The sequence below is a fragment of the Eriocheir sinensis genome, chromosome 51 (genome assembly GCF_024679095.1).
Source record: "Eriocheir sinensis breed Jianghai 21 chromosome 51, ASM2467909v1, whole genome shotgun sequence".
NCBI classification, from domain to species: Eukaryota; Metazoa; Arthropoda; class Malacostraca; order Decapoda; family Varunidae; genus Eriocheir; species Eriocheir sinensis.
In genome coordinates this window covers 11,717,558-11,787,776 of record NC_066559.1, presented here as the reverse complement: position 1 = coordinate 11,787,776, position 70,219 = coordinate 11,717,558, and the positions used below count along the sequence as shown (strand labels likewise).

At 42.6% G+C, this 70,219-nt stretch overlaps 1 protein-coding gene and 1 long non-coding RNA gene across 9 annotated transcripts; one reads left to right on the top strand and one right to left on the bottom strand.

Annotated features, from left to right (window-relative positions):
• The first annotated feature begins 22,532 nt into the window (after window positions 1–22,532).
• On the top strand, window positions 22,533–38,737 carry LOC126982748 (uncharacterized). Its single transcript, XR_007735333.1, has 2 exons — window positions 22,533–22,635; window positions 38,186–38,737. It is a non-coding gene; the product is annotated as an uncharacterized LOC126982748 (long non-coding RNA).
• A 1,434-nt stretch (window positions 38,738–40,171) lies between these two features.
• On the bottom strand, window positions 40,172–62,923 carry LOC126982747 (mpv17-like protein 2). Of its 8 annotated transcripts, none has more exons than XR_007735331.1 (7): window positions 61,521–62,850; window positions 59,559–59,696; window positions 58,638–58,879; window positions 54,438–54,608; window positions 51,083–51,211; window positions 41,731–46,695; window positions 40,172–41,516 (listed from the first exon to the last, which is right to left on the bottom strand). XR_007735331.1 is itself a non-coding variant. In XM_050835068.1 (6 exons), exons 3-6 carry the CDS (start codon window positions 58,872–58,874, stop codon window positions 41,436–41,438), a joined length of 618 nt encoding a protein of 205 aa, XP_050691025.1. In that variant the 5' UTR covers window positions 58,875–58,879; window positions 59,559–59,696; window positions 61,521–62,852; the 3' UTR covers window positions 40,172–41,435. The 8 variants fall into 8 exon arrangements, 5 of the variants coding, with proteins under 5 accessions (XP_050691025.1, XP_050691029.1, XP_050691026.1 ...); XR_007735332.1 differs by having other exon boundaries at window positions 41,844–46,695; XR_007735330.1 differs by having other exon boundaries at window positions 46,581–46,695.
• Between the last annotated feature and the right edge of the window lie 7,296 nt (window positions 62,924–70,219).

The following is a 70,219-nucleotide window of genomic DNA, read 5'->3' as shown; positions in this document are numbered from 1 at the left end:
CTTCCCTTCCTATTCCTCCCCAGTGCCTTCTACCTTCCCTTTCCTCACCCCCAGCCGCTCCCCTTCCTCCCCTTTCCCCTTCCCTTCAAGTCCTCGAACGCCAGCTCATGACTTAACGCGAGCGACAGCAAGTAATAAGATCCGATCGGGCGTGATCATGTTGTATATATTTACTCGGTCAATCGGCTTGGCTCCTCCCGACCGGCGCTACTTCATGCCCAAAGTCGCTAACGAGGGATGAGGCGACGCGGGGCTTGATGAAGAAGCTCCGAGCGACGTGTGCTGGCCGTCACTGATTCAATTTATGATAGAGTTCCGTAATCGCCTTAACGCCGACAAATACTGACCGGCCACGGGGTTATGCTGGTGCCTGTCCTTCCCCTTCGCCGCCCCCCTTCCTCCGCCTGTCCTCCCACCTTCCCCAGTCCCAGACCCTCTCCCTCCCCGTGTCTTCTTGGGTTGGCATATTGATTTGTTGTTTTTTCTTCTCCTTGTATTGATCTCTTTGTGGTTCTTCTTCTTCTTGCCTCTGGTACTTATGGGTCTTAGTTGAGCTCGCCTTACTCCTCCTCCTCTTCCTCTTCTTCTTCTTCTTCGTCCTCCTTCTTACTCTCCTCTATCTCCTCTTCGTCCTCCTTGTCCTTGTTCTTGTCCTCATTTATATTCTTCCTCGTCTCGTCCTCGTCCTCCTTCACTTCCTCCTCGTCATCCTCGTTCTCGTCCTCCTCCTCCTCCTCCTCCTCTAGCGTGCAGTAATTAATATCAACGCTGGCTAACAAACATCGCATCACTAATTAATTTTAAGAGGTAGCGTCTCTATAAAAGAAATCAGGTTCTGCTCGTAAGAAAAAAAGTAGTATTGGTATCCGAGTTATGTGTTTGATGGCGCACTTAATGTAGGCTAATGTAATAATACTGATGACTATGATAGGAGTATTAATGATAATAATAATAATAATAATAATAATAATAATAATAATAATAATAATAATAATAATAATGATGATAATATTGATAATGGTAATAATAGCATAGACGTCGTGGAGCAAATACTACTATTACTACTACTACTACTACTACTACTACTACTACTACTACTATTACTGCTACCATTACTACTACCACTACCACTACAACACTACAACTACCACCACTACTACTACTACTACTACTACTACTACTACTACTACTACTACTACTACTACTACTACTACTACTACCACCACTTCTACCACTTCCACTACTACTACTACTACCATCAATAATAATAATAATAATAATAATAATAATAATAATAATAATAATAGTAATAGAGGGATGGGGTGGACGGGTTGTCAGACGAGGTTGTGAAGTGAATCGTAAGGAACACATTTATTGAAAATCTCGGGAGCGTCTGTCATCTGTGATTGGCTTTACGTATATATTTTTTTCATTTATTCAGTATTTATTTATTTTTTTGCTCATCATCGACAAGTTTATGGCAAGGCGACCGAGGCTGATCTTGTCAGTCTGGGTATATTTATGTTTATTTTCTTCTCTCTCTCTCTCTCGCACATACACGTAGATAAGAGAGAGAGAGAGAGAGAGAGAGAGAGAGAGAGAGAGAGAGAGAGAGAGAGAGAGAGAGAGAGAGAGAGAGAGAGAGAGAGAGAGAGAGAGAGAGAGAGAGAGAGAGAGAGAGAGAGAGACTGCATAATCCGTGAGTCTGTGTCACGGAACATCTTTGAAATTCGTTATTTCCCTTCAAGATTAAATACGTATGCAAGATTCAAGGTTACATTTTTTTTCTTTCCGATCAGGAGAATGTTCACGATACATTAGGTTTTATCTCATTCTCTTTTTTCTTCTCTCCCAATAATGAGAGGGAGTAAAACGATCGAAGAGTGGAGGAATAGGAGGGGTAGGAGACTTAGGATGGAGTTTTTTGTTGACTGGTACCAACACCTATATTATAAACTCATGAGATTACTTTCTACATATATGATTTTTCTGAGTCAAGACTTTTTGTGATTTTGTTGTTAGGTTATGTTTGTGGTATGTCCAAACACATGATAGCCTGCAACTTATGGTATAAATCAACAAAGAATAACCTCACTTTGTTGTATAGAAAGTCTCATTAGTAAGGAAGCATATATGGCTTTTCTAAGTCAAGACCTATAGCAACTGTTTGGGTTTTGTTAGGTTTGGAAAAAAAACTTAAATTAATATTCGTAGAAACTCAAGGTTGCTCTACTTTGCAATTCTCTACATAAGAAGAGGAAAGGAGAAAAAAGAGGAAGAAAAAAAAACATCTGAAATTGATGGGGAGGCAAAAACAAATCGGAAAATAAACCTCGAAACTCAAGGCTGCTTCGTGACAAAACTAATCTCGAGGCTGACGCGTGACGAAGAGAGACTCACGAAGAACAGCGACTACGCGGCTTCCCCCCAACGCGTTATTTCCGCCGGGCAGCGCTGACGGGAATGGGCCGGCGCGGGAAGAAGAATTAGAGGTCTGTTTGTGGCCTCAGCGCGGGCGATTACGTGCTTGATAACAAAGGAAAGATTGATGTAAAATGAACGAAGGCAAGGAAAAGAGAGAGAGAAAAGAGGGAAAGGCAAAGAGAAAGGAGAAAAAGGAGGAAAGTACATGAGATTTGAGACGAAAGGGCAGGATAGCAAAAAGGAGGTCTGTTTGCGGCCTCAACACGGACGCTTGCGTGTTTGATAACGGAGAAAAGTCGTTGGGATAATGAAGGAAGGCAGGAAAGTGACTAGATGAGAAGGGAGGGCATAGAGGAAGGGGAAAAGACGGGAAGTATATAAGACTAGAGACGAGAGGAGAGGATAGGAAAAATAGTTGTTTGTAGCCTTAACACAGGCGATTACGTGCCTGATAAGAATGGAAAAGCTGATGTAAAAATGAACGAAGGGGGGAAAGAAGCAAGAGGAAAGAGGGAAGGTCGTAGAGGAAGGGGAAAATACGTTTATATGTCTTAAAAACTCCAGATTCTTGCTTGACAATAGAGAAAAAGAAGAGAGAAGAAATTAAGTATTACCAAAGAAACTAGAAACGAGGAAGGGAAAGAAACAAATGAAATAAGTAAAATAAAAAAAGAAGAAAGAAATGTAAAGTAAGGTAAGGAGAGAGATGGAGAGAAAAAGGTTAATTTGTACTCTGAAAGTCCTTGACAGCGAAAAAGATTAGGAAATAGTACAAAAAAGTACCTGAGGAAGCCAGTTTAGAGAGAGGAATGAACTTATAAGAGTAAAAAGGTGAAAATATGTTTGTGTGTATCTTGAAAGACTCGAGATTCCGTGATTGATAACAGAGATAGCAAAAGATAGTGGAATGGGGAAAGAGGGAAGGAGGGAGACTAAAGGAAATGGAAAGAGGAGGAAAGGAATGGAGAGAAATGAAAGTAGACAGAAGTAGAAAATTTAATTAAAGACAAGATTGTATAGTATAGTAGAAGAAGGGATAATAGAAGGAGGGACATAGAAAGGAAAAAAGGGAAGAAGTGGAGAGGAGTAAAAGAGAAGGAAAACATGAAGAAAAGGAAAATGAGGAAAATAAGAAGGGGAAAGTTAGATGAAGTTAATGGAACAAATATTCAATTAAATGAACTTACTACAGGAACTAAGAGACAATGAATAAGAGGAGGAGGAGGAGGAGGAGGAGGAAGAGGAGGAGGTGGAAGGAGCAGAAGAAAGGAAGTGAAAGACGAGTTGCAGGAAGAAGAGGAAGGAGAATGAGGAGAAAGAGGAGGTGGAGGAGAAAGGAGGAGGAGGAAGATGAAGAGAAGGAGGAGGAGGAGGTGGAAGGAGTAGAAGAAAGGAAGTAGAAGACGAGTTGCAGGAAGAAGAGGAAGGAGAATGAGGAGAAAGAGGACGTAGAGGAGAAAAGAAGAGGAGGAAGAGGAGGAGAAGGAGGTGGAAAAAGCAGAAGAAAGGAAGTAGAAGACGAGTTGCAGGAAGGAGAATGAGGAGAAAGAGGAGGTGGAGAAGCAGGTGGAGGAGAAAGAAGGGGAGGAGGAAGAAGAGGAGGTCAAGGCATTATGTAAATAGACAAAGACACACGTTATCACGATCACACAATAACAAAACCAGTTCGCGTGTGTTAATAATAATGATGGCGAGGCTACGGAATTCCTGGGTCCTGAAGAAAGAAATACTGGCAATGGTCGAAAAAAAGAAAACGCTGATTACATAATGAGTTAGTGTGTGTGTGTGTGTGTGTGTGTGTGTGTGTGTGTGTGTGTGTGTGTGTGTGTGTGTGTGTGTGTGTGTGTGTGTGTGTGTGTGTGTGTGTGTGTGTGTGTGTGTGTCCATTAAGTGTCAATAAACAACACACAATGAGAGAGAAAAAAAGCATCTGTTTGTAAGCGACTGGCGGGAGACTGTCACACTGAGAGCGCCTTAGATAAATGGTTTATTGATGAGTCCGGTTAGCTGAGGAGGAGTACAACGGAGTACAAAGGAGTACAAAGGAGTACAAAAGAAAAGCAAACAGCAACTGACCTCTTGGTCCTAACTAGGCTGTTTGTTGTTGCTACCATCTACTCTGATGTACGAGTCAGAGATACAGGAGAGTAAAGGCGAAGGAAGAAGGAGGAGGAGGAGGAGAAGGGGGATGGTGTTTGTGTGTGTGTGTGTAAGTGTGTAAATCACTTCATGTATAATTTCCTACATAATTGCGACACACACACACACACACACACACACACACACACACACACACACACACACACACACACACACACACACACAGGTGACCCCGCTCGGCAGTTACTGTCTGTTTTTTTCTTCCTTTATTCCGTGTTACCAGACGCTGTAAAGTCCAAACAAGTCTTTTCTCTTCAAATTCTCTCTCGACTTACTTTCATGAATATATTTCTCGTAAGATTTCCATTCATAATTTGAGTCAAAATACTTTTATTCATCAATAAAATTACGTATTTATAATTTGCAATTCTTCCCAGATGACTGATGTTACATAGATCCTGATTCTTATAGATGTTGATGTTAGTATTGCTGTTGTTGTTGATACTATTGTTGTATTATTGTATATGTCTGATTAATAGATAGATAGACAGATAGATAAACTGATAAGAGATAGATAGATAGATAAATAGATTGATAGATAAATAGATAGATAGATAGAAAGAGAGAGAGAGAGAGAGAGAGAGAGAGAGAGAGAGAGAGAGAGAGAGAGAGAGAGAGAGAGAGAGAGAGAGAGAGAGAGAGAGAGAGAGAGAGAGAGAGAGAGAGAGAGAGAGAGAGAGAGAGAGAGAGAGAGAGAGAGAGAGAGAGAGAGAGAGAAGGCCAGCCCCTGCCCACTTGTTTTGCCCCCCGCCCACTCACAGAGGTCGGGCGTGGGCGGACGCTTGACCCTCAGAAGCTGATACGCAGTTCACACACACACACACACACACACACACACACACACACACACACACACACACACACACACACACACACACACACACACCTATAATGATCACTACATATAATCCAGTCCAACTCTCTTCTTCGGTTGTAATTATATTAATCTACTCCATCTGCCCTACTGGAGGAGGAGGAGGAGGAGGAGGAAAAATAAGAAGCATAATAAGAAGAGGAAGCTACAAAGAACGTAAGAGAATATGGAATTGGAGATATTCATATAAGAGAAGAATTACAAGAACGGGTTGGAAAAGGGCGAGGAGGAGAGGAGGAGGAGGAATAGGAGGAGAAGGAGGAGGAGGAGATGTAAAAGTAGATACCAGAACTAGGTCTAACGAAAGAAGAATGGCTAGCAACAGTAAGAGGAGGAGGAGGAGGAGGAGGAGGAAGAAGAAGAAGAAGAAGAAGAAAAAGAGAAGAGAAGGAGGAGGAGAAATCAGAGGAGGAGGAGGAGGAGATGAAGGAAGAGAAGGAAAAAAATCGTAATAATGCATAATAGATCAGGCCTGAGCGAGGTCTAAAAATATTGTTGATCAAAAATGTCTTGCCGGAGCCCCGCGCAAGAATGGACAATCACTGCATAATGGACGAGGCAGCGAAGGCAGGACGCTCCCCGGCCCACGCCCTTGCCTAACGTGTGTGTGTGTGTGTGTGTGTGTGTGTGTGTGTGTGTGTGTGTGTGTGTGTGTGTGTGTGTGACGGTGCTGCCCTTTCCTGCCCCTCCCTGCCTGCCCCTGCCCTTTCTTGCCCCTGTCGCCCCTGTAGCAATGCTGGGTGACACTAGTTTCTCTCTCTCTCTCTCTCTCTGATTTCTTTAAAACCACTTCTTAAAATGTGTGTGTGTGTGTGTGATTGTGTGTGTGTGTGTGTGTGTGTGTGTGTGTGTGTGTGTGTGTGTGTGTGTGTGTGTGTGTGTGTGTTTGTTTGTTAGACTTGCACCTGCCTGCCTAGCTCCGCGTCCCCCGCCCCCCCCAGGCTCTTGTCTCACTCCGCCTCCTCCGCCACTCTCACTCACTCCAAACTCTTCACGCTACAAACTAACCTGAGAACAAGAAACTACGGAAAACAATTCAAGCAAAGCGATGCAATACCGACATCGGCAGGAGTTATTTCTCGAATAGAGTTGTTCTCCACTGGAACAGCCTTCCTGCAGAAGTGGTTAGTGCAGAGACCATCAACTCCTTCAAGAAACGCATTGATCGCCACTTTGCTATAACGGGTGTGAACTGAACGTTCCCAAGAGTAGGTACACAAGTGCTTTAATCCTTCCCTGCAAGCCACTCCTATGGCAAACGGATTGATTAAATCACTGAACGCAGGCAGCCTAGTAAAGAGCCAACAGGCTTTCTGCTGCCTGCTAGTCCATGTTTCCATGTTTCCTCCTCCTCCTCCTCCTCCTCCTCCTCCTCCTCAGTAGCATAGCGCCTCGACCACCTGCATCTCTCCCTCCTCTGTGTGATGTGCATGTCCAAAGTGTGAGATACCTAACGTGCCTCTCCTCCTCCTCCTCCTCCTCCTCTCTCTTCAGTCTCACTTTCCTCTTCCTCTCTCATAGTTATCTTTTTCTTTTCTTTTTCCATTTTTTTCTTTTTGTTACTTTTCATTTTTCGTTGTTCCCTAAGTTCAGTTATCAGAGAGAGAGAGAGAGAGAGAGAGAGAGAGAGAGAGAGAGAGAGAGAGAGAGAGAGAGAGAGAGAGAGAGAGAGAGAGAGAGAGAGAGAGAGAGAGAGAGAGAGAGAGAGAGAGAGAGAGAGAGAGAGAGAGAGAGAGAGAGAGAGAGAGAGAGAGAGAGAGATCAACGCTAATACACATCTTCCCCCAGTTTACGGGCGTCGGTATATCAAAAGCTTTTCCCGGACGCAGCCAACGCGGAATCATTTTTGCGGATTTAACAAGAGAGTATTAATGTCCGACGCTATTCTTTTGCGGGATTGTGAAATTTGCCAAGAAAGGAGGGCTTGAGGAGAGGAGAGAAGAGAAAAGAATTGGAGGGAGAAAAGGAGGGATGGAGAGAGGAAAGGAGGAACGAAGGAAGAGATGGAGAAAGGAGGAGGGAGAGATGGAGAGATGAGAAGAGAAAAGGAAGAACAGAAGATTGGAGGAAGAAAACGAAGGACAGACAGGTAAGCGTTGGACAGGTGTGCCGGCCCGACCAGGTCGTGTGTTGGTGTGTCTGAAGTAAGTTTGAAGAAGTCTCTCTCTCCTTCCCATCTCCCTATTTCTTCTATACACTGCCTGCTCCTCTCCCCCTCTCCCATATCCTTCACTTATCTTTCCTCATTTCTTGAAGTCTATTTTGTTCCCCTACAGTTCTTCTCCACAAAATCTCCCTATTTTCATGCGGTCTTCGGTGTCAGGCACGTATACCTCTTTCGCTCTATCTGTTTCTCAAACTCTCACTCACTTATTTTTATTTCCAGTTGCTCCACTTGCTCCAGTTGCTCTTTCACTATGGGTCTAGTTCTCGTCCTCGCCTTCTTCTGCTGGACATGGACGGCCACCTTGGCCCAGGAGCCATGGGTCATTGCACCCAAGGCCCTCGCCAAGGATGTGGACGGCAACGGCGACAGCCCGCGCCCGGACGGGTCCTCCTCTTCCCGACAAGTCCGGCGCGGCAGAAAGGACCAGGCTGCTGGGAATAGCCCGGTTCTGCCTACAAGACGCCGTCGTCTTCGGGGCAGGAGCAATGTTCAACAGGAGGTCCTAACAAGCCTCCTGCAGCAACAGGCCAGCTGGCGGAAGGCCTGAATTCCAGGGCAGAAACTCCTCCAGCTGCAGGAGCGCCACCAGGAGCTGCTGGGCAGGCACATGCTCTTCGCCACCCAGCACGAAGCCCTGGAGGAGGACCACGCCGCCCTGCAGCGGCAGCACGCAGGACTGCTGGATGAAACGCTCCCGCTGCGTGCTGCCCAGGAGAGGGACCGAAGGGCCGGCGAACACCTCCGGCTGGAAAATGCTCTCCTTGCCTCCTCCCTCCAGAAGACCCGCCAGGAAGCTGCCGCCCTGCATAGGGTTATCCAGGCACAAGAAATGGCGAGGAGGGAACAGGAGAGCACAAGGCTATCGCTAGATCAAGATAGTTCCGCCCTTCCTGACGGTGAAGATGTCACCGATGAATATACCAGTGGCATGAATGAAGAGGTGGAAGACACGATTGAATATGCCACCGATGAAGATGCCACTAGCATAAATGACGAAATGGAAGAGCCAATTGAAAATGTCAACGATGACGATCCCAATGGCATGAATAACGAAACGGAAAAGACAATTGAAAATGTCAACGATGAAGATTCCACTGCCATGAATGACGAGATGGAAAAGACAATTGAAAATGTCAACGATGAAGATGCGAATGGCATGAATGACGAGATGGAAAAGACAATTGAAAATGTCAACGATGAAGATACCACTGCCATGAATGACGAGATGGAAAAGACAATTGAAAATGTCAACGATGAAGATGCCATTGGCATGAATGACGAGATGGAAAAGACAATTGAAAATGTCAACGAGGAAGATGCCATTGACATGAATGACGAGATGGAAAAGACAATTGAAAATGTCAACGAGGAAGATGCCATTGGCGTGAATGACGAAATGAAAAAGACAATTGAAAATGTCTACGATGAAGATGCCATTGGCATGAATGACGAAATGGAAAAGACAATTGAAAATGTCTACGAGGAAGATGCCACTGCCATGAATGACGAAATGGAAAAGACAATTGAAAATGTCTACGATGAAGATGCCATTGACATGAATGACGAGATGGAAAAGACAATTGAAAATGTCTACGATGAAGATGCCATTGACATGAATGACGAGATGGAAAAGACAATTGAAAATGTCAACGATGAAGATGCCATTGACATGAATGACGAGATAGAAGAGCCAATTGAAAATGCCAGTGATGAAGATGCCATTGACATGAATGGCGAGACAGAAGAGCCAATTGAAAATGTCAGTGATGAAGATGCCATTGGCATGAATGGCGAGACAGAAGAGCCAATTGAAAATGCCAACGATGAAGATGCCATTGACATGAATGGCGAGACAGAAGAGCCAGTTGAAAATGCCAACGATGAAGATGCCATTGACATGAATGACGAGACAGAAGAGCCAATTGAAAATGTCAGTGATGAAGATGCCATTGACATGAATGGCGAGACAGAAGAGCCAATTGAAAATGTCAGTGATGAAGATGCCATTGACATGAATGACGAGATAGAAGAGCCAATTGAAAATGTCAGTGATGAAGATGCCATTGACATGAATGGCGAGATAGAAGAGCCAATTGAAAATGCCAGTGATGAAGATGCCATTGGCATGAATGACGAGATAGAAGAGCCACTTGAAAATGTCAGTGATGAAGATGCCATTGGCATGAATGACGAGATAGAAGAGCCACTTGAAAATGCCAGTGATGAAGATGCCATTGACATGAATGACGAGATAGAAGAGCCAATTGAAAATGCCAGTGATGAAGATGCCATTGACATGAATGGCGAGATAGAAGAGCCAATTGAAAATGCCAGTGATGAAGATGCCATTGACATGAATGGCGAGATAGAAGAGCCAATTGAAAATGTCAGTGATGAAGATGCCATTGGCATGAATGACGAGATAGAAGAGCCAATTGAAAATGTCAGTGATGAAGATGCCATTGGCATGAATGACGAGATAGAAGAGCCAATTGAAAATGTCAGTGATGAAGATGCCATTGGCATGAATGACGAGATAGAAAAGCCAATTGAAAATGTCAGTGATGAAGATGCCATTGGCATGAATGACGAGATAGAAGAGCCAATTGAAAATGTCAGTGATGAAGATGCCATTGGCATGAATGACGAGATAGAAGAGCCAATTGAAAATGTCAGTGATGAAGATGCCATTGGCATGAATGACGAGATAGAAGAGCCTATTGAAAATGTCAGTGATGAAGATGCCATTGGCATGAATGACGAGATAGAAGAGCCTATTGAAAATGTCAGTGGTGAAGATGCCAATGGCATGAATGACGAGATGGAAAACACAGCCGAAGATGTTACAGACGAATGAACCAGTGCCTGTTCGGGCAAGATTTCTCACACAAGCCTGTGACAGGCCTTAGACCTGGCCTTGAGTTCGCTGTCTGACTTGCATTTCTTACATTTCTTACATTACTTAAACCTTTCTATCTATGAGTAAATCGTCCTGAAGGTAATATTTGAATCACAGAGTTTTACATTCAGAGTTACATGCCAGAGCGCGCGTCCCCCCTCCCGCTGCCTCGGGCCGGGGGTGTCAGCCGCCCCCGCATCGGCCGTGGCTGTGCCCAGCTCGTCCCAAACCGCCGCCTTCACTCACCTCGCTCTCGCCCGGTTTCCTGACCACGCCATTCATTATCTAAAAAAAGCTGAGACCGCCATCGTCTTTCTGGGAAAATTCTTGCATCACACTTGCATGAATTTGAAACAATACTATGAAACCAAATGTACGAAAGTGAGAGATAAATAGAATGGCGCATAAACATTTTCCTGCACCTCTTTCCCTTCAGCTCCTCATACTGGCTGTTTTTCCTCCAGGAAGTAATATTAGCGGCGTATAAATAGATACAAATAATTAAGTAGAAGGTTAAATAGCTACATATAGATAGACAGATTGCCAGGGAGATAAATAGTTCGATAGAAAGATATTGGAAAGAAAGGAATAGAGAAAACAAAAAAACGATAGAAGTGTTTAGGTAGATATATAGAAGATGGAATAGAGAACTAAACATATCAAGGGACACAATGACAAGCAGACCGATAGACAGTTAGATAGAAAAGTATAGAAAAAAAAAACAAATCAGTACTTGACCTGACAATGACAGACACACACACACACACACACACACACACACACACACAAAACAATATAGAAGGACTACACACATGTTTTCACACACACACACACACACACACACACACACACACACACACACACACAAAAGGTTCATTGGACACTGTTTTCATGACACACTCAAAAGTAAAATAAATGGAATAAAATAGAATAAAATAATAGAAAATAAACTGAATTAATAAATAAGTAAAATTATAGGAAACAACACTTCTTGCAGCCTCTCTCCTTTCTCTCCTCTCTCCTCTCTCTCTCTCTCCTTCTCCATCCGTCTCACCTCCGTCCCTCCTTTCCTCCATTACGTAAAAAAAAAAAAAAAAAAATAAGGAGGGGGAACTATTTATGATTTTCTTCCTGCTCACCGAAGCGTATCACACCAAAACATACCCCTGCTTTATATAACAAGAAAACACGTCGATTTGAATAACAGAAATGAATTAATATACACTTTACTTCTTATGGCGCAAGGGGAGGCGAATGTTAATAAGGAGATCTAAAACAGTGATATGGAGGTGTATTGTTTCGGCCACATAAATAAAAAGCAACATTGATTTGTATAATAATAATAGATTCGATGCTTTCTCGTGCACTGGCGGCGGATATGTTGAAATAAGACCTTGATTGGGACACAACACGGACTTATGCTGCTTTCTCCCTTCCCCAAAACAGCCCAGCGTCTCTTTCACAATGACTCTGAGAAAAATAATACTTGAGTGGGGTCCCTATTCATAAACTACAGCCTCCTTCCTCATGTTTTATCTTTTAATTCCAACAGCGCGCATCACGGGGACCTGGCTCTCAAACTACCTGTTAGGCTAGCAGTCAACGGAAGCACCTCGACCAGCTTCCTGGGGCCTGTTCCACAGGGGTCCGTCCTTGGACCTATTCTGTGGAACATATATTTAACGACCTCCTGCAAACCATCCCAGGCAGGCCATGAGACGACTGCACCCTCTCCAGAACACACAAGAGAGAAGCCCAGGACGTGATAGAGTCCGTCAACAGACAGTTGGCAGACATAATGGCCTGGGGAAAGAGGTGGCAAGTCAGGTTTGCCCCCTGACAAAACCCAGGCCATGGTAATATCACGTTCTCGGGAGGACGCGAGGCAACTCCACGGCAGACTGAGAGACGGGAAAGAATGACACCATCCTCTGCAGGCCAGCGTCGACATCCTGGGCGTGAGGTGGACTCCCAGCTGCTGTTCGAACCGTCACCTTGAAAGGGTGGCGCACAAAGCCTCCCAGAAGGTGAACCTCCTGCGCCGCATGAAGAACCTCCTCGATGCTGAGGCCTGAACACCTTTATACAAGGCACAAGTCCGTCCAGTGATCTGACTTTTCTTCAAGTATATAGAAATAAAAATCAGTCATAAAAGAGACGGGTGAAAGAAAGATGCAAGGACTTAGATGTGCGAGAAATGTATGTTTGGAGAGGGAAAGCTGAAAACTCTTCTGTCATGGCCACCCCCTTGGAGGGAGTTCCCGGCGGATGCAGGCGTCAGAGCATTGATTGATTGATTTGTGTTATTAGCAAGTAAATTCTGTGTATGGCCACTATTTGTTTATTATGTACGTTGTGTTATTAAACACGTAAATTTTGTGTTTTGGCTATACTTTTTTTCCTTGTCCACATGAAAGGAGAAATCCGGATGGTTGAACTTGTTGAAGGAGGAAACGACAGAAAAAAGGTTGGGAACCACTGCCTTAACAGGTAACTTAATATACTTAGTAGTCCTGAAATACTTGCTAGAATAACATGATTCTTAGAGCACAAACTTCTCTCAGTGCCGCACCTACTGAACATCTCTAGAGTATATAATATTACTGATACAATTGCGCTTCCCCTTGCAGTACGCTACTTCGCTTTCTAATAACGTAAGAGTACAAACATGATCACACGACATATGGCTGTGTCTTGTTCTGTGATCTTTCCTGTTTTGATTCTAGGTGGTGATGGTGGTGGTGGTGTAGGATTGCTCCCTCCCTATAGGGGGAGCACGGGCCTCTGCCAGAGGTAGGGAGCCGACAGACCGACTCAATTGGCGGACGTGTCAACCAAGTCGGTCCGTCGACGAGGGCGGGCGTGCCACTGTCTGATTCTAGGTGCTCCAAGGAGCCCTTTATATGGTGCTCTGACCTGTACACTTTCGTCATTGTAACGTCACTATCCATCACTGTAGCGTCACAACGACGCTCCTACGGCATAGAGCGCTGTCCTTTGGGTGACTAGACTATAGTCTCTATAGCATAGCGAAACACTGCGTGGCAGAAACACATAGTAACCTATATTCTTTTTTCCATTAGGCCCTAGACTCGTCCCATTGCGTTGCTGTTCGGCGAGGAAGTCCGTTCTCCTCACATCCGGCTGTATGTGTTTTACAGGGCCCCTTCTCATTCCTGTTTGCGCTATCACTAAATGTACTACACTTAAGTCCCCTCACTGTTCTATATCCTTCTCTTTCCTCTTTTTTATCATCCTTGTAGTATGAATAGATAGCATTCCACACCGCTTTCGTGTGATTTATTTATTGGATGTGTAGGAGCCTGGTCAGTTTGTGTTATGGTGTTCGTGATGTCCGTTGTGGCGCCCAGCCGGGCATCACAACCAGATAAGGAATGAGGAGCGAAGGGATGTGGAAATGAAAAAGAATCCTTTATTCACATTTATAAGAATAAATTAAATAAAAAGAAGATGAAGGAAACTGTCACGAAGAAAGACAAAAAAAGAGTAAAACAAAAACAGATGTGTCATATCGAGGGAGAAAGAAAAAAGAAAGAAAGAAAGAAAGAGAGAGAGAGATAATCAATGGAGAGAGAGAGAGACGGGTAAATAAAGAGTGAAGAAATGCATGAATGATTAATTACGATGAAACTTATAATTAATTGCTGGAGATTTCTCTATCTCTCTCTCTCTCGCTCTCTCTCTCTCTCTCTCTCGCTCGCACACACACACACACACACACACACACACACACACACACACACACACACACACACACACACACACTTGATTGTACTTGATTGTAGTCCTTCATGGGAGTATTCCATCTTTGTAGACGCTCCATACTCCCACCCTCAATCTTCCTTTCAACATCTGTAGGGCTCTCTCACAGTCTTACTTTCCAGATCAAGCACTGACCGAACAGAAAAGTCTTCAATTTTTTCTTAAATATGTCAACATTATCCACTTGCTTGACACTAAGTGGTAGCATATTATATAGGCGGAGGGCATTTCTGCTAAACGCCCTACGTCCAGATTCAGTATTAAACCTAGGCTCTGCAAGTCTGTACTCTTCTGTACTATGTCGCAAGGTCACATTGGCATCGACATAAAAATCACTGAGCAACTCCCTAATGTATCTAGGCCTTCCCGAATTCAGAGATTGATACACCATAACACATCTCTTAAACACTATTTTTGCTTTTATCGGTAACCAGTGTAAGTCTATAAGAGCAGGAGTGATCCTGTCCCGGCGTGAGAGTCCTTTTATCAATCTAGCCGCCCGATTCATGACTAGTTGCAGTTTTCTTAATAGATAGTCAGGCACACCATAGTAAAGAGAGTTGCAATAATCTAATTTGCTTATAACATGGTTGTGAATGAGCATCAGCATTTGATTTTCGTCAAGGTATTTCTTCACAAAAGATAAATTTTTCATATGATAATTTGCTATACGTACTGTGTGTTGAATTTGAATTTTGAATGATAGATTACTGTCTAAAAACACACCCAAGTTCCTCACACCGTCACTCACACTCATAACTCCCCCATTCACTTGTAAGTGACGAACGTCACGTCTGTTGATATCGAAATTTCTACCAATAACCAAACACTCCGTCTTGTTCTTATTAAGTTTGAATTGTTTGCAGTCCATGCAGCGCCCAATGTCAACCATTATAGCCGATAATTTTGCTTCAGTGTCCTGTACATCCCTTAATGAGAAATAAAACTGCGTGTCATCCGCGAACAACTTAAAAGCAACTCCATGCTTGGCAAGCAGGTAAGACAGCTCAATGGTGTAAATACAGAACAGGACAGGACCCAAAACACTTCCCTGTGGAACACCCCGTTCCAATGTCTTCACTTCAGAAAAGGTTCCACCAATCTGTACACAATAAGGTCGGTTTTCAAGATAACTCTTAAGATACGCTAATGCCGCTCCTTCTATCCCTATTTTTTTCACAATCACGCAACAAGATATCGTGCACACAGGGATGGCCCGAAGGGAATGCAGTTGGGGGGTAAGGTAAACTATGACCAACTCCAGTCATTTTATGACCAACTCCAAACTGGCGAGCGAAGGAGCCATTCAACGGGGGTTTAAAACTCACCTTTTTAGGGCATTTTAAGGCCTAAGTAGGGACATTTATGAGTCTCAGATGCTTTTCATTTGCATTTAAGAGTATAATAATTTTGGTCATGGGGGCGGCTGCTCTCCCAGGGTCATTAAGTCATTCTGCGTACCCTTGTCTAAAGTGTCATTTGTTGATATTGTTACTGTTGTGTTGCTGCCACTGCCAGTAATGGCTCCGGAGTTGAGGCTCCGGCTGGACCATCCTGCTCTCGAATGGACCCTGATCTGATCCCTTCCCACTGTTCCCAGGGCTTCCTCCTGGACCATCACTCTCTTAAATAAAGAAAAAAAACCTTTTATTTGACCATCTGAGGTGACCTCAGATGGTCAAATAAAGCAGTGAGGTGAGTGGTGAGCGTGTTGTGGTTACGTTCTCGGGGTACTCAGTTCAGCCCTACGGTCTACAGGCCCTTATTCCTGCCGAGTGTCTTAAGCTATCCACGTAATGCCATCACTCACCTGGGCACATAATGTGCATGGAAGGATTTGGAGGATCGCAAACATAGCCAGCGCTAACCCCTGCAGAGGCTGGTTCAAAGTGATGATACTGAGCCAGTATACAGTTCCGAATAACGCAGTCGATTAGGGCCATCCGTAACAGAGTCCCTCCCCGCCTGTGGCTGTTCTGCCTAAAAAAAAAAAAAAAAAATCGGAATTTTTTACGACCAGCTCACTAGGACTTTTGACCAACTCCGACCAAACGTTGGAAGTGACCCCCCCACCCACCACACGCTCAGGCCATCCTGCGTGCACAACGGTGTCAAAAGCCGCACTCAAATCTAGTAGTATAAGAATCCCACAATTCCCTACATTCATCAACTCATGCATATCATTTACCACCGAGCACAATGCGGTTTCCGTAGAATACAAACGTCGATATGCCGACTGGTTATCCGGTAGAGCCCCCATTAATTGCAAGTGTTCACTTAATTGTTCTAGAATTACATTCTCCATGATCTTGGAAAGAAAAGTTAAATTCGACACCGGACGAAATGAGCTCAAGCACTGCGGATCCAACGCACCCTTAAGTATCGGCTTCACAATCGCCCTTTTCTCCATGTCAGGGAAAGTATGACTAACAATGCTGATGTTCACAAGGTCAACCAAGCTTTCAATTAATAAGTCAATGTTATCACTATGAAGTAACTCACCAATGGGCAATGGATCATTGGCACAATAAGTTGGCTTCATCCTTTTGATTATCGATTTCAGAGACGCTGAGGTTATGGGTCTAAATGAAGTTAGTCTATACCCAGGAACTGGAGCCTCCAGCAACAGATCATCCTGTGAATCTTCTCTAAAACTTCTTATAATACCACTTATCTTAGTTTCAAAGAATCGGATAAAATCATTCGCAAGCTCATCATCCGAAAAACCTTCAGGTAACCTATTACATTTCTTTTTTCCAGTTATATTGTCCAGGATTCTATATAACATATTAACATTGTCAGCCGCTTGCTCAGTCTTGTTCTTGTAGTACTCACGTTTTCTCGCGGTAATAACTTTTCTCTCATTATTCCGAGCACGAGTGTATTCAAGTCTAAATAATTCTGTCCCATGCCTACGCCACTTTCGTTCCTTCCTCTTCTTCTCTTTTTTTGCACGATCAACCACACTGTTATACCAGGGCGCACTGTCTCTGATCACAATTTCTTTTTCGATAATAGGGCACATTTCCTCGTATCGGTCTTTGGCAACACTATTGAAGAGTTCATCAAAGCACGTAAGACACTCATCTGTATTCACAGCACCGTGTACGCACGAATCGAGTCGTTGAGATGATATGCCGTTATATATTGAGCCTAGTAATACTTCTGAATCAAAGTTTCTCTTAGAGCGAAACTTAATCGTCCTTTTCTGTTTCCTTTCTATCGCTAGTTGCACGTTAAAGTTTATCAGCTTATGCACCGGTGATATACTGAAAATGTCTTCTACCAGTACATCTTGAACCAGGTTATTAGCCTTATCCACAAGGACCAAGTCGATCATATGTCCACCTATCGTCGTCGGCTCATCCACCATATTAGCCAGGTTAAAAGAGTCAATCATATCCACAAAATCCGATACATAGCGTGCACTCAGATCGTCCATCCATACATTAAAATCGCCACAAATAATGACATTAGCACCAACCATATCAATAGAGTCTAAGTATGTCTTTAGCTCTTCAATAAAACTGGTCATGCTCGAATAAGGGGGTCTATATAATATAATTAGCGTAATCCTATTGCCATTTACCTCACATTCCACCTGAAACACCTCATAACTTTCCTGTCGATCTAGCGTACACTTTCTTATTTTCTTAAATGCTTTAGAGATAAAGACTCCTACCCCTCCCCCACGGGCATTTTGTCTTGTAGTGTGATGAAACATATGCGTATCAGGGGTCATTTCACTGATGACTGCCAAGTCAGAGTCACTCAACCAAGTTTCCGTAATAGCCAGTATATCCAGGCGCTCATCATCAATTAAGTCGCGTAGATTAAATGTCTTGTTTCTCACAGATTGAATATTTACTAATGCACACTTTATGCTCACATTATTGTGAGTAGCCATGATCCGTGTTTTCCTTGACTCTCTGAAGCTCCGAAACCATCAGTGGACAGCAGTGTTCATTTACTGTATGACTGAGCTCTCCGCTCCTATTAGCCCTCACGCAGTTAATGCATTTCTTAAAATTAGCTTCACATTCTTTGATTTCATGTTCACCCGCGCACTTAGGACATGTTGGTTTGTCCCCCTTTGCCTTGTCACTGCAGTTTGTCTTCGTATGACCAAATCTCTGACAGTAAAAACACACCAAAGCATGATAGCGATCTCGAACCTTATATCTGCCCCACTCGAGCCTCAGCATATCCCCATGTCTGTGAATGCTAGCTCGCACACCCGGGTCGCACTTTATGATATAATGAACAGTATCACCCGCGCCCGGTTTCTCAAATACCAGCTTCATCTTTTCAATAGATTGTAAGCACTCATTCTTCTCTATTAGTTTAGCCATCAGTTCATCCTTATCGTCTCCTTTGCTAACATTACAAAGCATAATTTTCGGCATGATTTTCTTCACATTACTGGTCTTCAACTTATCTACAATTTCAAGTCTCTCCGCAGCTTCATTCCTAGTTGCTTCATCATCGAAATTCATTACAATATTACCACCACTAGTGAACCTAGAATCGCTGATAGGCACACCCGCCAAAGCCGTTGCAACATCTTTTTTACTGTCAATAGCTTTTCCATCATTATTGTTGGCTTTTACCACCAACAAGTTCTTCCTCCTTTTTTTCTTGCCTCTCCTAACCACTTCAGCCCAGTCCCCCACATCCGGAGTTAACTCACCAGTAACCATGTTCTCCCTTGCACTCGTAACTGCTGACGTCACAACCTCTCTCTCTCTCTCACACACACACACACACACACACCACACACACACACACACACACCACACACACACACACACACACACCACACACACACACACACACACACACACACACACACACACACCACACACACACACACACACACACACACACACATCCTGATTGGCTTCATTAACTCGTAACTCAGAAGCCACATTAAAACATTTCAGTAATCGCTTCTGTTATGGACGTGAGGGGAAAGTAGTGCCCCTATCACTGTGAGCACTTTTAATTTTTCCCCTAATAAGAGGTAATTCCTGTTCCCCTTTTTCTTTGTGGATATTACTGTTTTATTTGGTGTAACGCGATATATTTGACTAGTGTGTTTTTTCAGACAGATGGAAATTTGCTCCTTTTGCTTTGTCTCATCCTTCTTTGGTCCCCTTTTGTTGTCCATATCTCCGTGCGTCAACATTTTATTCCCCCGTGTAATCTTTATCTCCGTTTTTCAACTATTTATTCCGTCCATATAATTATATCCGTGCTTTTTCGTCTTCGTTCTCGTTAACCTCTTCCGCCTCTTCCCCTCCTTTCCTCCTCACCGCAATCGTCTCCTTCCTCTTCCCCATCTTCTCGTCAAGCACTTCACCTTCTACTCGTCCTCCCTTGCCTCCTCTTCTCGTCCTCCCCGCCGCAATCCTCATCCTCTTTTCCATCTCGTCAAGCACTCCACATCGTCCTCTGTTGACATTCCCGTATAGAATATTTCCGAGTTTGTATGTCCAGGATCCTCGTGTGGGCGTGCTTACGTGTGTGTGTGTGTGTGTGTGTGTTGGGCGATATGACCAGTTTTTTTTTGTTTTGTAATCGCGATTACTGATTACATTGGCGAAAAGTATTCAATTGATTACCTTTACGATTACTGGATTCTGAGATTATGGGTTTGTTTTGCAGTTCCCCGCCTTACCGTACCGAACCATTACCCACCGCCCACTACATTATTACTGCGGTGCCTGTACAAGTTCGTGCCGCCCCGAGTGCCTCCTTGGTGCTTCAATTTCTCAAATTTCAAAGTCACGGTCTTTTTTCAATTAAAACACACTCATGTTTCCTTTTGTTTCTCTGAGAAACATTTTTCGGTGAATTACCTTAAACGTAATTAGAAATCTTCTGTAGAAATCGTTTCAAGGATTTCATTCCTGATAAAATATTCGACTGCAATATTTTTTTTTCTGAAAGCAAGCGAAGTAATCGATTACAAATAATCGATTACTCCCACCACTAGTGTGTAAAACCTACCGAGAGTTTAGTGTGGGTAGCCTACTGCTGTTCAGGTTTCACCACAATAATTATTGTTATGCTCTTTTATTTCCGTCGTGTTTCTTTGCCACTTTGAACTGTGAATTGCTGTCATCGCCATAACCACTGGCAGCATTATTGCCATTAGAAACAGCAGTACTATAATATTAATATCTCTCTCTCTCTCTCTCTCTCTCTCTCTCTCTCTCTCTCTCTCTCTCTCTCTCTCTCTCTCTCTCTCTCTCTCTCTCTCTCTCTCTCTCTCTCTCTCTCTCTCTCTCTCTCTCTCTCTCTCTCTCTCTCTCTCTCTCTCTCTCTCTCTCCATATCTATCTAGTAAGAGCTTCTGAAAGAAAAATCTAATTGTTAGAGAAAAATGAGAAAAGAAAGAGGATGAAGAAAAAGAACATGACGAAAAAAAAAAAAGTAAAAGAAGTCAAGACAGTAAAGAACGAAGGAGGCAGGAAACTTTAAGTGAGGGAATAATAAGAAAATGAAAAAGCAGTTCCAAAGTTTCAGGCATCTAGAATAAAAATAAAAACTTCTCTGTCTGAAAGCGGAAATAACAGATTAAAAACAAACATTAAACTTTACGATAAGAAAGAAAAGCGGGAAGCAAAACACAAGTCCAAGGAACGGTGGCGACAGAAACCGAAGGATCAAAATGAGATGAACACAGAAGGAAACACCGAAAGAAGTCCTAGAAAATATATATAAAAAATTAAATCCCATAAAATAAAATGACAATAAAAAAACCTAAGTAGAATGGGGACCCGTAAGATGTTAAAGAGAACAGAAAAAAAATATTAGTCACGAATAATATTATAAGCGAAAGAATGTGATATAAGTAGAGCTGCAGAAATATGGAATCAAAAGGAAGAAGATGAATGAGACGGGGAAGAAAAAGAGTAAAGAGAAGGTGAAGAGGAGGCGGAGGAGGAGAAGGAAGGAAGGAAACAAAATTCTGTCAGGTGAAGAATATGAGAGGAAAGAGGTGTCAAGGAGAAGAATGAAACGTCGAGAAGAGGAAGACGGAAATGTCGAACAAGGGAAGGAAGAGGCGAAAAGGACGGAAGAGGAAGCAGGCAACTTTCTCCTTGATTTTTGGTTATATGCTCTGCTCTGGATATTCTGAGTTGCGCAGTTGGACTTGATTTTGAGGAGTCTATTAGAGAGAGAGAGAGAGAATGAGCATCGTGAAGCCGGACTAAAAGTTATGACGAAGGTAATCTGTCAGACGCTTATATGTTTAATGAAATATCGCTTCTGCCGCCACCTCGACCTCCACCCTCACTACTGTCACTACAACCACAACCACCACCACCGCAATTATACGAGCCCCATCATCACTACCACCACTACCACAAGCACCACCATAATCATAACTATCATATCATTAATTGTTGCACTGCAGGGTTTTTTTCTGTTGGTGATACTATACTGTAACTAACAACACAAATTACACAAAAAAATCCGAAGAGTTAATTTATCAGCTATTTCTCATTTCTCTTTCTCCTCTTTCTCCTCCTACTCTTCCTAATGGACTACGATGCTGAAGTGCTAGAGTGAGCAACAAAGTGATCCGTGTAAGTGTGGTCCAATAAAGTTAGATGGAAAAGTTCTATCTTGTCATATAGAGCGTTGTAGTGTGGGAAAAATAGATCCTTTAGTAAATACACAATGAACTAGAGGCCGCCAGGTTTGTGGAATCGCATCAGCTGGGAGCGTGTGTGGGATATTCTCTTTCTACCATTTTTCCTCCTCCTCTTCCTCCTTCTCCTTTACAGAGTTTCAGTGCGTCAACGCCACCATTAGTGAAGATGCATTGATGGCAATAGTCTATAAAAGCAATCTCGTTTTAAACCAGCAGACTTTAAACTCCCTGCTCTTTATTGTTTCCGGGTTTCCATGTTTCCGTCTCCCCCAACCATCATTTTCCTCGCCTCCCTTAATTTTAAATCTTTATAAGCACGTCTTTTCTCAGCAAAACCTTTTCTTTCATATACCTTACAGATACAGAAAATTCATCTTTTGAGGCATCTATCTGAAATTCATGTGATTATCCGTGTGCTGAATTTCATTTACCCCCACCCACCCACCCATACACACACACACACACACACACACACACACACAGCTACACATTATTTAACTCTCATTCCTGCACTCCGTCTTTTCGGTATATAACATTACTTATGTGTTCTCTTACTTACAGTAATAGCGGGATTGTGATAAGTGTCAACGTTGTCTGAAGTGGTGTAAGGTGCTCCGTATCAGTCGAAAGGAGGAAGAGGAAAAATCGTGCCATCTTTAGCAGGTAAAGTGAGAGGTATTCTATTCCGTATGGCAAGGTGTGGAGTGCTGACTAAAGTTTGAATGGATGAGTGCGCTCTCTCTCTCTCTCTCTCTCTCTCTCTCTCTCTCTCTCTCTCTCTCTCTCTCTCTCTCTCTCTCTCAATCCCTCGCTTGTGGCCTTGACGATGGAGAGGGGGAGGGAAGGGGAGGCTATTGTCTTTCCTCTTCACAAATTCTTTCTGTACTTGTTGCTGTTCTTGTAAGAGTTGTAATTAGTGTTATCATCATCAAAATAGTAATTATAAGTAGCAATGTGATAGGCTCATATACTACAACTGTTTGCATGAAGTGTATATATGTCTGGTTGAATGCAGGGTGTGAATATCTTAGGATGTTACAAAGAAATTAAATACTAAATAAACAAAAAAGAAAAAAATCAGTCAGCTTTTGATAGTGACGTTAAAAAGGAATTAATTTGTATTATATGAATTGGTGAATTAATTTGTTTGTGTTTATCGTATTTAATTATAGTTGTTTGTATTCATTTCATTTATGCGGTTTCATTGTGGCTTATCTGTTTACATATATACGAATTTAAAAAAAAAATCAGGAAAAAAGAGAATAACGTTAATCATGCTAATACAGAGAGAAACTGACATACAGACAGACTGACAAGGTAAAATTAAAGGTAGGGCTGGCTGCTTTATGCTGAGCTGTATGCGGCCTCGGTGCTCATATCCATCTCTGTCGCCCCGAGCCGCTGGAGGGTGAAAACATAATATTACCCCAGGACCCAGGCTGACAAGGATGAAGATTAAATTCAGCTCGCAATTTTCCGCTTCATATATTGTAAAATAAAATGAAAATATTGTATAATTAATAATTACTGTAGTCTTATTTCAAATGATTGTGTATTGGGAACGAAGAAATAATAAACATTTGGAAAGAATTATAAATGAAACACTAAAAGAAAACAAGAAAAAGAATCCAATCATTTTATTATTGAAAGCTTTTTGCGTTTTCTTCTCTGGTGTTGTTGTTGTTGTTGTTGTTGTTTTATATATCAATGAACAGATTTTTTTTTGTTTGAAATTACCAACATCAAAGCTCATTTCAAGGACACATGAAAAATATTTATATCCACCTTTTATATACTGGCACTTAAACGTTGACAAATGCTGCTCGATGATCGTCAGTGAACACACACCACAGATATTGTCGACCCAGTGGTTGCTTTTCCTTATCCTGTTCCCCTACTCCGCTTCCTACTTTTCCTTTTCCAAGTTTTTTTGTTTTCTCATCCTTCTTTTCACCACCTTTATCATGTCCCTTTACTGTCCCTCGTTTATCTCTTCCTACCTCTTTACTTGTCCTCTCCTTTCAGCGCCTCTTTTTCCCCTTGTTCTTGTATACCTTTCAAGGTTCTTCAGTTTCCACTTCCCTTTGGCCTTCACTCCCCTGCACCTTCCCCTCAACTCATCCCTCCACCGTCTCCCTTTTTAGCTCCACCTTTTTCGTACCCTCAGCTTATTCCCCCTTCCCCTCTCCTTCCGATGGCGTCTTCCCCTTGTTGTGAAGGAAAGGGAAGAGGGGAAGAAGTGGCGTTATTTATCGTCACATCCTTCGGAAAGTATCCCTCGGGCCCTGAACGCCTTCCAAGCTTTTGTTCCATAGCTTGTTTTTTACGAAGATAAAGGTTTACGAGGAGTGCAAAGGAAAAAAAAATACTTCGATAATCTTTTTTTGAAAATTCTCAAAAGTTTTTGACAGAGTCTGGCATAAATATTTCCTTTGTAAACTACCCTTCGACGGATTATATTCCTCTCTCCGTACTTCTATCTCTAGTTTCCTCTCTGGCTGATCTATCTACAATGGTAGACGACCACTGTTCTTCCCCTAATTCTATCAACAGTGGTATCCCACAGGGCTCTCTCCTATCTCCTGCTCTTTTTTTCTGTCGTTCATTAATGATCTTTCCAAAACAAACTGTCCTATCCATTCGTACGCCGGTGACTCTACTCTGCATTACTCTGCATCTTTTGGCAGTAGACCCTCCCAACACGAATTACAGAATTCTAGGCTGGATGCTGCAGAACGCTTAACCTCAGACCTTACTGTTATTTCTGCCTTAGGGAGGGGTACTTCAGTGCCTCGAAAACTCAATTCCCCCGCTTGTCAACACGACACAATCTCCCAAACAATTGTCCCCTATTCTTCGACAACACTCAGGTGCCACCTTCTTCTACAATAAACATCCTCAGTCTATCTTTTATTCAGAACCTTAACTGGAAGCCTCATATCTCCTCTCTTACTAAATGTGCTTCCTCGAGGTTGGGCGTTCTGTATCGTCTCCACCAGTTTGTTTGTTTTTTTCCCTCACAGATGCCTTGTCCGCCCTCGTATAGAGTATGCATCTCATATTTGGTGGGCCCCACACACACACACACACCGCAGACTCTGTGACACACACACACACACACACACACACACACACACACACACACACACACACACACACACACACACACACACACACACACACACATACACACACACACACACACACACACACACACACACACACACATGCACACATGGATCGACGATAAAGAGCACTTGCTCATGTCGGGAGGGTACCTGCTGGCGATTACGAGTCCAACACGTGATCTGGCCGTGGTGGATAACACACACACACACACACACACACACACACACACAGTTCATTTGGACAAAGTAGAATCAAATGCTCTTCATCTCTTCAATTCTTCTCCTCTTACTGACAGTTTCCTACCTCTTAAATACCGCCGCCATGTTGCATCTCTTTCCAGCTTATATCGGTATTTTCATGCTGACTGCTCTTTTCAACTTGCTAACTACACGCCTCCACCCCTCCCGTGGCTCTGCTGCACTCGTCTTTCTGCTCTGGCTCATCTCTATACTGTCCAAATCCCTTATGCAAGAGATAACCAGCATCTTCATTCGTTCATCCCTTTCACCGGTAAACTCTGGCATAACCTTCCTTTGTCTGTATTTCCTCCTGCCTACGACTTAACCTTTTTCAAGAGGGGAGTATCAAGACACCTCTCCGCCCGAAATTGACCTCTGTTTTGGACACTCAATTTCTTTATAAGACCAGTGCTTAGCGGGCTTTTTTTGTTTTCATTTGATTTTGCCCTTCAGCTGCTTCCTTTACTATAAAAAAAAGTATTGTTGCACGAGAATGGAATAGATTCCCACTTTCAATGGGTCTTCGCAACACGATTCAAGAATTTTAAACAAAATCAAGCGTGACTTCCTCCACCTTGAAATTCGCTGATAGAGATGCAGTATCCGTGACTGTTTCATATCGTTGTGCCTAGGTTTAGGATTAGGAGACACCATCTAGTCTGAACCATAGGGTCTGTGTCATCTGAACATTTATACATTGACATGTAGCTCATAAATATGTCTGCCAAGTAACCATAATCTCACTTAGCTTCGTTTCGTTCCTTTCCCTTCTAATTTCTTTTACGGATTTAAATTTTGTTATATATGTGTTTACGTGACACATTCGAATTGCACAAGGACAAAAATTTTATCAACAACAAACCTTATTAGTGGAAACTCCTTTTCATCCTCTCCCTCACACTTATCTCCTTCAGAACTGCTCTCCTTTCCCGGTAAATTCCTAAGCTGTCCCTGAAGCTGTTTTAGAGCCCGTCTCCGCGCTAATGGACCGATGAGTGACGTGTCGCCGCCTACATCCGTGTTGGTGTTCGTGTACCTCGAGGCGGCTAATCCGTATCCGTGGATGTGGCCCAGCTAAGTGCCGGGCTTCCTGCCACTCAGGGGAGACGAGAGAGAGAGAGAGAGAGAGAGAGAGAGAGAGAGAGAGAGAGAGAGAGAACACTCACCTTCCCTTTTTCACGACGTGAGAGGACAAATCTTCTTATAATTTGCTGGGAAACACTTCGCAAAAGCTGTGGTTCTTTGACAAAGACACTCTCTTAATTAAATACTAACTTACCAAAAAGAAAACTTCACCTATTATTTCATTGCACTGTAGTTTCTTTTTTTTCTATATTTCTTTCTCTTCCTGTCTTCCCTTCCAATGTTCCCTCATTCCGTCCCTCCCTCCTTCCCTTCTTAACTCATTCCTTCCATCTCTTTTTCCCTCATTCACACCCGCTTTACCTCTTACTCTTCCTCTTTTTATTCATGCTCTCCTTCGCCCTTCCCTCATTTCACTTATTCCCTCTCGACCTACTCCCAGCCCTCCTTCCTTCTCTTTTCCCCCACCACCCTTCCTCCTGCTTTCCCTCTTTTTCTTCATTCCCTCCCTCCCTCCCCTCTCCCCCCACACCAAATACACAAGCAATGTTCCTTCCTTCCGGTGCACTCACAAACTCCATACCTCAAGACATTTCCTCTCCACTATGTATTCCTCGCTTCCTGCCCTTTACTGCCTCGTCACAAACACACACACCTTACGCTCCAGCTCTCCACGTAGTTGACACACACACACACACGCCCTCCCTTTCCTTCGCATCCTCTCCCCCCTCTTCGACCCCCCCCCCACCCCCACACACACACACTTCTCTCCTTTCACTTTATCGTCCACCTTCATTTTTTATCAACAACACAACAATCACCCCGAGAGGTCAAACCACACGCGCTCCCACTTCCGTGACCTCTCTCGCTTGCGAATCCACCCTCGTGTGCTGTACTGAACTGTACTGTAGATCTTGCTGTGCTGTGTGCCGTGTGCTATTTCGCGTCGTGCTGCGTACTGCTTATTGTCAACCGAGTTAGCTGCCCGCAGAGGTGTGCTGTTTGCTGTGCGACCACGTGCTTCATTGGACAGGATTAAGTGTTGCCCTTATTTTTACTACCTCTCTCCGCCTGTATCTACCCTCTCGCAGTAGCGCCCTGTAAAACATATATACACCTATACACAAAACACAGTGTTACACTCTTTCCGCCACATTCTTTATATATTTCCAGATTCCACTCCGACGCCACTTCCTACGCAGGTGTTCAGACCTACCTGACCTGACTTGACCAGATTATTCCCCAGAGACCAGTAATCCTCCCTCCCTCCCTCTCGCGTTTCGCTCCTCCTCTTCTCTCGCCTCCCCTCTCCATTGCCCCTCCCCCTCTCTCTCTCTCTCATTACTACCCCCCACTTGCCCCTCTCTGTCTCTCCTTCCTCACTCCCACCCTCTCTCTCTCCCCCCCTTTCCTTCGCCCTCTTCCTCCCTCCATCCCTATCTCCCTCCTACGCCTTCCAATCTCTCTCTCTCTCTCTCTCTCTCTCTCTCTCTCTCTCTCTCTCTCTCTCTCTCTCTCTCTCTCTCTCTCTCTCTCTCTCTCTCTCTCTCTCTCTCTCTCTCTCTCTCTCTCTCTCTCTCTCTCTCTCTCTCTCTCTCTCTCTCTCTCTCTCTCTCTCTCTCTCTCTCTCTCTCTCTCTCTCTCTCTCTCTCTCTCTCTCTCTCTCTCTCTCTCTCTCTCTCTCTCTCTCTCTCTCTCTCTCTCTCTCTCTCTCTCTCTCTCTCTCTCTCTCTCTCTCTCTCTCTCTCTCTCTCTCTCTCTCTCTCTCTCTCTCTCTCTCTCTCTCTCTCTCTCTCTCTCTCTCTCTCTCTCTCTCTCTCTCTCTCTCTCTCTCTCTCTCTCTCTCTCTCTCTCTCTCTCTCTCTCTCTCTCTCTCTCTCTCTCTCTCTCTCTCTCTCTCTCTCTCTCTCTCTCTCTCTCTCTCTCTCTCTCTCTCTCTCTCTCTCTCTCTCTCTCTCTCTTCTCGCTTATTCACGCACGCGTCCCTCTGCCCTACGAAAAAAGAAAAGCAAATATATAGATACCTCCTCCTTACCAAGATGGCGCTCAAGAAATGTTCGACTTGCACAGGAAACTTCTCTGGTCATTTCTTCTCAGGACGATCGACCGTCTGCAAGATCTGCCTGTTGACTCAGCAGATGGAAACGAGACTCCTTCAACAGGACGAAAGGCTGACGGCTGGCGAGAAGAAGATCACCGAACTAACAAGTACTGTTGATACCTTGCAGGAGTTTATCCAGGCCAACATCGTCGCCCCTCCTGCAATTGACGCCTCATCACCCTCCTCACCTGCACTCGATGCCCAGCCACCTTCCGAAGAAGGCACGTCACAGGGAACCGGTAGAGCTGACGCTGAATGCTTCACCCCCGTGAGAGGAGGCCAGACCCGCCCTAGAGCCATTTATCCTACTCATTGCTACAACATATTTGCCATACTGGAGGAGGAGGACGAGGAACAGAGCACCTTCTTGGTCGGTGACTCTATGATTCGCCATCAGGTGGTGGAATTCTGTGGCAGAGTCCCCCGTCGTAGGCGTAACTACTGTTATCCTGGAGCTGGTGTTGACGACATCACAGCTGCACTGGACGAGGTCTCCGCTGTGGCCTCTAATGACTCACTCTTTGTTCTCCACACAGGTACAAACGACGTCACCACGACCCGGTCTGAGGACCTGCTGGACAAGTACCGTAGGCTCATCCAGCAGTATAAGACTAAATCCCTAATATTTTGATTTCAGGAATTCTACCACGGACATGGGATGAGGGCGACTTCTACAGTAAGGCCTTCAGCCTCAACAACCGCCTGCAGACTCTCTGCGGAGAGCTTGACGTCGAATTCTTTAACGCCTGGAACGATTTCTACGGCCAGAGTAGACTTTTCGAAAGGGACGGCATACACCTGTCCCCATCAGGGCAGCCAGATTTGGAAGGCTCCTCAACAACGCCGTACGTAACGCCCTAAAAACAAAACACGACTCTCAGCCACGTCCTTCCATCCCGCCCGTGTAAATAGACACCTCACACCGCAACAGACTCGTAACATTGAACCCTCCAGTACCTCTATTACCAAGCTTCAAGATAACCTAAGAGTCCTTAGTTTCAATGCGCGTAGCCTAAGAAACAAATTTGATGAACTGCGATGTCTTGCTCTGACAGAAAACTTTGACGTAATTGCTATAACCGAAACATTTATCGACACCACTAATATTGATTTAAGTTCCGAATATAACATAGATGGCTACAGATTCTTCAACAATGATCGTGTAAACCGTAGAGGGGTGGTGTCGCCCTTTTTGTCAAAGCTACTTGCAACCTACTGACAAAACACCAAGAAACAGTAACGTTGAACACTTGTGCGTGCGAGTAAACATTGCAAAAGTCAATTTAAATATATCTGTCACTTACAGGCCTCCGGGCAATCACTTGATGGCGATCTTGAAATGTACAGCGTCTTAAGGCAGTCACTTAATAACAGCGACTCACTGATACTAGGAGACTTTAACCTCCCCATATCGACTGGGCGACACTGTCAGGTACAGAAGGTGAGTCCCATAGAATGATCAATTTCTAGAGGAAAATTATCTAAGCCAAATGGTTTCTGAACCAACTCGACAAAATAACATACTTGACCTTGTTATAGCGACCCAAGATAACCTAGTCAGTAATGTCACGGTAGGAGAACACCTCGGTTCCTGCGATCATAAACTAGTGCGCGTTGACATTAGAGCTCAAACATCGGTGACTGAAAATAAAGTTAAGGTGCCCAATTTCAAAGAGCCAACTTCGTAGAAATCCGACGAAAACTAATAGATATGCAACTATCAGATGACGGCAATGCAGAGGACGCCTGGCTAAACTTTAAAATCACTTACTCACTCAGCAGGACACATTTGTCCCCTTGTGCGAGAAGCGAATTAACACTAATAAAGTCCACCTTGGTTTAATAGCGAAATTAAACACTCAGTCAAGGAGAGAAAATTGTCTTACAGGTTAAAGAAAGACCAAAGCACGCCCGAAAACATTAGACTTTACAATGATGCAAGGCGACGAGTAAAAAGATTAGTGCATCAGGCAAAGCGTAGATATGAAGTAAATATTGCAGCCAACTGTAAAATAATCCGAAATCCTTCTTCAGTTACATAAACAACAGAAAGGCGATCAGAAGTGGAATTGGACCTTTAATAAACAGCGACGGTGCACTAGTGACTGACAGCCAACACGTTGCAAACCTATTAAATAATTACTTTTCCTCGGTGTTTAATAATAACAGTCCTCCACCACCACCACCAACACCAGTACTAATGTAAATCCCGAGCATGCATTGTCTAACTTTGAAATAAAACCCGATGAAGTCCTTAAAGCCCTCAAATCACTTAAAACAAATAAAAGTCCTGGACCTGATAAAGTATATCCAACTCTGCTGAAAGAAACAAAGAGCGAAATACTCTCCTCCCTCACAACCGTATTCAATATGTCCTTGCGACAAGGCATTGTCCCTTCAGATTGGAAAAAGGCTAACGTGACACCGATTTTTAAGAAAGGAGACAAAAAGTACCAGGTAATTACAGGCCCATTAGTCTAACTTCGGTTGTAGGTAAGCTACTTGAGGGCATAATTAGAGACAAAATTGTGAGTTACCTTGAAAGCCACTCATTAATTGGGGACTCACAACATGGCTTCCGAAATAAAAGATCCTGCCTATCAAATCTATTAACCTTTTATAACGACCTCTTCACTGTTTATGACGTAACCAAATCACTGGACGTAGTCTATCTTGATTTCCAGAAAGCGTTTGGTAAAGTCCCGCATCATAAATTACTTTACAAATTAAAACAAATAGGTATTGACGGTCAGGTAAACCAATGGATCGCGAATTGGTTGAGCAACAGACAACAAAGAGTAGTGATTGACGGATTTAACTCAGAGTGGGCGCCTGTCACTAGTGGCGTCCCTCAGGGATCTGTTCTTGGCCCAGTGCTCTTCATTATTTACATCAACGACGTGGATGTTGGACTCAATAACCGCATTAGTAAATTTGCAGACGACACAAAGATTGGTAACTCGGTTCTCACTGACGAAGACAGGCAAAGCCTCCAAGAGGATTTGCACAAAATTTCAGCTTGGTCGGATAGATGGGAGATGCCCTTTAACGTAGACAAGTGCCAGGTCCTTCAAGTTGGAACGAGGAATAAAAAGTTTGATTACGAAATGCGCGGCGTTAAACTCAAAAGCGTTCAATGCGTCAAGGACTTGGGGTCAAAATCGCTTCAAACCTCAAATTCTCACATCAATGCATAGATGCAGAAAATAAAGCTAACAGAATGTTGGGCTTCTTTAAAAGTAAATTTTTATTTAAGAATAAAGATGTAATACTCCCGCTCTACAACAGTTTAGTCAGACCCCACTTGGAATATGCGGTACAGTTTTGGTCTCCCCACCATGCAAAGGATATTGCTAAATTAGAAGGTGTTCAGCGTCGGGCAGCGAAAATTATCCCTTCCTTGCGCAACAAATCCTACGAAGAAAGGCTTTCTACCCTTAACATGTTCTCTCTTGAGAAACGTCGCCTCCGAGGAAAACTGATCGAATGTTTTAAAATACTTAATGGTTTCACGAATGTAGACAGATCAACATTGTTTATGATCGATGACACTTTGCGCACGAGGAACAATGGCGTAAAACTCAGATGTAGACAAGTAAATTCAGACTGCACCAAATTTTTCTTCACCAACGTTGTAGTGCGAGAATGGAATAAGCTCCCATCATCAGTGGTCCAGTGTAACACGATTGACTCCTTCAAAAATAAGCTCGACCGTCACTTCCTTCAACTTAATATCAACTAGAGTAGAAATGCAACGTTTTGGAGTCTTCTGATTAATGTAAAATCACTTAGGTTTAAGGACAGACCACCAAGTCTGGACCATGGGGTCTGTGTGGTCTGATTTTCTATGTAAATCTATCTATGTAAATCCACGAAACAGTTCAAGTGACACATTAAACACTCGCTTTCCATCTTTTTCTTTCACTTCCGCTTTCCACTTCCTGTTACCCCTTCCACACTTGATACCCCTTTCCTTTCTTCCCCTTTCATTTGCCTCAAGGGTTATCTCGTTCTCTCATAGATCAATAACTTCCTCACACCTCGCGTTCCCCACACTCTCTCCCCGCAGTTTCCTCGCCTTCCTTGCTTCTCTCTAACATAATTACTCCTGCTCCTTTCATCCTGCTGACCGTGTTTTCGTCCTCCGTGCTTTCTTTCATTTGCCTCAAGGGTTATCTCGTTCTCTCATAGATCAATAACTTCCTCACACCTCGCGTTCCCCATACTCTCACCCCGCAGTTTCCTCGCCTTCCTTGCTTCTCTCTAACATAATTACTCCTGCTCCTTTCATCCTACTGACCGTGTTTTCGTCCTCCGTGCTTTCTTTATTTGCTCTTCTTTTTCATCTTGCCTTTGAGTATACGTGCTTCTTTTCTCTACAAACCTCCTTTCCTCTTTCCCCTTTTTCGCTTTCCCCTCTGCGCTTTCTCGTATTTTTCTTCTTATCCGCTCTAATTGACGTACTCACCGCTTCATTCTTTCCTCCCATCTCCTTCCTTTGTATTTTTCCATCTCCTTTTTGTTGTTCTTTTCCTACTTTTTTTCTGTTTTCCCTCCTCTCTCTCGTTCCCCCTTTCTCTTCAAGTTCTCAATCCCTTGCACTTTTCTTTTCTTGTTCTTGTTTTCCTCGCCTTATATTTTCACTCCTACTTTTCTTCTTCGTTTCCTGTTTCATGCTCCTCTTTCCTCTCCCTTCTCCCCACCCTGTATCTTACTCCTTCCCACTTATTCCCCCTTTTCCACCTCCACCTCCTTCTCTTGTCTTCGGTCCAACCCTTTCCTCTTCCTTCTTTCCTTCTCTTTTCCTTCATCCTCTCCCTCTCCTTTTATTTCTCTACCTTGACCTCGCCCAGCATTTTTTTACCGCATCTTTCCTGTTTCCCTTCTCATTATCGACGTTTATCGCCTTGTTTATCCTCCCAGTCTTCGTTAATTATTCCCGGATCAGGTGCTCGTTTACCTCGCCTGTTTTGTCTTGTTTTTTTCTTCCCACCAACACCATTTTTTCATCGTCATTTTGCATTTACATTTAATTTGCTTTCATTTCCGTTTCTTCAGTCTCTCTTTTTTTGTTTGTTGCGTCAAGTTTTCAGTCTTATTTTGAGGGTAATATCTTCGTTAAGGTGTTTCGAGTGTCTAATCCCAATATTGTCGCAGGTATTACTTTTCCTCTCTGCTGGAATTATGCTTCAGACCTCGCCACCCTCATCCTGTGTTGCTTTAGCTTCAAACCCTCTGTTGTTACGTTTATCTTGAGCTCCCGCCTTCTCCTCCTCCTCCTCCTCCTCCTCCTCCTCGCCGTCGTCCTCCCTCTCGTTCTCATCTTCCTTCTTCGTTTCCTCCACTCTTGTCCTCCTCATTCTTTTCTTTTCCACATCATCTTCCACGTTTTTCAGCATCTCTACCTATTCGGCCTGTTCCTTTTCATTGTGTTTGTCCTCTTCTTCCTCCCAAGCCCCTTCCCTTCCACCCTTCTGCCACTCCATGACTTCCAGGTCCAGTAACTTCCTCGATCTCATTTGCTCATTGCTTCTTTCCACGCTCATTCGCTCTTTGATCTTAGGTCTTGTGAGTTATGTCTCCGTATTCGTTGTTTATATTGCAGTACGTGTAAATGATTCTCTCTCTCTCTCTCTCTCTCTCTCTCTCTCTCTCTCTCTCTCTCTCTCTCTCTCTCTCTCTCTCTCTCTCTCTCTCTCTCTCTCTCTCTCTCTCTCTCTCTCTCTCTCTCTCTCTCTCTCTCTCTCTCTCTCTCTCTCTCTCTCTCTCTCTCTCTCTCTCTCTCTCTCTCTCTCTCTCTCTCTCTCTCTCTCTCTCTCTCTCTCTCTCTCTCTCTCTCTCTCTCTCTCTCTCTCTCTCTCTCTCTCTCTCTCTCTCTCTCTCTCTCTCTCTCTCTCTCTCTCTCTCTCGAAAGCCACTCATTAATTGGGGATTCACAACATGGCCTCCGTAACAAAAGATCCTGCCTGTCAAACCTATTGACCTTCTATAACGACCTCTTCTCAGTTTATGACGTAACCAAATCATTGGACGTAGTCTATCTTGATTTCCAGAGAGCGTTTGATAAAGTCCCACATCATAAATTACTTTATAAATTAAAGCAAATAGGTATTGACGGTCAAGTAAACCAATGGATCGCGAATTGGTTGAGCAACAGACAACAAAGAGTGGTGATTGACGGATTTAACTCAGAGTGGGCGCCGGTCACCAGTGGCGTCCCTCAGGGCTCGGCTCATGGCCCAGTGCTCTTCATTATTTACACCAACGATGTGGATGTCGTTGCAGTCGCTGTTTGTTAAAGGTCCAATTCCACTTCTGATCGCCTTTCTGATGTTTATGTAACTGAAGAAAGATTTCGGATTATTTTTACAGTTGGCTGCAATATTTTCTTCGTATCTACGCTTTGCCTAACATACTAAGCTTTTTACTCGTCGCCTGGCATCATTATAAAGTCTTATGTTTTCGAACGTGCTTTGTTCTTTCTTTAGCCTGTAAGACAATTTTCTCTCATTGACTGAGTGTTTAATTTCGCTATTAAACCAAGGTGGGCTTTTATTAGTGTCATTCTCGCACAAAGGGACGAATGTGTTCTGCTGAGTGAGTAAATGATTTCTAAAGCTTAGCCAGGCTTCCTCTACATTGCCGTCATCTGATAGTTGTATTTCTGTTAATTTGTGTCAGATTTCTACGAAGTTAGCACTTTTGAAATTGGGGACCTTTACTTTATTTTCAGTCACTGATGTTTGAGCTCTAATGTCGACGCGCACTAATTTATGATCGCAAGAACCGAGGTGTTCTCCTACCGTGACATTACTGACAAGGTTATCTTGGGTCGTTATAACAAGGTCGAGTATGTTATTTTGTCGAGTTGGTTCAGAAACCATTTGGCTTAGATAATTTTCTTCTAAAAATTCGATCATTCTATGTGACTCGCCTTCTGTACCTGATAGTGTCGCCCAGTCGATAAGGGGGAGGTTAAAATCTCCTAATATCAGTGAGTCGTTGTTATTAAGTGGCTGCCTTAAAACGTTGTACATTTCAAGGTCGTCATCGAGTGATTGCCCGGGAGGCCTGTAGGTGACAGATATATTTAAATTGACTTGCAATGTTTACTCGCACGCACAAATGTTCAACGTTACTGTCTCTTGGTGTTTTGTCAGTGGGTTGCAAATAGCTTTTGACAAAAAGGGCGACGCCACCGCCTCTACGGTTTACACGATCTTTGTTGAAGAGTCTGTAGCCATCTATGTTGTATTCGGAACTTAAATCAATATTTGTGGTGTCGATAAATGTTTCAGTTATAGCAATTATGTCAAAATTTTCTGTTAGAGCAAGGCATCTCAGTTCATCAAATTTGTTTCTTAGGCTACGCGCATTGAAACCAAGGATTTTTAAGTTATCTAGAGGCTTGGTAATAGAGGTGGTGGTACTTGCGGGATCACGGTTACGGGTTTGTTGCGATGCATGGCGTCTATTTACACGGGCGGGGTGGAGGGACGTGGCTGAGGGTCGTTTTTTGATCGGGTGTCACGTACTGCGTCGTTGAGGAGCCTTCCAAATCTGGCTGCCCCGATAGGAGACAGGTGAGAGAGAGAGAGAGAGAGAGAGACAGAGACCGACCGACCGACCGACAGACAGACCGACCAGGAAGGGAGGGAAAGTGTGTTTGTCAGTAGGAAGAGATCGAAAGAAGAAAAAATGAGAAGAATCAGCGAGGAGGAAGAGTAAGGTGTGGCGGTGAGTGGGAGGGAAGAAAGTGAAGATGAAGGCGTGGCTCGTGAAATGATGATAAAAATACTTACGTGGGTTGAAGATATATTGAGCCAAGGGTGAGAAGGTAAAGGAGGAAGAGTACCAGCAGCAGCATCTGTTTCGTTTGTCTCTATGTTATCAGTTTCTACTTTCTTCTCAGTTGCAGTCTCGCGAATTTGGTGTCGTTATTATTATTTTTCGATGCTGTCCAAGATTTTTGGATGGTTGTCGATACAGGCAGGCCGAAATCTCCCCAAATGGAACCTACCAATATTTTGTTGATTTGTTATAGGTTATAGGTGTTTTGTGCTGATACAAACTTTTGATGACTTCTTTTTAATTTAGTTGTTATCTATGCAGCTATTAATTTTTCTCATCGACAGTAATGTATTCTCTTCAGTTTGCGAGTATATGCAGCCATCTGGGCAGGGCGCACCTTAACAGTGCATAAAGATGTTGCTAGATATAGAGACAGCGCAACAACAATAATATTAAACTCCACAAAAAAGCAATAAAATCATAATAATAAGGCGTTTGGCAAATTATTCACGGATTGCATTCACAGTTGGCATGTCTATTTTTGGATAGGCCCCATAGATGAATAATGAAATAAAAAATGAATGAAAGAAAATGGGAGCTCAAATAGCCTAAAATTATCATTATCAGCGAACCACAGCCACAAGATAGTTTACGAATCTTTTACCCTCCTGTGCAGGAGCGGACTGAGACCTTGTGGACTCAGAAATGAAAGTCAAGTTTTTGGTGAAGAGTCTACGATCCAGAAGCCTTTCAGGCCAGGGTCCGCACACCGTCTACTCTACTGAGACCGATCCGAGTAATCCTAGCCAAGCGGCCTAGACTTGTCCCAAATCCTGAACGCTCCTCATTCCCTCCTTTCTCCTTTCCTCTCTTCCCTCCTTCCCTCATCCCGAAGAGAGATGAGGACAGTCGAAGCTAAATTAAAACAAAATATTTGATTTAGACCTTCACGGAAATGCTGGCTGAAGGAAAACAAGAGTGAGGGGGAAGGAGTTTTGGATATTGCTTTACTTTCCCTCTCCATCCTCAGCTCTAGCAAAGGCCTGGACTGTTCTCTGATTTACGTGAATACTAAATTACTGTTTTATTCTGGCCTTAATATCTCTCTCTCTCTCTCTCTCTCTCTCTCTCTCTCTCTCTCTCTCTCTCTCTCTCTCTCTCTCTCTCTCTCTCTCTCTCTCTCTCTCTCTCTCTCTCTCTCTCTCTCTCTCTCTCTCTCTCTCTCTCTCTCTCTCTCTCTCTCTCTCTCTCTCTCTCTCTCTCTCTCTCTCTCTCTCTCTCTCTCTCTCTCTCTCTCTCTCTCTCTCTCTCTCTCTCTCTCTCTCTCTCTCTCTCTCTCTCTCTCTCTCTCTCTCTCTCTCTCTCTCTCTATTCTCTCTCTATCTCTCTCTCTCTCTCGCTCTACTCCCTTCTCTCTGTCTCATCACAGCTCTCACTCTACTGCTCACCCTCCGCCATATACCTCAGCATTCTGCGATCACTTGCTCTCAATACCTCCATCAATTTTCTAATTAGAGCCCATGTTTCTGCTCCATTCAACATCACTGATCTAATACACGCTTGGTACACCCCTGCTCTGCTCTTTAGAGGGATGCTACGATTCACGAGCAGACAAGCCACCTCCCTCCACTTTAACCACGCTGCCGCCACTCTCGCTCTCACTGTCCTCTCCACTCCCGCCTCACAGTCCAGAACATCTCCCAAATAACAGAAATGTTCTACCTCATCCAGCTTTCCTCCATTCACCTCTAGTTAGAGACTTTCCATCATTGGGAGAAAATTTACTATTGTAATTGACCGGCATGCCATGTCTTTCATGTGATTGGTGGGGCAGTGGTGCTTTTTCTATCCCCACCTTCTAATTTTTCAGAGTACTGGATGCCATACAAACATAGGGGCAGGCCTATCTGGATGACCGCAATCAACCACCCCGAGCTGTATCCCTTCCCTCTTCCTGAATAATTCTTCACTCCATTGGACATACTAAACCTTGAGGATGGTGTGGCACATCCTTAAACTTAGTCGTCCCACATGTTTGTCGTGCATGACTTCCCAGTAAGACTGGAAGACGGGACTTCCAAAGGTTGAGTGGTCGTAATCGTGTGCTCCAGCTAGTAACCCATCTCTTTGGTCTCCTATTCCAACCAAGACTGGTGGCCTCTCCTGGCTTGGAGGTCAGTCAGGTAGTCTGCGTGACCATGAGCCATGCGGGTACCACTGTGTCCTGTGGTGGCCACATATACTTTCCTGCTACCCCTAGAACTGTTGGACTTATTGGCTTATACGCCTTGTAGGGGTCCATGGTGGGTGGGGTCATAGGAGAGTGAATTTTTAAGATATTTATGTGGCCAAGGACAGGAGAGCTAGTAATGCTGCTGGAATTTATGTTAAAGGAATGGCCTAATTAAAATGAGAAAGCTTGTAGTATTTTTGGAACTTATCTCAAGGAAATGGCCAAGAATAGGAAGGATTGTAATATTGTTGAAACTCGTGTCGAGGGGATGGCTATGGATGGGAGAAATTTTAAAATTTACAGTATTCTTTGCTTTAATTGACTTAATACTCTCTTCCAAACTTTTGTTAATGATTTTTTTTCTTTTTTCATACTTCCTGTTACTTCCCACTATTCCTGTGCCTTCAATCAGTATTTTCTTTTTCTCCCTCAGGTCCTTACCCCTCTCTCTTCCTTCAGGCCCTCCTCTTCGTTTTTCTTCCTTTCAGTCATTACCTCCGTGAGGCCCTCGCAATCTTTCCTTCCTTTCAGTCAAGATCTTCCTTTCTCCCTCTCTCTCCTTTCTTTGTTGGTATTTATCTCTGTGAGCCCTTCTCTTTCCTTTCTATATCTCCTTTTTCCTCCAAGACAATGTACACAACACACACGCAGACAATAAAACAAGCCTTAATGTCACTTCACTTTATTAGTATTACAATCAAAGCCACATGCTTAGAGGAAGCTTCATTACAGCCACACTCACCAATAACATCTATTAAGGCACAGAAAGTGTAGTTGAGTGAGTGCCTCAGTCAGTACAATACGAAGCCATAGTACAGAGTTTATTAAGAGTTTATTTAGCCTTGGTCTGTCATTACAGGATTTTTAGTTTACTGAAGAGTATGTTAAAAGAGGAAGAAGTCTAGATACAGTGAAAAGGAACCAGAGGGAAAAAAGGAATGAGGAATCGAGATGGAGGAAAGAAAGGAAGAGGAATTGAGGAGGAGGAAAGAAGGAAGGAGAAGCAAGATAGCACAGATTATGAGAAAGATTCTTATTTGTAGTAGGAGATAGGATAGCACAGCAGGACGAAGTAATTTCTTGCCTGTAGGAGGAGAGGAAGGAGGACAAGGGTGAGGGCAGCGAGTGTGTTGTGCTTGTGGGTAGACGACCATAGTAGTGTGGCTGACTTATGTAGGTGTGGGGCAGAGGGGTGTGTGCCGAGCAGGTGTGTCTACTAACCGAGCCAGTTTAAACCGAGCATTCTCTCTCTCTCTCTCTCTCTCTCTCTCTCTCTCTCTCTCTCTCTCTCTCTCTCTCTCTCTCTCTCTCTCTCTCTCTCTCTCTCTCTCTCTCTCTCTCTCTCTCTCTCTCTCTCTCTCTCTCTCTCTCTCTCTCTCTCTCTCTCTCTCTCTCTCTCTCTCTCTCTCTCTCTCTCTCTCTCTCTCTCTCTCTCTCTCTCTCTCTCTCTCTCTCTCTCTCTCTCTCTCTCTCTCTCTCTCTCTCTCTCTCTCTCTCTCTCTCTCTCTCTCTCTCTCTCTCTCTCTCTCTCTCTCTCTCTCTCTCTCTCTCTCTCTCTCTCTCTCTCTCTCTCTCTCTCTCTCTCTCTCTCTCTCTCTCTCTCTCTCTCTCTCTCTCTCTCTCTCTCTCTCTCTCTCTCTCTCTCTATCTCTCTCTATCTCTCTCTCTCTCTCTCTCTCTCTCTCTCTCTCTCTCTCTCTCTCTCTCTCTCTCTCTCTCTCTCTCTCTCTCTCTCTCTCATTAATAAATCACAGGGTACAATACAACATACTTACAATAGGAGCAAAGAAGTCAGACCAAGCAGACTCATCCAACAAGTTGAGCAGTAGAGGGGATCTCTAACTGCAGGACCATGGTAAGGAGCCACCATGGACTAATGAAGAGCAGTAAACTCCCAGCAAAGGTAGAGGGGAGGTGCTGTGCTATGGAGCTGTCAGGTAGGAGCAGGGTGTAGCTTGTAATGTCAATGGAGACACCAGCCAACAGTGTACAGAAGTATAGATGTTGGGATACAGCCCACACCTTTCAAGTGACCTCGGACATAACACCATCCCAGCTTGTGGTAATGGTGGTGTACAGTCTTAGCTGTTGTCTCCACTGCCAAGATGAGCTGGACTGTTCCTTCCCTACAACACTCTTCTACCACTTGCCCTGAAGACACACACCCCAGCCTCTCCTCACTCCCCTTTTGCATCTCCCACTACCAAGATGAGCTGGACTGTTTCTTCCCTATAATGCAGACTCCTAGCATTTGTTCTACAGACTAAGGTACTGCAGCCTCTCCTCACTCCCCTTAATGTCTCCACTACCAAGGCAAGCAGGACTGTTCCTTCCCTGTAATGCAGACTCCTAGCATTTGCTCTACAGACTAAGGTACTGCAGCCTCTCCTCACTCCCCTTTTGTGTCTTCACTCCTAGGCTGTTTTCCCTTCTCTACCATTTGCCTTGAGAACTAAGGTACTGTGGCCTCTCCTCACTTCCCTTTGTCTCCTCTGCCCAAACAAGCTGAACTGTTCTCTTCTCTGCACTTGACCTGAAGACTAAAGTAGTGTGGCCTTACTCCCCCTTGTGTCACTGGACTGTTCCCTTCTCTACCATTGGTCCTGAATGCTACGGTACTGGGGCCTCTCCTCCTTCCCTTTTGTGTTGCTGATGATCAAACAAGTTGGACTGTTCCCTTCTCTACCATTTGCCTAGAAGACTTCAGGTACTGCAGTTTATCCTCACTCCCCTTTGTGTCTTCAGAAGGTCCTGCCAGCTGTCTTGGTTGCTGTTGGTCTTCCTCACAGTTTCTTCAGTCAATGTTTATAATTCCACAGTGGTTCATCTTCTGGGCTGTGGGCTCCCTTGCAACCAAATACTTAAGGCTGGTGACAAGACAGTAAGCTCATCCAAAGTCCATTCTTCCCCTCACAAAGATGATGTGGAATAGATTCTTCATTCTTGGCTGCCCATTCAGCATTAGTTCCTGAAGAAATGGAATAAATCAATAAAAAAGATATGAGAAATAATGTGTTTGTTGTCACCTCACTAACACCACTACAATGATGACTAACTTTTTACATGATACTCTGCACTGGTTGTCAACCATGCAACTGAAGCAAGCAAAATGTATATTCTTCAAGGACACCGCCAAGGAGGTCGAGGGTCATTTCAATGCGAATGACCTCCGACCTGCCTACCGAGCCCTGAAGAAGCTCCGCTCCAAGTCTTCCTCTCAGGTGAGCACTATCCGAACAGCTGATGGCTGCCTCATATCAGACATGGATGGGCAGAGGGCTCATGGGCTGAGTACTTTGAGCAGCTGTACATGGTGGACCCTCCACGTAGGCAGCTTCCACTTGCTGGGTTGCAGGTGGCGGACGCTGACCCACCCATTAACGAAAGCCCACCCTCTCTCGGCTGTGGCTAAGTTGAGGGGTGGGAAGGCACCTAGCACCTGTAACATCAGTGCGGAGCTGCTCAAAGCTGGAGGTGAGGCCATGATCCGCAGGTTGCATGTGGTCTTGACTGCTGTATGGCAGTCCAGTACCATTCCTCCTGACTGGAAGAGGGGGTTGGTCGTCCCTATCTGAAAAGGGAAAGGGGACCGTCAGGACTGCAACAACTACCGTGGTATTACACTGCTCAGTGTGCCAGGCAAGGTGCTTGCCCACCTATTGCTGATGCGAATTCGCAGCCAGCTGCTGAAGCTGCAGAGACCTGAACAGTCTGGGTTCACGCCTGGTAAGTCAACAACTGACCATATCCTAGCGCTTCGCACACTGGTGGAGCGCCGACGTGAGTTTCAACAGGGGATGCTTGCAGCCTATGTTGATCTCAAGAAGGCGTTTGATTCAGTGCATCACGAGGCACTCTGGGGTCGTCTGCGACTCCGTGGGATTCCTGTCAGGACTATTGGTTTGCTGACTGGCCTGTTTTCTGGGACAGAGAGTGCTGTGAAGTGTGGGGCGGGGCTTGTCCAGCTTCTTTCCCGTGAATGCGGGAGTGAGGCAGGGCTGTGTCCTTGCCCCATCGCTTTTCAACACTTGTATGGACTGGGTACTGGGCAGAGTTGTGGACCAGTCATTGCGGAGCATTCATTGGCAATACCAGGGTCACTGACCTTGTTTTTGCTGATGATGCAGTAATCCTAGCAGAGTGGTGGTTTTGGTGATGGCTCTTGAGGCACTGCATCAGGAGGCAAAGCCCTTGGGACTTCAGGTCTCCTGGGCCAAGACCAAGGTACAGGTGTTTGGAGGCTTGCTGGATGACACAGTACAGTCTGTTCATGTGTCGTGGAGTTGGCAATTCTGACACCAAGACCAAAACCAACACCAAAACAATAACAAAGGCTGCCGTAAGTGTATACTCGTCGTCTACTACGCAGACCGTCACAGCCATCCAGCAAAAACAACACATTCTTATCTGTACACTACAAATGATGCAACACTCAGTGCATACTAATCTTACAAATTTTATTTAGAGAAAAATAGTGCATTCAACACTGGCAAATACAGTATACAATGTATGTTGGTTCCTGTCTGTTCTGGGAGAGTCTCTAATGGTCAGTCAAGCACCCTGTTGGGTGACTATGTGTAAACTTAGCTGTGTGACTTGAATGTGTGGGTCCTCCAGCGAGTGTTTACAAGGATGTGATCAGCCTCCTTAGCTACCCCATCAGCACTGCTATACAAAGCAGTGCAACTCTAGTCTCTAGTACCAAGAACCTGAAATACTCAATCACATGGAACTTGCAAAATTAAGGAGGAAAGAGCTGTTGGTGTTCCTCGTGCCAAAACTATGGGGACCAACATATAACTCATAGCCAACCTTGTCAATGCCAGTAGTAGCATTGAAGTCACTTAAGACAATGAATGTGTCCCAAGGGGAACATTGGTCTAACACAGAGTCGAGTTTAGGGTAAAACACCTTCTCTGCAGTTTCACACATCTCAGTAGGAGTGTACACTGCAGCAAGAAACATGAAGCCTAGGATGTGCTTCAGCCTCACTCACATCATATGCTTCTCAACTGCAGTAATCTCAACCACAAATAGCTACAGTTGGTCGGATATACTTATAGCTACCCTCTTGGACAGGCATCACTGCTCATGCTAAACCAGTTGTATGTATACCCCCCACTACTGATCTCACCACTGATGGCCTCTACTTCTCAGTCTTACTGTAGCCCCCTTCAGCCTTCTGAGCTCATTCAAGAGGTAAGGCAGTCTGTGATCATCCAAAAGGCTCAGGATGTTCCAGAAGCACACACAAAGAGCAAATACAAATACAAAGTAAAGGTAAAGGTGGGTGCATATGCTATGGCAGTGTGTGGCTACGGTGCTCATCTCCATGCAGTGGTGGGCACGGTTCCGCTAACCGCTATTTAGCAAAGCTAACTTTTTCATTAGCTTATTAGTGTTTTCGCTAACATTGGAAACAGTTAGCGGACCAATTAGCTTCCATTAAATGTAGTTCCTCCTCCACTAACTCTAAGTCCACTAAAAAATTCATACATGTTTGTTCTTGTCTTTCTGCACTGCTATTGCAAGTTCACATATAAGGCATAAATAAAGTGTACGTTGAATTTAATTTGTTTATTTGTGTACACATTTATCATAATCTGATTTTGGCATACTATTCCTTTCTGAAAAGCTCTATGTCTAAGCTAGAACATACTGAAATTTCAAGTCACTAGGTCTGTTTTTAAGGGTATTAGAGCCAAAATACTAAACCGAAGCTAAATCCATATAAAAAAGTTAGCGATCAGTGGTTAGCGTTAGCTTCCACTAATTTCTGTATCAGTTTAGCGGTTTAGTGTAAGCAAAGCTAACTTTTTAGTTAGTGGATTACCAGTTAGCAAAGCTTACTTTTCGGTTAGCGGTACCCACCACTGCCTTTGAGCCTGTGGTAGGTAAGAACCAATTACCCCAGGACATGGGCCAGTGTGACATATGGGATTGCCACAGTTTACCTTCCCCAGGTTTCCCAAAGTACCAGCCAGGATTCAAACCCAGGTCCACGGAATTGTAGCCAGGCACACTGACCACTGCTCCATGGAGGCTCGTGATACACAGTGAAAAAAGCTAAATAAAAGGTGCCTGTGAATTGTCAAGATGAGATAAGGAAAGTAAGTGAAATATGTACGAAAAGTTTGGTGTAAGAGTAACAGCAAAGGGAGTGGATTGTTGAGTGGTTGAATGAGTGAAGCATGGCACTCTGATGCTTTGAACACCTGATGTGAATGAATGAGAATGATATTGTAGAACATATAAGGACAGGATTGAGGGAGAAGGTTTGCTGGAGGAGACACCAGTGAAATGGATCAATAGAGTGGACAAGTATTGGAGAAAGTGAATTGAAAGGCAAAGGACTGAGCACACTGAGAGGGAATGTCAGGACAACTGAAGTCTGTCATGACCAACAATTTGAGGAAGGTTCATGTGAGGTAATAGGATGACAGAGATATAGATAGATCTGAAACCAATTCCATAGAGAACACTACACTACATTTGTGATAATACAAATAATTTAAAAGACCCTATGCAGTTTGCTTACTGTAAAAATAGGAGTGTACAGGATGCAACACTAATATTACTAAATGATGTTAACAAGCACTTAGATAAACCTAAATCACAAGTTAGAGCACTGTATACTGATTTTAGTTCAGCATTTAATACAATGCAACCTCACATTTTGCTCAAAAAAATGCTAGAAATGGGTGTAAATAGAAATATCTTAAAATGGATTTTTAGCTTTTTAACACAAGAGACCCCAACACACTAATGTAAATAATGTTAAGTCTAATGTGATTGTCATCAACACAGGAACCCCTCAAGGTTGTGTATTGTCCCCCGTTCTGTTCACCTTGTACACAGATGATTGTAGAAGTGAGTCTGAGGATTGTACTATTATAACATATGCTGATGATACAGTTATCCTAGGAAAAATTGATAATGATAATTATGAAAGCTATCTAACTCAAGTAAAAAAAATTGTTGATTGGAGTAAATTAAATTTTTTGGAGGTCAATGTAAAGAAAACTAAGGAGATGATATTCGATTTCAGAACTAAAAATAAACACGTACCAGATCTATTAAAAATTGAGGAGGAAAACGTAGAGAGTAAGCCAGTATAAGTATCTGGGTTTTATGATCGATGACCAGTTAAAGGGCAGTGTTAATACAGATATAGTGGCAAGGAAATGCAACCAAAAATTACACTTTGTACGTATCTTGAGCAATCTACGTGTGGATAAAGTGATAATTAGCCTATTTTATAAATCAACATTAGAATCAGTTTTAAACTTTTCAATCACTGCCTGGTATGGAAAGCTTACCTGTAAAGATAAAAACAAGCTAGGAAGGATTGTTAAAAAGGCAGGAAAACTAGGTGCAGAGACCATATCACTAGATAATCTTTATCAGACAGGTACAATGAAACAAGTAGACAGGATTATGAAAGATATAACTCATCCGCTACATAATTGTTATACAAATCTAAGATCTGGTAGAAGGTTAGCTCTGCCCATGCAGTGTACTGACAGGTACAGAAAGTCATTTGTACCTAAAAGCATTCTCCTCTTTAACCACCTATCATCACTATAACTTTTAGGTGTAAGTAGTCATAATAACTGTATATGATAGTTTGTGATAAAGGTAGAAATAACTTATTACTGCATGTATACGATTTTTATATCAATAGCCCAAATAATGTTTTTAGTAATGTTTTTAATGTTTTTAATGTTTTTAAATGCTTTTTTTGCTTCATTGATTTTATTTATTTTTAATGTACAAATAACTACTAGGGAGCTCTTAAGCCAAAATGAATTTTGTTTTGTATACAAAATTTAATGTATCACAATTTGACGAATAAACTATCTATCTATCTATCTAAGAGGTCATTCTCACCCTTGTGTTAAAAAAAATTGATATGTTCATTACAGCCTGTCTTTGTGCTCTGTACCTGATAATCAAATCTCACAAAGAATAAAATCTGTGAGCATGTTAACATAAGCAAAATCTATCTTCTAAAATCTATTACAGAACATACCTTTGATATAAAAAGTGGTGATTGATAAAATTCTCTCTCTTCAACATTATAATGGTACTTCTTCAGATTAGTGCTTTTGTTATGGCTCATCTTCGGTGATTTTTGAAACTTGGTCCTGTGATAGAATTTTTAGATTAGAAAAATATCCAAGGTATATTACATTGTATAACAAATATCTATTGCTATAATTGACAGCTTATAAGACGCACATTTCTTTCCAAAAAATGTCCCAGAAAATCACCCTGCATCTTATTAGGTCAAGGGTCAGATTTGGGTTACTGGCTAGTGGAGTTTTAGTGCTGCAGTGGCCCTTAAATTAAACCACAAATATCTTCGCAAATGTAAACAAGGTGGCGATCAATTCCACACCAACAATGGCGGCTCTTTTCTAAAGTAACAATGAATAACAGTAGTACTTACAGGTACTTCATATAAAATAACACCAGTCAGAAAGAAAATTAAGTGACGACTCAACCTGCTTTAAATCTATTTTCACACTTTTTTTTGTTTTATACATGTACTAAATATTTCAGCTAAAAAAAAGATATAGAGAATAAAGTAAATTTATTTTCACACTTCCTTATGTTTTAAAAATGTACTAAAATATTACAAGAACTAGAATTATGAAGTAGGATGATAATAAAAAAAATTATGTACAAAGTTGATACCTGTTACCCCTCTGACAATGTTGCTGTCTACACCACATTTATTTATGTCTCAAAACAGGACTTTGAAGTCTCTAAGAAAGACCAGCTCTGGTAGGTCCAGGAAATATTAAAGTTTTTAAGTGTAAAATCTTGGGATTTAACCCTTAAAGCGCGGGCTTATTTTGCCATGCCTGTCCTCCCATGCCGGCATATTTAGGCAAAAACATATCTCACTTCAACCTTTCATACCTTCACTTCTACTTAACTCACGTAACTGACTAAAGTACCCCGCTGAACACGGATGAAAACTCGCATATACGCAGTCTGACCTTACTAAGTGACACTTTCACAGTCACTTTTGTTTGTTTTTATCGTTAAATATGAGCGCCGATCGCCGCTACAGTATTTCCACATGAAAGTGGCCTATGGGGTAGTGGTGGCTGCAGAGGAAATGAAAGGTGTTGAATGTGTGTGGCAAGGTGCGGGGCGGGGCTAACCCCGCAGCCAGTTCACATGGAAATAGTATAGCAACGATCGCCGCTCATTGGTAACGATCGAAACAAAGAAAAGTGACTGTGAAAAAGGCCCAAAATCCCAATATTATACATTTAAAATCCTTGATACTTACTGGGACCTGCCAGAACTGGTCCTTCTTAGAGACTCGAGGCTACTGCTTTGAGGAGTAAACAAACATGGCGGAGACTGGCAGAGGGGTAACTGGTATAAAGTTTGTACGTGCGTACCGCCGGGAGCAGCAACAAATGGACCTTCCAATGGCCCAGTAAACACTCAAATTAATTGATAATATACTGGATGTATATGAATATACATATGAATATTAACACAAAGGGGAGAGACGAGAATTCACTAATACTTGATGGCTGGGTGGAAGACGGTAAACACTGATGCGCAGTGTTGCCAAACTATCGTACTCATCGTATTGCATTTTTTCGTAGTTTCCGACCGATAACTACCACAAAAACACCACTCGCCCACCAACCACCACCGCCTACGCACTCACACTCACCACAACCAACCACAGAGTGAGTGTTAAATTATTACAGTCCATATTTAATTTGTGATTTATGTGTATGTAAAACTATATAACAATGCTTAGAAATGCCTTAGAAATACATTTTTTTTTATTCGATCGAAATGGTAGAACAAAACCCTATTTTCCCTATTTGATTATAGTCCCGTCGATCGTGGATTCGTGGATCACAGGAATCTCACAGAACCAAATACAGTGAAGACTCGAACCAAATACAGTGAAGACTCAATACTCGAACGTCTTGGAAGTCGAACTTTTCGATACTCGAACGCAAAAGTTCGACTTGGTACTCGAAAATATATCTGGTACTAGAACGTCCGCACACGTGGTTGTAAACAAAGGCTCCTGGCCTCTCCCGCCCGCCGCCGCCAGTTGTCCCGCCGTGGTCGTAAGAACAACAACATTCTCCTGCATTCTGTCTGTGGTTTTTCATTTAGAAACTTACAATGGCACCAAAGAGGCTTATTAGTGGTGAAAATAAGCCTAAAAGGAAGAATGTAGTGACGACCATTGAACAGAAAAAGGAGATTATTGATAAATACGAGAAAGGAGCAAGAATCACCGATCTTGCAGCTGAGTATTGTATGGCCACAGCCCTCCACCAGTGGGTTCACAGGAATCACACCAGGAGACGAGTTACCAGACGGTGACTCGTCCTCCGACGAATAACCTCCCTCCTCCTCCCCACCCTTCTCCCCTTCTCTTCTACATTATCCATCACCAGCCTTCACTTACGGTAAGTACAAATCAAAATTATAAAAAATTTACATTGAAATTTTTGTAAACTTAAGGTTTTGCTAAGGTTAGAACGAATTACCTGATTTATAGGTACAGGTAACTCTCGATTTACGCGAGTATTGTGTCCTTGAAGAGGTCGCGTAAATCAAAAACAAAGTAAATCAAACAAGAGGTAGGTTTCTATCGAAAAATAAATATTCACTTCATTCAGTGGAGAGAGAGAGAGAGAGAGAGAGAGATTTACATAGAAAATCAGACCACACAGACCCCATGGTCCAGACTTGGTGGTCTGTCCTTAAACCTAAGTGATTTTACATTAATCAGAAGACTCCAGAACGTTGCATTTCTACTCTAGTTGATATTAAGTTGAAGGAAGTGACGGTCGAGCTTATTTTTGAAGGAGTCAATCGTGTTACACTGGACCACTGATGGTGGAAGCTTATTCCATTCTCGCACTACAACGTTGGTGAAGAAAAATTTGGTGCAGTCTGAATTTACTTGTCTACATCTGAGTTTTACGCCATTGTTCCTCGTGCGCAAAGTGTCATCGATCATAAACAATGTTGATCTGTCTACATTCGTGAAACCATTAAGTATTTTAAAACATTCGATCAGTTTTCCTCGGAGGCGACGTTTCTCAAGAGAGAACATGTTAAGGGTAGAAAGCCTTTCTTCGTAGGATTTGTTGCGCAAGGAAGGGATCATTTTCGTTGCCCGACGCTGAACACCTTCCAATTTAGCAATATCCTTTGCATGGTGGGGAGACCAAAACTGTACCGCACATTCCAAGTGGGGTCTGACTAAACTGTTGTGGAGCGGGAGTATTACATCTTTATTCTTGAATACAAAGTTTCTTTTAATGAAGCCCAACATTCTGTTCGCTTTATTTGCTGCATCGATGCATTGCTGTGAGAATTTGAGGTTTGACGCGATTTTGACCCCCAAGTCCTTGACGCATTGAACGCTTTTGAGTTTAACGCCGCGCATTTCGTATTCGAACTTCTTATTCCTCGTTCCAATTTGAAGGACCTGGCACTTGTCTACGTTAAAGGGCATCTCCCATCTCTCCGACCAAGCTGAAATTTTGTGCAAATCCTCTTGGAGGCTTTGCCTGTCTTCGTCAGTCAGAACCGAGTTACCAATCTTTGTGTCGTCTGCAAATTTACTAATGCGGTTACTGAGTCCAACATCCACGTCGTCAGAGAGAGAGAATATCCATATCACCGAGATATCCACTCAGGCACTCAGTCTCAGCCTCACTCGTGTGAGGAAGAAATGAGGGACACCATGAGCGACTGGCTAGTATTGGTACTGGTACCGAGCGGTCTGGTACCGGTTCCGTACCATATAGCTGCTCCCATTAGTACCGGTACTGGTATCGGGCGAAGTTTGTACCTTATAGTTGGTACCTTTAGTACTGGTACCGGTACCAGCCCACCCCTATTGTTGAGTAACGTGGCAGCGTGGGTACTGTATTGTTGTTCAAGTGGCACGCGGGAAGAACTGAGCTCAGCTGTGTGGCCGCCGCACCATGTGAGTCCAGTTGCGTGAGACATCTGGTGGCCACTCCATAAAATATCGCATATAAGTGAAAAAACGTGTAAATTAAACATTTATTTGGATTTTGGACCCCGCGTTATTTCAAAAACGCATACACCAAACTCGCGTAAATCGAGTTACCTGTATCGGTAGTCAAACTTTTTGATACTCGAACAACCATCTGGAACGAATTAAGTTCAAGTATTGAGTCTCCACTATACCCGTGAATGGCAGGGGGCTTCTGTATATATTAAACTTTAAAACTTGCCTTATTGTGGGGAGGGCTACGAATGTCAGGCAAAAACGCTTCGCCTGACATTTGTAGCTTCAACCCGTGTGTTTATTTTTTAATTTTTTTAAATGCCTGTATGAATTGAAGTGCGTCTTACAAATCCGTGCGTCTTATAAGCTGTCAAATACGGTATATCATATGCCACAACTTAATGCATATAAAGTATATTACTACATCTCATGTCACATCAATGCAAATAAAGTCATCCACTAACAGGTGATAAGCTGTAGCCTACCTTGTGCTTCATGTAGGAGAGGAAGATATCCCAGATCACTGTGATCACATTGATGTACAGTACTCGGTAAGGGGCTGGAATCAGGTAGAAATTGATGGCCTGCGTCGGTGGCCAGATGATCCAGTCAAACTAGGAACAAATGAAAAAAATCAGTGTATTGTATTGTTAGCATTATTTTATTTTATTTATTTATTTATTAATTTATTTTATGTAACCAACAATGACTTCAAAACAAATACTGATTGAATCCCAACCATACTTTAAAGGACACCCGCTAGTACCTAGGAGATAATAATAAAGGTGAAGGTGGAGGTGACCTGCTGTCTGTGCAGCCCTGGATGCCAAGTGGCCACCATGTTGGAAGGGGGTCAACCCCATGAGCTGTCAGGTGTGGTGCATTTACTGTCATCAGGGACCGAGTGTTCCTATTTGGTATTTGTAATTTAATACATTTGAATACAGTATTTGGATGTATTTGCTTTCAAATAATTTTTATTATAAACAAATGTATCCTAAATGTATTCATATTTCAATATTCTAAATGCATTCATATTTGAATATTTGGGCAAAGTATATGTCTTCTTCAAATGACCTGATGCATGTTCATTAATATATCAGGAATACCATTCATTTGACTATAAGGTTGTGCTGACTCTGACTTTGTATACTCACCTTAAGGAGAGAGTACGCCATTGAATATTAAAACAAAAATTGAAAATATACGAAATTGAGTTACATGTTGTCCCAACACCTACTGGCTTAGAGGCATCAAGTGGTGGTGCATTTTGTCTACCGTGTAAAACTAAATGCCCATAGTGAAGGGATTTAACCTGGTACCAGCGACAGGCCAAATTTGTGGCTTTACTGCACTACCAGCGGGCCAAATTTTTGCCATGATATAAACCCCTCAAAATATATGATGCATAAATTGATCCGAAATGTGTTGATATATATTATGAAATGGTTTGCAGGAGTGATGATTTTTTTCTCATTTTTCTCGCTTAGAGGGGCCTTTAAGAAACATGATCCCCGCAGCTACCAGGTTCAATACCGTGTGTGGGCGTGGCATGCTGGGAGTCATTACTGTGCATTTTTTGCAATGAATGTTGAATAATAATCACATATCAATGCATGCTAGTGAGTCTCACAACTCAGTTGGTGCCTCTCGTCATGGCACACTACTACTCAAGGTCACCACCCTCAGTGCGTGGGGAATGCTGGTTGGAAGGGAACCTCAGCTACATACATAGCATAAGAACTGGAACTTGAAGAGAAAAGAAGAAAAACATCAAACAAGGGGAAGAAAAGAAAGGAGGGAAGAAAAGGAAGAAGGAGGAGGACAGTGTAAGTACCGGTGAGGATTATGCATCAGGAAACTTTTAGACCAAACCTGGCAACAATGAGGGGCTTGGCGCGTCCTGAAACACTCACCCTTTAGCAACTAATACCTTTTATAAAGGGGGACCAGGTACCATATTATATACATGCATTGGTATGTGATTATTGAACCCATAGCATTCATATGAAAGCAGGTTTGTGGCACTGTGACTTCATTGGAGCATGAAAATGGAAACAAAACTTTAATTGCATTTTTCTCAGAGCTAGGTATAAATAAATTTCAAAATTACCTTTGCTTTTAATTTTTGCATGACATTAATAAAACTTGGGGTTTTATATGCTTTACTACAAACAAAAAACGTATGTGATTTGAATTTTTAAAAGGTCATATTTTTTTTCCATATTATCTAAAAACACACTTTTGCTTCAAAATTTCAAAAAAATAAATCAATTAAATGAAACCAGATATTGAAAAAGTAATCACATTCGTTTGTTAAGATAATAGGAAAGTATTTTATGTGCATGTAAAAAAGAAATCAGTGAACAAACAACAGGGCAGACCCAAGGCAAAGTTTTAAAAAAACTGAAACGAAAAATAAAATCTTTAAAAAATATTTTTTGGTCCAATCATCTTGAAATTATAATATGATAATTATGGTTCTACTGTTATACACAAAATATAGCCTAATCAAGATCGTAAGTGCAATTTAAAGCTACAGCATACTCTTCCCTCAAGGCAAATATTCCAAGATCATTCTGAGCTAATACACATAAATATAACATGGCTACGCACGTCTCTAAGAATCACACGTCTTGAGGTCACAACTTGGTAAGTGACTGAACGATACTAGGCACTGATAGGGGGGAATTATGCATAGCTACTCTGTATCTAAAACCATGTCTATATCATTCCTCACTGATAAGACTGCTGACTTTGGCTGTTTGAGGTGTCACGTGATCATCCACTGCCAATCTCCTTGCTGCGGTCTTTGGCAAAACACTGCCTACCAGTGCTATAGTCAGCACTCAAAAAAAAAAATAATAATAATAATAATAATAATAATAATAATAATAATAATAATAATAATAATAATAATAATAATAATAATAATAATAATAATAATAATAATAGTTATAATATAAAAAAAAAATCTTCAAACTTTAAAATATTAAATAACTTTGGTAGCTTCAATTTTCAATCTGTTTGTAATTCAGAATAAAGAATTTAAAGAACTATAAGTGGTGCCACCTGCTATTACAGGTGCCAGGAAATGATCACAAATAAGAATAAAGCAAAAAAAATAAGAGAAATTATGATGAAAAAAAAAAAAAAATGTAATTCCAATATAATCAAAACATGACGTACATGAATGCTTCTTTGTACGCTGAAATTTATGTGGGAAGTGATTTCATTCCCCCCCCCCCCAAAAAAAAAAATAATAAATTGTACAAAAAATGTTGATGACACTGCCATCATATTTGCAATTTATAAATCTGTTTGGCATCACAATTATGCAATATGGACCTCATTTTGATTGTCCCATAAATAAATAAATAAAAAAACAAGGAGGCCCCCTTAAACAAATCATTTTTTTTGTTGTTGTTGTTAAAGCAGTGAGATATTGAAATCTGCTATTGCTTTGCAACAAGTTTGCAGGAAAACAATACACACATGTAGCCTAAAAACCAAGAAAACCTGCCAACTGCATGATAAGTTTATTTCATTGTGAACTAAAGGAATATTGTTTACAGTAGTCTAGTAGTACAGTTATTTAGTATTAGTTCCTTCAGCGAACCTTAGTTTTGTTTGATTTGCTTGATTTTTATGCTTTGACTGAAAAGTTCTGAATAATAAGTGAGCTAGTTTTACAGTCACTTGCACCTTACACCTGGAGTGCATACCGCCTCCACCTTTTTATAACCCTTTGGCTAGCCAATAATTAATATTCTTTACATTCATTATGTTATAGGCGCCTATGCTATGCTTGCCATAAAAAAGGTTTTTAATGTAACTTACAGCATACACTGCAGGAAACTTTTGCTTGAACTCCTTCCAAGACTCAGCCAGTGTGTGTCCTTCCAAAAGCCCTGCTCCAAGGAAAAATGTGACAGCAAAGAAAGGAGCCCCAAGGAACTGGTCTGCCAGGATCTTCTTGAACACCACTTTGCCAGTCCTTTGAGGCATCACCTGGATATTTAAAACAGTTATTGAAAACTAATAACTTAATGTATCCCTTCTTACAAAAGACTTATACAGCCTGCTCACTTCTTACTTGATGCTACGTACTGAGTTTGAAATAGTGCAACAATGCACATCATTCATAACAAATTTGTTATACTTTACATAAAATATGCACAAGTAGGCTACATAGTATATACAAGAACATAAAGAGCCTTGTTCCTAATAATTACCAGACAAACGAGCAAAAAGTCATGTAGCAGAGGGAATGGGGCGGCCTGGATTCAAAACGGTAACCTGCACCAGAAGGTCAAGTCTTCTCTCACTTTTCATCTATTCCACCTGCACACTACACACTCATTCTACACTTTCTTACCATCTGCCATCTGATGGAAATAAAATGTTGGAGAACTCCACGTAGTAGTAGTTTCTTTTCTTGCCACAAAACCAGCAAGAAATATTCAGAGTAAGAAAACATAGTGTCGGCAAGTCATGCGCAGGCAGAGTTGTCAACTCTGAATTATCTACCAACCTTCTTTCTATCCATCTTCCTTGATATGTTACACTATTGATAATAAGTATGACAGACTTTTTAACACCAATGGAAATCATTGGGGTGCCTGATCACTATATAAAGCACTAGATTCAACGTGCAGCATATGCTGTATGAGGAGGTTAAGCTTGTCTAATGAGCTTAACCTCTTCACCCTTTTAGACATCTAAGTTCACTTTGGATAATAGTCTGCTTCCTCCATCTTGCAGGCACCATTGCTCCTCCTTCTTTACTCATTGGCAACACTGGCCACGCTCATTAACCATGATGTTTTCTTTGTTTACAAAGTGTCTCCCCACCATTTTAGCAAGACTTGTTGGCTCTGTTGCTATTGATATTGCAAGGGCAGTCCCATTCCCACTACTGGACTGCTGGTGGCATTGCACTTCATTGTGTGGCTAACAGATCAAACAGTATTCACTAAGTACATACATACTTGAAGTCAGGAGATGCATTTCTGAGTATATATTACATACTTGTTTGATTCAACTAAAATTTCTGGGGGAACCTTGGGAATATATCCCAAGTCTAAAATTTCAGTAAAATTCTAGTGTTTGCCCATACTCCCCCCTCCCCCCCATACAAGCCTGGGGACCTGGTGGGAATGCGGGGTTTCGGGTGGGGGACACGAAATCCGTCGCATTCGCGTATTTTTTTAGTGGGTGGGGGAGGATAAAAACTCCCTGGATCAAGGGAAATTCCCTAAGTTTAGGGAATTTTTCCTCCCACCACCACTAAAATAAGCGTTTGCGACAAATTTAGTGTTTCCCATACGAAAACCAAGCACTCAGTGGATTCCCAAGTTTGTTTTGGGAAAGAAGCGTAGTGAACCCACCAAACGATGCTCACCTCACCATCTGGCGTGGCACCGGCGACCATCTGTGCTCACATAAACGCCTCCTCCACACTCATGCCCTCTCTCTCTAGTAGGCTGTCACCTCATCGCAAGGTTTCTGTCCTCCAAGTAGAGTCCGTGGCACCAAACACAGTGTATCTTCATTGTTTATCACTGACACAAGTAAAACCACTGGCTAGCCGGGATCCATCCAACACCGCGCCTTTAACAGTACTGCGGCTTGTGCAGGAACTGCAGGTTCTCGAACCTCTTGCCCAAGCTGTTCGAACACGTGAATCCTTACTGACCGGATTTTGAATCTGCTTCACGGGCTCGTATTCCCAGTATACAAGGTGATTGTGGATATTGACTCCACGCCTCCAGAATACGATAATACGCCTCCATATATCATAGTAAAAAAAACAAAGTACTTAAAAGTAAAGAAGCCGAATTAATCCCCTTCCCCCAACGATCTTGGGGGACCTGCATGAACTCGGGGTATTTGGGTGAGGGAGCATATTTAAACTACTCCAACTGAACTTTACGACCTGGTCTCACATGCGTGGGCTAATGGCTAACTAAGCATACCATCGCTAACCAAGCGTACCATCGGTAATAGTATTAGGTAAAGGTGCGTGTTCTAAAAAAAAAAAAAATAACCACGCGTGGTGGACCTGGTCTCACATGCGTGGGCTAATGGCTAACTAAGCGTACCATCGCTAACCAAGCATACCATCGGTAATAGTATTAGGTAAAGGTGCGTGTTCTAAAATAAAATAACCACGCATGGTGGACCTGGTCTCACATGTGTGAGCTAATGGCTAACTAAGCGTACCATCACTAACCAAGCATACCATCGGTAATAGTATTAGGTAAAGGTGCGTGTTCTAAAAAAAAAATAGCCACGCGTGGTGGACCTGGTCTCACATGCGTGGGCTAATGGCTAACTAAGCGTACCATCGCTAACCTAGCGTACCATTGGAAATAGTATTAGGTAAAGGTGTGCCCCCCCCCCCCCCCAAAAAAAAAAAAAAGTGTGGTGGACCTGGTCTCACCTAGCGTATCATTGCTAACTGGATCGTTGGCAACGCTGCTCATATTGCAATGGTGTTGCCATGTAAACACATCATCCGTATGTATAATATGCCCTTAAGTACAATATTGAGGCGTAATATTGCATTTTCGAGGTGCAGAGTGATTTTCAATAATTACCTTGCGTGGTTTCCGTACGTTGTAAAAAAAAAACCGGAATGTATGAAATTTCCCTACATCTAAGTAATTGTAAGGAATTTCCCTACATCTAGGGTATTTTTCAACCCCTCATAACTCAAAAACTATGCATTTGCGACGCATTTCATGTTTATCACCGCATTCCCCAAAGTCTCAATGGCCCCCTAGCCAATTTTGGTTGCGAGGGGTGAGTATGGGCAAACACAAGAATAATACCAAAATTTCTGCTTATCCAGCAACTTTAAATCCCCACACTTACTAGGGGTTTTACTGTACTACCAACCTGAACCGAAGCAAAACTCTCTCAAGATCAAGGAGTCAGCATGAGCTAAGGAAGAATGGCGCCACCATAAAAAAAATTCTCATGCCACTAATGAGCTGGGGCTAACCACCTAGACATATCAGAAAAGACTACTAGCAGTATAGACCATGCAGGGAAAAAAAATTGGAGTATTGTACAATAAATTCCTAAAAAATATTAGCAACTGGATTGTTTGATCATGGTTAGCTTCTCCTTTTCTTTTTTCTCAGCCTAGTCATATTCTTTTATCTACAGATTGCTATTTTTCTCACTTTACTTTTTCAATCTTATTATAAACTTATATATAAAATATCAATCGCTTACTTCAATTTCTCATTCTCATTTTGTCAAACAACCATTTAACTTCAAAATTTTTTACAACATATTTATTAGCAATGGTGGATGTATTAATATATATATATATATATATATATATATATATATATATATATATATATATATATATATATATATATATATATATATATATATATATATATATATATATATATATATATATATATATATATATATATATATATATATATATATATATATATATATATATACTTATATATATATATATATATATATATATATATATATATATATATATATATATATATATATATTAATAAATTTTATGACTGATTTAATACTAATAACATAAGCCATAACCAAGCTCAAAACAACAAGTGATATCACAACCCTTAATACTTAAGACTAATAGTCATACCATACAAGACAGATACAAGACAAGACAGTTAAGGGAGGCGGTGGCCTAGTGGATAAGGTGGTGAGCTTGGGATCGGACTGATGTCGACGCATGGGTTCGAATCCCCACCAGTGCTACCTTGAAACTTTGTGTCATTTGCCGAGTGGCTTAAAATCACCTACATGTCACCCTGACACCCGAGTTCTAGTTGCATAGCAATAAAGATGAGCTTTGGGGGGGTAACATGGGTCTTTCAGGTGCCACTATAAAAAACCCGCGCCCGCACCACTAACGGGCCTGCCTCTGAGCAACACCGAAGAGGCAGAATATGCCTACGGTGCATATGGGCTAACACGTAAAAAAAAAAAAAAAAAAAAAAAAAGATCAGCAAAAATTTTCATTACCTTGTCAAGCCACAGATAGAAGATATGGTGTGGGGGTCCCTGGCTCAGCCCCACCAGGAACAGTCTGCCAGTCCTTTTCCAGTCATAGTTGGGGTTGGTGCCAACGCCCCTGGCATGCTCCAACTGCTGCTGGATGCCATCCCCGAGGGCTAGCATACCCCCACAGCTTACAGTGTTGGTCACCCAAAGGTAGCGACCAAACATCCCTGACCACAGGCGTCTGACCCCTCTGAACATAATTCCTGTAAATAATTTATAAATCAGTAATAAGCATAGTAACAAGATAACTTGAGAATAATATTCATTCCCATTCATACAGCTCAGTAAAAAAAAAATTCTATTTTTACATTTCTGCCAATGCTGCTGGTAGGCTATCTTGGTGGGGCCTGATGGCAGACCCCAGCCCAATATGGTGTCATCTTGCTTGACTCATGCTGCCCCCACAGCTCATCTTTGATTTTCTCTTTTAGATAGAGAATCTAGTCCAGGTTGATAGGTGATCTTCTGGATAGCATGTGGGTAGTCTTAGGCCACTCCACGGTGACTGAAAAACCCTAGCTTGTGGAGCCGGGTGGGATGCAAACCCGTGTCCTCCTGGATGCAGCGCCACCATGCTAACCACTCAGCCACCACCTCCCCCAATACAGGAAACCCCTGCTAGATAGTGGTCATAAAACAAAACTGTCAAATAAGGAACATATTTTCCAAAGGATTATAGAAATACTCGTATAAGGGGGATGAGGTTCCTGTCTACCTTCTTGACCAAATAAAAATTAATAAAAATGAAATACTAAGACTTTTCTTGAATGTTTCTGGGAGACTCCTAGCAAATGCCTTGTCAAGGCTGGCTGCTTCACCTTGTAGACAAATGTTTAGTAGCTAGACCCATCTCCTGAAACTACTGAACCAGAATTTACTCGCCTTGAATATTTCCTGTGTTACCATCAAGGTGGAAACTTCATCGGATGTTCTCCTATGGTGATGTGGCATTCTATTAGATGAGGTCTATGCTTAACCCACGGGTCGCGAGAAGCAGCTTAGCCTGTATTGAACTTCAGCCTGCAAGCAACAACTTGAGGGATTAATCGAGTGGATCATACATGTGTGTGTGTGAACTGTGTGGGTGGGGGGAGGGGGGCTTTTTAGAGGTTAGGTTATGTAAAGTTCGGTTAGAGTAGTTTAAATATGCTCACTCGCCCTAAAGAACCGATTTCCAGTGCATCATACATGTGGGGGGTGGGGGGGTTCCAGGGGGGGCACAGCTCCCCCTGGTTAGCAGGGGGGTCGAGATTAGGTTATGTAAAGTTCAGTTAGAGTAGTTTAAATATGCTCACCCACCCTAAAGAACCAATTTCTGGTGCATCATACATGTGAGGGGGTCCACGGGGGGGCTGTGCCCCCCGATTAGCAGGGGGGTAGAAGGGGGTGAAGCACCCCCCGTTAGAGGTTAGGTTATGTAAAGTTCAGTTTGGGTAGTTTAAATTTATTCGACACGAGGTGTGGGCCTCGAAAAATACACAGCGTGGGATGGATTTGGGCAACGGTGGTGAGGGGGTGGGGGGGCAACACGTCCAACACTCGTCAGCACACCGGCTGCTGGGTTGTTATAATAGATTACAAGAGTATACGTTAGGGATTTTTCTTACTTTCGAGAACTGGGAATTTTCCCTAATTTAAGGATTTTGGGGGGGATATTTTGGAAGCCCATTTTTCAGTGATTTTGCCTTCCCCCACAAAACCTGGTTCCCCACAGGTCCCCAGGCTTGTGTTGGGGGGTAGGGGGGGGGCTGGAGTGGTGGAGGGGGAAAAGTAGTTGTTCTGTAGTTTTACCGTTATTTACCGCGGAGCTTTGTGAATCGCAATTTTTGTTGTTCAGGCCCAAAACTACGCACTAACGCTTTATGAATCCAGCCCCTGAATTCGAATGGAAAAATTTTGAACACAAGTAACCTGCGTTCGAACCTGCTTCACGCGTTCGTACGTGATACCAGTAAGTGAATACATTGTCGTATATTATGACAGTTGCAAGATTCTTATGACAGAAATTACTTACCGTTTAGATGCTTCATTAGTACCTTAATTCTGTAACAGGGGGGCTTTGGCCCCCTCTACCCCCCCCTCTGGTATGGAGACTGAGTAAAATTGCGTGGTTTCTGTACGTGGTAAAAAAAAATCCCAAAATGTATGGAATTTCCCTACATCTTAGAAAAGAGTTGGAAAGTTTGGTTTAGTCGGCGCAACATCTGTGGTCGTATGCCAGAGAGAGACAGGAGGGGGAAGGAATTATAGAAGAAGGGAAAAGATCCCAGGAGACAGGACACAACCCCCGATTAATACCTGGTGCCCATTCATTGCTGGGTGGACAGGGGCGTAGGGTATCGGAAAAGCTGCCCAAATTTTTCCACTCCACCCGGGAATCGAACCCGGGCTCTCTTGGTTGTGAGCTGAATGTGCTTACTACTGCACCACAAAGCCCCCCCCTACATCTTGGATATTTTTCAACCCCCCAGTAACTCAAAAACTATGTATTTGCAACGCATTTCATGTTTACCGCCGCATCCCCCACAGTCTCAAAGGCCTCCTAGCCAATTTTGGTTGCGAGGGGTGAGTATGGGCAAACACTAGAATAATACCAAAAAGAAATGCGATTGCGATGGATTTCGTGTCCCCCACCCGAAACCCCGCATTCCCACAGGTCCCCAAGTTTGTTTTGGGGGTGAGGGGGGAGTATGGGCAAACACTAGAATTCTACCTTTACTACATGGCTACACGATAATGTATCCTAGGGCATGTCACTGCTCTGGGAACCAACGCTGACTACACACCCTACATCGTAACACACAACGTATCCACTTCTCAAAAAAAATGAAGTCACCAACATACCTCACTCTCTTCTTCTTCTTATTCTTCTTGAGTTTTCTTATGGGGCTAGTTAGGTTATGGGACCACAGCCTCTAGAGCCCCGTCAGTAGTAGTCGCTATCCAGTGTTGTTTTTGGTTGTCGTTCTGTCACTGGTGTGGTGGTTAGATTCTATCGAGTTGCCCCGACTTCTGCAGGAAGGTCTGCGTACACTTGAGGGCTTGGAAGGCTGTGTCGGGGCTGAGAGTGTCGCTGCCCAGCAGGTCCTCTAGGGTTGGCCTGTGAATGCAGTCTTGTTAGGGAAGCTCTGAGGTTAGTGCGGAAGGAGTGGAATCTTATGCAGTGGAGAAGGTGGTGTTCCGGTGTGTCGGGTTGTGTGGGGCACCATGGGCAGTGAGGATCCTGGACTATAGACAGTCTGGGCAGGTGTGCATTGAGGCGGCTGTGGCCAATCCTCAGGCGGGTGATGGCTGTGTCGAGGGGACGGCTGGGGGAGATACCTCACTCGCTTCCGCACCCATTCAGGCCGTCTCCGCACTACACTGGTACCACCCAGGGAAGGAAGCCTGTCTGACACCGCCGAGTCACCGAGCCGAGGTAAGGGAGTGATGCTGATGACACTCACGCCGCAGAGACCAGCGAACAGCTGATAGGCAGGCCGGTGTTGCGAGAAATACCTCCTCGCAAAAATAAATCACTGTGTTGTCTACCACACATGGGCACTGCATGGGGAATACACAACAGGCAAACACATTAATTTGCCTAGTGTTTTTCTAATTTGTCCACTTGTGATTTTTTGTGACGGTTGATATTGCCCGCAAGACAAAATAACACACCAGCCCACAGATCAACGAGCGAGAACTGCGTGAACGTCAATGTGGGGCAATTCTTTCTTAAAGCCTTTTCTTGATTCAAAGTATTGCTCTGATGTTTGTGCCATGTATTGGAGCAGAAACAGGAGAAGTAAACGATAACAGTGAGTGACATACAGAAAAGGTAACCAAGTTGAACCTCTCTCTGCGAGCTATTTTGCGACTGCGAGCTAATTCCTACAACACCGGCGTGATGTCAGCACCTCGATCGCATCTACGTATGCGTGAGCTGCATTAAGGGGGAAGTCTGGGGGTATTTTTGGCGGAATATTTTTCAAATCCACGAAATTTGTTTTCTTCGCTTATCATGTCGGGGATACCATGAAGTATCGCGTGGTGAAGTTTGTTTTTTAAAATTTAAATCCCCGCGCCTTGAGGCGGGCATTTAAACAGCTGGTAGTGTTGCCACATAGCATGCTTCACGTGCCACCACATGCGCTATGAATATTTGCCTATATATGTGTAAAATCGCCTCCATAAAAAACATTTTTGGAGGTAAATTTTGTCACTTGACACTCTGGTGGTGTGTTGTTGGCGCGACGTCAGCCGGGGAGGGTCTGTCTGCCTGCCAGCCTCTGCCTCACAAGCGGTAGTCTAGCCAGTGCTACCAGCGCTTGAAAAAATTTTCAAGATCTTGAAATATTTACCCTATCCTTGAAAGCTTGAAAAAAAAAAGTTAAAATTCCTAAAATCTTGAAAAATCTACAGTGACTACATAAAAGTCGCATAAAATGAGAGAGAGATAGAGAGAGAGAGAGAGAGAGAGAGGATCAGCTGATGTCCAGCTGACGCGTACAATACACGTCCCACAGGCCACAGTGGCAGACACGCATTGACAGACTAGTCCTTCAGCTGGTGCCTTTGTTTTGCTTCGCTGGTGAGTGTATCTAGTGAATTGAAACTTAAAGAGTTTGTTATTCGTTATTGATATATTTCCACCCTATGTCATGGTGTATTATTCACTTAAAGACCCTTATTATTTGTCCCACGAGAACACAGTGAAGCTGAGTGTGCCATTCGAGGATTAGTGATAAGCAATTTGAGTCTCTGTAGCTAATGAGACTGATAAAAAATAACCACAGTGAATAGGGTGTAGCTACTTGTAGGTATAATGATTCTTAGTTTATTGCTCTCATGTGGTGTATTTGGTAAAATTGTTACTTGTTGTTGGTGGTGGAGGTAGCTATAACTAGCACTAATAAGGGCAGCACGTATGTACGAGTATTTGAAGGTACGCTAGTAAACTTACAATAAAGCAGAAATATAAGATAAAAAATATGTTGTAGGGACTAATCCTGAAATCAGTTACGTATTGTTAAGTTTATAGCACTGGTATCAGAAATAGAATCCGCCCATGAAAGGATTTGATCACAAAGCAAAAATTTTCCTGATTTTCTATCCACTTTCTGCATTACCTTTTTTTTGCAACTGGTCTTTTTTCAGCAATGGAGAGTTCTGATGATAATGAAATACCGTACCTGGTCCTAGTGAAAAACAATACAGCTCGTCTAATCCAGCTGCAGTTAAATCTGCAACCTTGAAAAAAAAATACCGATCTTGAAAGATTTCTACGACCTATCTTGAAAGATTTTTTCCCAACCGCTGGCAGCACTGGGTACTACCGCTGCGGTAGTGTACCTCAGCCAGTCATAGGAGGAGGACGCGTCGGCGAGCGAGCTGCATTTTCCTTGTTCTACAGTAAATCATCTCTCAAGCATGACTTACAAGAGAAAAGGGACGCAGAGGAGGTCTTCTAATCAGCAGAAGGCTACAGCTATGCGGTGGAGACGTCTAGAAGAGGAAGAAACTCAACAAACACATTCTCTCCCGGCACCCGGCGGGAGTGAGTCACCCCCACCAGCGTCTATCTCACCGCCACCCCCACCACCACAAGCCAGCACTTCCTCCACACCTGCTCATCCAACACAGCCTGCAGCAGTACCCACCCCACCACTACCTGGCACATCTGCTTCCACTGCATCACCACCACCACTGCCATTAGTTCCAACTGGGGAGACGACATTCCTGATAAGACAAAAACTTCTTTCTGAAGTGACTCGCATCGAACCTGCTGCACCTGCCGAGTCACACGAGTTCTTCCCTGTCACTCTTGCACAGTTAGACACTCTAGTTCAGAGGCAACGGTGTCCTGTACAGTCTTGCAGGAACAGGGTGACAGTGACAAAATCTGGTGACACCCTGCAGACAGTGTGCAAGAAATGCCACACTGTTGTTTCCTCTGCCTCCCCTCCTACTTATCATAAACATGGATACGACTACTCTGTCCTGAAACTACGGCAAGTCTACTGCAGCCTCGTAACTGGTACGGGTTATGTAGGTGTGAGATTACATCAAGCACTCGTGACAGGGGAAAAAATGAACAAGGCATCGTTCTTCACATACTGCAAGTTACTCTATGAAGAGATGGGTGTCATTTATGAAGAAAAGATGACAAAGGCCAGAGCTGCAGTCTTCAAATACTACGAAGAAGACCTGCTTCGTACACCTGATGAAGACGGCATCCTTGATGTGGATGTAAGCTTCGATTGTACGTGGATGAAACGTGGACACAGATCCCACGCTGGCGTCGGATTTGCAATTGAAGTGAACACGGGAATAGTCGTTGATCTTGATGTTCTATACAATTTTTGCTATATTTGCAGCAAGAAGAGGCCTCAGAAGGAGCACACATGTCACAAAAACTTTGATGGAAAGGCTGGAGCCATGGAGGCTGAGATAGCTGTACGCATCTGGTCACGCTCCTCTGACTATAAGATGCGCTTCACAACATTTGTTGGCGATGGAGATTCGAGTGCCTTCAATGCTGTCTGCAAGCTGAATGGTGGAAAAGGCCCTTATGAAGTCCCTGTCACTAAAGAAGAATGCCTGAATCATGTCAGCAAAAGAATGGGGACCAGGCTTAGAAAACTCGAGAGGGAAGAGTTTGAAATGACCACCACCAAGACTGGCAGGAAGATGAAAAGGAGCATTCTTGGAGGAGCCAACATGCTCACTGATAACATCATTGACAAACTGGCATCGTACTACGGAAAAGCCATCAGGGACAATGCACATGGCAATGTGCCTGACATGCAACGTGCGATATGGGCTTCATATTACCACCTTACAGCCACCAACGAGGAGCATTTCCACCAATGCTGTCCAAAAGGAGAAGATTCCTGGTGTTTTTTCAATAGAGCAATTGCACTACAACTACCAGAGAGTGAAAAGGATCATAAGAAAAAGAACCTGTACTTAGCAAAAATTCCAAAGGAAAAGCTGGAATATCTCAAGGCTGTGTACAGAGACCTGGCAAACCCAAGTCTTCTAAAGAGATGTCTGAAGGGTGCTACCCAAAACCCGAATGAATCCATTCATTCTAGGGTTTGGAACAAGTGTAGCAAAGCCAAATTCTGTGGCCGCATGAGACTTCACTTCATAGCTAAACTTACTGCCCTTGAGAACAACTTTGGGTATGAATACTCAAACATCATCACTCATCTCCTTGGAAGTGAAACATCTATACAGGAAACTATGAGGTGGTTGGATAAAGAAAGAGTTCAGCATGCAACACCAAAAGTGAAAAGGAGAAAAACAGAAGAAAAGGACGACTCATATCAACCTGGGGAGTTCTGAGATAAAATCTGGCGACAATGAGGAAGGTGGTGCCTTCTGAAACCCTCACCTTTGAGTGAATAATTCCTTTTTTTTAAAAGGGGGGACCAGATACCATATCTAATCCAGGAAGAAGACAGAATGTGCTACATTCTGTGAAGTTTTCATGCCAATCAAAGCACTACAATAAGCAAGACACCAATAAGATGAGAAAAAATTTTCAGGAGCCGTTTTCTCGAAAACGTGCAATTTTCACTTCAAAAAATTTCAAAAACTCAACAAAAAATCTCAGAGTCCATTGTGATATATCAATGAAAAGTACAACTAAAGAGCTATTTTTTGTGTGGAGGAAATTTGGAAAAGATGAAAAAAACATGCTAAAAAAAAATCGAAGGTGAATTTTTTTTATTTTTTTTTTTTCTCGAAAACTAAAGAAAACTTTACAATTTCATCCACACAAAATAAAGATATATAAACAAGGTTTCTATACAATTTTTTTGAACTCGATTGACAAAAAAATAAAAGCTCCAAAATAAAAACAAAAAAAATGAAGTTGTTTCAGTATCCCCTTCAGTTTCACCCAAATTTCGTGAAATTTGCAGAATCACGTTGATGAACAGCAACAAGCAACATACTTAAATTTCAAAGCCATAGGATCTACCATATGCCCAGGAGGTACCCCCCCAGACCTCCCCCTTAACCTATTACCTAATGATTTTCCTTCTGTCTCCTCAGAGTTCCGGCTAAAATGGATGCTATCTGCAAGCCGAAGAAGGGATATATTAAGTAGGCCTTCATAAATTTCCCGCAAGCCCATTGAGAAGAGGAGTTAATTAAGTGGTGACAAGATTCAGTTTTAGAACTACTATAAAAAAGAAAGCTTTATATTCGTTAATGAATGACTGATTGATTGATAGTTTATTGTTGCAAACAACAAAGGAGAAAGGAGGAACATGCCATCCCAACCACCAGGCAGTACATATATGTGATTATACAACTATAGGATATGTTGAAAAAAAAAAAAAACATTCGTTACACGTCTCGATGGATCCATGTCTCCAAAACAACATTTTTTCTCATTTTTTGATCGTTTCGATCCTCTGTATAGCATGTTTGATACGTGTTTTGTTTCAAAATATTATTCCATTGTATTGGGAAAGAACAAATGCTGTGATAATTACTATAAAAAATGCCACGAAAATTATGTCTGCGCATGCACAGAGTTATATAGGTGTACATAGATTTTGAAGCAACTGGCGGCCATCTTAGGGTGACGGATGGCGAGCAGATTGAAATTTAACATCACATAGTTATGTCTGCTACTGCTATTACCAAGTTAGCAGCGCCTCGGCGATCCTCTGTCAGATAGACTTGTTATTTTCTTGTCATTTTTTCACACCCTGATTATTGTTACATTGGCACATGTCATATATATGTAACCATCTGAATCGGAAAAATGTGCTGAATTTGAAACTGTAAACAAAAATTTAATGCAATAAAAAGTACATGAATGACAAGGAGTTGAAGCAAAAAAAGTGAATAAAAATGTTCATACACTACCATAATTTTTCCTCATTATTTTATTGTAGGTATACCTAAGTGCAATAAATTTATGATCATGATATGCAGCAATGTCTCATCAGCACGATGATCGGCTCAGTTTTCCAAAATAATAGCTAATAGTGGTTAAGTGCAAACATGTGGAATCATGGAAAGGTCGCCAATCCGTCACCCCATGGCGGCCGACCATAGAGTTAGGCTACAGACAGGAGCAGCGGCTTCACCACAGTTATATACCTCTGTGGGCTTCACCTCTCACCGTGGCGAGAGATTGGAGTTGAACCCTCTAGTATATAACTCTGTGTCTGCGTGTGATATTTCTTTTAGTTACCCTAAAAGGATTATAAATATTTAGAATATAAGATTCAAAACAAATAATTAATCAATGTAATGGGTAGGTAAAGCATGATACACTATAACTATTAAAGCTAATTACACTAACTAATGGAGAGCATACATCCGTCCATACTCCAAACTCCTGGCGGTCCCCCCCGGCAGGATCGGCTGATTTGTCCCATGCATGAGTTACGAGGGCATCCCCTTGGTCTAGAGCTCCTCCACTCAGGGTTGTCTCGTACGGAAACCACCCTAGCTGTGAGCAGGATCGACGTCCAGGAGGCGTGCCACGTGCCCATATAGCCCACTGATCTCTTATTATAACTGGATTGGCTTTTCTGTACTAGCCTGCATATGGGTAGTCTTAGGCCACTTGGTGGTGACAGAAAAATCCCAACTGTGGCGGCCAGCTGGATTCGAACCCGCGTCCTCCTGGACGCAGCGTTTGCACGCTAACCATTCAGCCACTGCCTCCATAATACTTCTTAACCCCTACAACTACTACTACTACTACTACTACTACTACTACTAATAATAATAATAATAATAATAATAATAATAGTAATAATAATATGAAGAAGAAGAAGAATTGTGGAAAAATTGGCAGGAAAACCACTTAAATCAAAGGAGGTGAGTTACCTGAATTCCCTATCTCCTACCTCAGGCTACGACAAACAGACTTGGCCAACATTAATTATGTACTTAGCTTAGAGTTCCGGAGACTGTAGGGAGGGATGTGTTGAGGTACAAGCAGCAGACGCCCTGGGCAAGATCTGATAGGCTCTAGCGGCTTTGTTGTGGTTAAAGGACTGGACTAGGCATTTTCAGTTTTTGAAACCCTATTCAATGTGCTTCTGATCCTACTGTAGTATTATAGTATCAGTTTTTCTGTAGCTTTAACTGAATATCACCAAAACAATTATAATAATAAAGTACATTATATACAAAATGGAATGTTGTCCACAATAATAGTAATAACAACAACAACAATAATAATAATAATAATAATAATAATAATAATAACAATAATAATAATAATAATAATAATAATATTTTAAAAATACTAGTAAAAAAAAAATATCATAAATAATAGTATAACCCCTGCTGTGAGTCCATTTAGCCTGGTTATTCATCTATTCATTGAAACGTATATATGTCCCATTAAGGGGAGGTGACACGAGTTACAGTAATTCTTTTTAGTCTCATTAAGTTTTATATGTACTATACATCTTTGTACCGTAAGTATAAGGACCCCCAGTTTCATTGAGATATGATTAGTATTTGGTGAGAATAAAAATATAATGCAAACCAAAGATGCCAAAAAATGACATTTATATTATTTACAAAATCTCAACTATTTTTCAACCGACTTTTTTTTTTAAATTAAGTCTGGAGTCGACGGATACATATAGCTTTTTTTTTTCATCGTGGCAGATTTTAGTTATCGCATTTCATATACAAAAAAAATAAGATAAGAAAGTTTGGTGACATTTTTTCTTTCATTTTTTTTAAAAAAAAAAAAAAAAAAAAAAAAAAAAAAACTACTGGGATCTGGTTTTATCTTTTTAAAAATGCATCATGATAAAAAGTTCTTCCTTTCATTCTTCTTTCCAATGATACCTTTATATCTACAGACACTTAAAAACAACAGAGAAATTGCACTCCAAATGTCAAAAACTTTGGTTTTGAGATATGAGCAGTTTTATGTTGAAGTGTGTCTATCATGATGTTGTTAGGTTTACTGCACTATACAGTAAACCCTCTGGTATCCAGGTTAATAGAGCCATGGATGCACCCGGATATGGGAAAAACCCGGATATGGTGTGGGTTAAGTCTACGGACCCGAAAACCCAACTTTCGATCATGGCCTGCCATAAAGGCAATGACAGAGTACTGCATAGGTGCTTCTGTCCATACTCATAATATGGTACACCCCATGGGTTTGTAGCAGTCAGTCTGCACCAGGGAGTGAAATGCGCGCGATTGATGTGCTCCGGGCGCTGAGAAAAGGGTTCGAGCAGTGTCGTCACGGTTAGTACTCGCAGCAATCTCTCCCTGGCTTATCGCAGTCTTGGGGGGATCTGTTACTTGGGATTCGGCAATTAGGCGCGACAGCCTCAGCCACTAACCCATTGCCTGCATCATCGTGTTTTACAAGAAACTTTTTATGGGTCCAGTTTAAAAAAAAAATGGAAGGACGACCCAGCCAGCAAAAAATGTGGGCCCCATACGGGTTTGTGAGTGGGCAGAGTTGGGCCCATGTGGCCCCTTTGTGGGCAATGTTTATAAGCATGGGTCTGATGTGGGACCCATATGGGCAATGTGGGCCACTTTGGATC

Excerpts from the sequence above, each read along its gene's own strand:
- LOC126982747 (XM_050835072.1), bottom strand. The coding sequence starts at position 58,874 with ATGTTCAGAGGGGTCAGACGCCTGTGGTCAGGGATGTTTGGTCGCTAC. Across the intron at positions 54,609-58,637 it reads TCTATCTGTGGCTTGACAAG|GTGATGCCTCAAAGGACTGG; the intron begins GTAATGAAAATT and ends TTAAATATCCAG. Across the intron at positions 51,212-54,437 it reads AGTTTCCTGCAGTGTATGCT|TTTGACTGGATCATCTGGCC; the intron begins GTAAGTTACATT and ends ATTTGTTCCTAG.